The 72,089-nt window shown below is 34.9% G+C and overlaps 2 protein-coding genes across 19 annotated transcripts; both read left to right on the forward strand.

The window, feature by feature from the left end:
• The first annotated feature begins 36,694 nt into the window (after positions 1-36,694).
• Positions 36,695-47,894, forward strand: LOC141700409 (uncharacterized). 18 transcript variants are annotated; one of them, XR_012566327.1, is made up of 9 exons: positions 36,766-36,947; positions 38,238-38,462; positions 38,545-38,760; positions 38,856-42,044; positions 42,249-42,433; positions 42,569-42,736; positions 44,763-44,841; positions 47,003-47,050; positions 47,651-47,894. XR_012566327.1 is itself a non-coding variant. In XM_074504188.1 (6 exons), the coding sequence occupies exons 2-6, from the start codon at positions 38,256-38,258 to the stop codon at positions 42,648-42,650; spliced, it is 3,879 nt and encodes a 1,292-aa protein (XP_074360289.1). In that variant the 5' UTR covers positions 36,766-36,947; positions 38,238-38,255; the 3' UTR covers positions 42,651-42,916. The 18 variants fall into 18 exon arrangements, 1 of the variants encoding a protein (XP_074360289.1); XR_012566328.1 differs by having other exon boundaries at positions 47,679-47,894; XR_012566329.1 differs by having other exon boundaries at positions 47,003-47,017.
• A 286-nt stretch (positions 47,895-48,180) lies between these two features.
• On the forward strand, positions 48,181-49,169 carry LOC141700408 (uncharacterized). The gene is made up of 2 exons (XM_074504187.1): positions 48,181-48,773; positions 48,866-49,169. Exons 1-2 carry the CDS (start codon positions 48,415-48,417, stop codon positions 49,092-49,094), a joined length of 588 nt encoding a protein of 195 aa, XP_074360288.1. The 5' UTR covers positions 48,181-48,414; the 3' UTR covers positions 49,095-49,169.
• The last annotated feature ends 22,920 nt before the right edge of the window (positions 49,170-72,089 follow it).

Genomic DNA, 72,089 nt, shown 5'->3' on the forward strand with positions numbered 1-72,089 from the left:
TTTTGTCAAGGTGAATAATATATATTATTTTATTTGGACCATACAGATATAATTTTATTTGTATTCATATAATTAAATTGTGAATATTAATTTATTTAATGAGATTGTTTTATTTTAAATATAATTATGAATTTATAGGATGATCAAAATACAGATGACCAAACGACTACTAAAAAAGCTTTCAATGTTTCATATTTATATTATTTTAAATTGTTTAGAATTATAGACATAAAATAAAGAGAAATTACCAAAAAATACTAACGTTTCTAAGTTTTTTTGGGATTATACTATCTTTTGAATTTTTTTACAAAAATACGAAATCAACCAAAATCAAGCAGACATGCAACTAGTTGAATCGAGTTTTTTTTTGTTGCATGAGGTTGCATGGAGCTGCAAAAATTATTCAAAGTTTGCATCTAGTTGAATTAAGTTGCAGAAAATCGTATTCTTGCAAAAAAAATATTAGGAAAATAGTATTTTTGCAAATAAAAAGTAATTTTCAAATTTTTTTAAAAAAATGATAGTATTTTTGTAGAAATATTTTTAGCCTTGTTTTTTTTTTCAAAATGCCCTAAAAAACGGTAATTATATAAACTTGTTATATCAACCAAAATCTAAGTAATTGTACTTAGTTTGTGAAATAGAGAATAGAATGGGTGATTAAAACCCTAGATCTGAAAACGGAGGTCGACTCTCATTAGGCAGAGAGATGAATAAAATTGAAATTAAAAACAAACTAAGTACAATTACTTTTTTTCCCCAAAAAAAAGAGTAATTGTACTTAGTTTGTTTTTAATTCAATTTTATTCATCTTTCTGCCCAATGAGAGTCGACCTCCGTTTTCAGATCTAGGGTTTTAATCACCCATTCTCTTCTCCATTTCACATATCTATAATTCCCTTCCATCGTTTAATCATTTTCACTCTTTCATCTTCTCTTTTCTTTATTTTATTATTTTTTCAAAATTTCGAATAAACATCTTTTATGGGTGTGATCTAATCAATTTGGGGGGAGATCTTTCTTGTACCTTGTTATGAAGGTTGTCCCAAATCTTTTGGGTGTCAGTATGTTTGTTTAAAGAATTTGTGTCTGTTGGAGTTGGTTCCGTTGGAAAGAATTTATATAATTTTTTGGCAGATTTGGATTTCTTGCATAAAAATCGAGATGGTGGTGAATATTACAAGTGCTTACTTTTCACAACAAAAGATTATTCATTGTCCAGGGCATTTGTTCCTCCGGTTTTAGTTGATGTAACTAAAAATTCTAAATATTGGGCTACAGATGAAATTAATGTGAAGGTCAATTGTGATGCTCCTATCTTCAGGGTTGGTGTTGGCTGGATTATTGTGAAAGTTATTAGAATCCTTTTTATTTCAAAGAATATTTTTCTATTTGTTAAGCAATCTGAAAACAAGACTACTTGTTTAGTTCATTTATTTATTTCCTAGGTTGTATTATCAGTTCGGAGGTCTGTTCCGACTGTTTTCCAGTATTCCAATGAATGCATTCTATTTTGTTTGTCAAAAAAAATAATTCAATTTATTAATGATTGAATCACTACAAGAAAATAAGGCCAAATACAACCGCATAAATACAACCGAAGTCAAATTCAACTGAAAACGATTGAAAATAAAGGTGCGGCTAAATACGACCGAAATCGGTTGTATAAAACTCCGGTAGTATTTAGGCACCTGAGTTCGAGCTTCTTGAAGAACCAACATCCCTTCGGAGCCTAAAGGAATTTAATCAGAAAAAAAGAAGTTATTGTGTTGGCCAGGGCAAGATCCCCAAGGAAAGGAAGGATCAATCTTCATCCCCAAGACAGTTTGGCTGAGCTTCTGGGCGCGCGGGATGCAGCGCAAGTGATAAAGAAACAAAAGGTGGTGAAATAACAATCTGAAGTTGCTGTTCCAAATGATATATACAAGATGATGTCGGAGATCCTAGATGCAGTGTGGGAGATGGTTCGCTCTTTACCCACGCATGAGGTGAAGCAAACCATTCTTGACGAGGAGGTGCGTAAATTAGCCTATGCTGCCCTTCTGGACTCGGGTCAACAATCATTGCACAGTCATTACGTTCGGGTAGCAACTGGTTTTGTAACGACCGAGGAATTACGCTTGTATTATATTATAATAATAATAATTATGAGTATTATTATGTGATTAAATGTGTTAAGTCGTTGAACCCTAACTGCTATGTGTTATGTGTTGTTGTTTTGATCCAAACGTGTTTTGGATATTTATTGAGCGTTCTATCGTCAGTTATATATATTATATCAAAACCAGTACAGCTCAAAACTATGTTTTAAAAGCCCGTATTCAAACAAAATCATTGGCCCTATTTTGCCAAAAATGCCCTATACCGTATCGCTATTCTGAACCCCTAGACGTTTACAAATTGACCTTTTTCGCGAAAAACGACTTTTTTCGGACCCCTTCGGGTACCAAAAACCCCACAAAAATCACATTTTTATTTTTATATGATTATGAAATTATCATATATCATTTTTCTTTGTATTTTTGTATTGTTCACAATTTTTGGGAATTTTTAGTATTTATTTTGTATTATGGATATTTAAAAATTCATTATTAATACCCAAAAATTATAAAAATTGGGGCCAAATATTTTATTAGGAGTGTAATTAGACCCTTAATTTTACTTAGGGGTATTATTTTCATAAATATAAATACCTGAATTATTATTAATTAAATCAGTTAATTATACTTAAAAATCAGAAAATAAAAAGAAAATCAGAAAAGGGAATTAGGGTTAGGGTTTTGTGAAGAACAGCAGCAGAATCAATCGCGAATTTGAGGGTGATTCCGGAGTCCAAATCGTTCATGTAAGTAGTCAAATTGAAGCTGGTGATTCGTAGTTTATGATTATGTAACCGTTTTTGTTGTTTGATTTCTTGATTTTTGATTTGTATTTTCGGGTTTAATTCTTAAATTCGGGTTTGATTTTCTGATTGTTGTTTGATGATTTCGTTACCACGAGCGTTTAGATCGTCGATTATGGAGTCGATTGACACCGGGTTTGAGTCTGTTGGTGTTGTTTTTGGTATGGCCGGAGAACCGCCGTCGATGGCGGCTGTTCTTGTGGTTGCGGCGTCGGGACGTCGAAACGAAGAAGGAGGTGGACGAGGGGAGATGCTGGGCTTGATTATCGAACAAAAACGCAGCTGAACGAGCCTGGAATCGTGTTGGTTGCCCTTCGTTTTGGTTCGCCGGAAATTTCCGCCGGTGTCGGATTCTGGGTGCAGGGCGGTGTTCTTCCCGACCCGATTGGGTTGGGGACGACCCGGTTTGCAACCCGGAAACGACCCGGGTTTGATCCCCTCAACCATGAAACCATTTCCAGATTTTTGTTTCTGGATTTTCTATTATTTAATTTATATTTTATAAATCAGAAAATCATTTTATTAATTCTAATAATTAATTAAAAATTAGTTTTATATTCTGAAAAATAGTATTATTAATTTCTAAATTATTTTATTAATTTATAAATTCGAATTTAATTATTTAATTAATTATTTAATTATTTATCTAATTATTTATTAGTTATCTAATTAATTAATAATTAGGTAATTAATTAATAATTAGGTAATTAATTAATAAATAAGGATTAAAAATAATTAAATAATATGATTAATAATTCGATAGTTAGTTATTATTACGAGTAATGATTCGATAATGAGAATTATTATTCGAGCGATAGTTATTCGAATAATATTGTATTGATTATTTGTATCGTATAATTAAATACCGATAATTAATTGATTAACGAATCGTATAAGTTTCAGTAATAATGTAATAGTTCGATAATTATGTGAGGATTGCGAGTAGCTCGTATTTATACGAGTAATTAATCGTTGAGTTAGATTATAATTCGAGCACATAGTAGATATTCGATAAATAGCGTATCCGTTAATAGAATCGATTGATTATTTGTAAATAATCGATCTAATCGAATAAATATCGATAAGTTATAAATATTATAATAAATTTTGATTAATCCTGATAATTAGAGATTTATTATTTTAGATTATTAAATAAGCAATTATTAATTATTTATTAGTTATTTATTTATTCAATATTTAAAAAGTGATTAATTATTTCGATAATTAATCACATAATTTTCAATAAATCGTAACTTCTTCATTTTAACTCCAAAAATTATAAAAAAATTATTTTTGACTTTGATTTTTCTTAAATAATTATGTAAAAATTATTTTAGGATTTAAAAGGTTGTAATAATTATTTATAATGAATAATAAATTAAATCATCCGTATTTACTTCATAACAATTCAACCGTTAGTCCGATTTGAGTGAAACGAAGACCTCTAGACTCAGAAAAATGAGACAAATCCAATAAAAATGGTTGTAAGTTATAATTTCTTCTGAAAAAGAGTGGTTTGGTGATAATTGATAGTTCGTAGGTCCTATTAGGGATATAATTGAGCCGAATAAATCCCGAAAAAATTATAATAAAATCAGATACGACTAGTAATGCAGGTATAAGCCCAGAATTGATTCTAAAAATAATTATAAATCTAGAAATTAATTATGTGCTTTACGTGCTACGTGCTTTATGTGATTATATGAATAGATGTGCTGTATAATGTATGTATATATATATACGCGAGTCAGATAGAAACGCATGGGTAGACTGATAAGGTTGCGTGATATCAATTCAAGATACACGTATGTAGTAAATTATCTAAACACCTATCTTTCCATGATTTGTTCAGTGTTAGCAAGGCAGAGCAAGCTAGGGTCAGAAGACAGTGAGTTAAACCAGGTTAAGTACGCGCAAGGCAAGTTTTTCCCCTATTCTAAATTCAGAATAGTGAATTATATTTCTTTTCTATCATATCAACTCTCTTTGATAATCATTGTTCATATACACTGTTGTCCATTTATTATTACTTGTTCCAGTTTCATTTCAATTCTTGATTTACCCAATTTATTGAATTCCCTGTTCATATTTCAATTCTTTTACCCTACATATATTCTGGTATATCCTGGTGTTGGGATATATCAATAGCATACCGATTGTTCCGGATGCTCAGCCTTGGACTTGATGGTTACTATAAAGGCTGGGTTTTTCCCAGACCATTAATTAATAGGCCATAGTTGCCTGAGTACTCCTTATGTTGGTTGGGTCTATGCAGTTGGGTATAGATCCGCACTATATTCTGACTGATCAGCAGATTATAGTGCATATGTTGGTTCTTGTTTCCATTCTTGTTCATTTGACACTCGCCATCATTGGCAAATTATTATCATATACAGATACAGATGGTTGTTCAAACCAGCAGCTTATTGGTTCATTTATTTCTCTCTCTTTATAATATATATATATATATTGTTGCAGGCTTGTTGAGCAATTTTGGCTCATTTTTTTTATTGTCACTCCTATTGTTTTACAGTTAAGGTAGAGAATGAAACCCATCAGGACCCGCATAGTCAAGAAGCGAGTCAAGCAGCGGGACCCTCTTATACCAAGAGTGTTCCTTCCTATTCCCGAAGAGAGCTTTGAATTGCCAGATCAGGTGTAGCAGGATAAGTAGTAATGTTGGGTTGAATAAAAGTTTTGTGTAGTTTGAATAAAAGATTGCGTAGTGAAACTGTAGATAGAATAAAGTTTTGTAATAAAGAGAGTTCTTGAGACAAGTTTTATTTAGTTGGGTTTGTAATAAAGTGTAGTGCATGATTCTTGTTTCCAAACTCAACCCTTAAAAGATCCTGAGTAGTGATAGTTCAGGGTAATTATTATATTAATATTCCGCTTGTGCAGGTATAGTTGGTAATTGTTGTTAATAATGCCCCAAATCTATACCCCGGATTTGGAGGGTGTTATAGTTGGCATCAGAGCTTAGGATTGACCTTGGAAAACAAGAATGTTAGGGTTAAGATAAGATAGGAAAATAAGATAGGATGAGAGTAAGAGTGTTAGGACTGTTAGTCTATGTGATTAGAAGTTATGAGTTATAGAATTATGATTTGATTGTTTTGTGTTATTATTTTTATGTATATTAGATGGCTTCTTTATCATCATCTACGGAGAGGACCGAGACAGATCCAGTGGATGCCACAGGTAGTAGCCCCAGTGTCAGAGCAGATCTTACCTCCATTGCCACCTGAGCCAGCACCAGAGATACCACTTCCCCCGGAGGGTACCAGGTTTTGCAGATTATTTTCCATACGTTGAGCCAGAGATACCAGATATTCCACCATTAGAGTTTCCGATGTTTGATATTCCTGATATGGTTGATCTTCCGCAGTGGGAGGATTTAGAGCCTCAGATTCCTATGCCACCAGTCGAGATTCCAGAGATGCCACCGATGGAGCCAAGAGGCAGAGCCGCCTGTGTATGCGCCTATGGAGCAGCCTGTCTTATTTCCTGCCCCATTAGCCTATTTATGCACCTGTTCCAGGAGTTTATCAGTTTCCTCAGCCGAGTTTATGGATGAGATCGTGGTAGATGGACCATTACCTTCTCGAAGGTTCCAGCACTGATCTTCATGAGCATCATACCGTGACTTACCAGCGCTTTCAGGCAGAGAGGGAGGAGAGGATTAGATGGCAGAACCAGTGTAGAGAGATCCTTGGATTGTATGAGACACAGACTGATGGACCTGTCAGAGCATTACGACCGGATTATATACTGAGAGAGAGACTACATCATATTCACCGGGTTAGTTTCGCAGCAGCTTACTGATTTGAGACAGCAGGATCTTAGTGCGGAGACAGCATATCGCAGAGCATTGGGACTTACCGAGGCAGTGCTAGAGGTAGTGCAGGAGGAGTTGAGCCATGTACCACCAGGATTTTGAGACTAGCAGATCGAATGAGTGCTGTATTATGTATATTTTGTAGATAGAGGCAGCATAGTATGTAGACTAGTTGTATGAGTGTAGCTACTGACTCTGACTGATAGTAGTAGCAGTACGACTGTTATATCATAGGGTTTTTGTATCAAGCACTGACACCTGTAGCTGGTGTTCTACCTATATATATATATATGAGATAATCTTTTGCACGTTTTCTTTATTTTATTTCCAGTCATTTAAGCATTTACATTTATTTCAGTACCATTACATATTTACAAATGTAGTTTTATTCACGATCATGTTGTAAAAAAAAAAAAAAAAAAAAAAATTAAAACATATCATACTATTTTATTATTCAGTTATTTAATAAGTTATTTTATTTCTCGAATCGACTGTTTTAATATATGTTTAATATACTGTTATTAATAAGATCCATTATTTATTTACCAGAAAAATGGCACCTAAGAGAAAAGCGCAGCCCGACTCATCGAATGGAAACACCGAGGGCCAAAACAATAATAAACAGATGGATCAGATGTTTAATCTCATGCAACAGCAGATGTTGATGATGCAACAACAAATGCAGCAGCAGCAACAGCAGTTCCAGCAACAGATGTTACAGCAAGCCGCTCATCCAGGACATCAAATACCACCAGCAGCACCTACGACTACTTTCAAGCAATTTCAGTCGGTGAAGCCACCAGAATTTATGGGTTCCACAGATCCTACAAAAGCGAGAGCTTGGCTGAAAGAGATGGAAAAGGCTTTTTTCGTTGGTAAAGGTTGAGGAAGAGCAGAAGACAGATTTCGCTAGCTATTTTCTAAAAGGTGAAGCTAATTACTGGTGGGAATCAAAGAAAGCTTTGGAAGAAGGTGTGGTGACCTGGAACAGATTCACTGATCTTTTCTTGGAGAAATATTTTCCTCGTTTTATGAAGAATCAGATGGAGATCAAGTTCCTGGAGCTGAAACAAGACAACTTATCGGTTGCGGATTATGAGACCAAGTTTACTGAATTGGCAAGGTTTGTTCCAGAGCAGGTGGATACGGACGAGAAGCGGGCCAAGAGATTCAGCAAGGACTGAAACCATGGATTCGTAGCAGGGTAGCTGTGTTTGAATTGACAACTTATATGGCTGTTGTTCAGAAGGCTATGATTATTGAAGGAGAAAGCGAAGCAGCTCAGAAAGAGAAAGGACCAGGGAATTTTCAGAATCGTTTCAACAAAAGGCCGGGATTTCAAGCTCGGGGAAAAGTAAATTTCAAAAGGCCAGAGCTTTACAATCAGAGGGATGGAAATCGACTTCCAGCCCCAATTCAGCAGAGACTTATCCGACCGCTTATACCTGATTACAGAACATGTGGTAGAAAGCATACAGGAGTTTGCAACAAGCTAAATGTTACGTGTTTCAAGTGCAAGCAAAGGGGACACTATTCTGGAGAATGTCCAATGGGAAAGGCAGAAGTTACTTGTTTCCAATGTGGGAGAAAAGGACATATCGCCAAAGACTGCAGAGGAATTGCAATGGCTGCCAGTATTCCAAGAATTTTAGCATTACCTCCACCTCCACTACCACAGCAAAATCAGCCCAGAGCAAGAACTTTCAACATGTCAATGAAGGAAGCGGTACAGAGTCCGAATGTGGTTGCAGGTACACTTCCTGTAAATTCCGTAAATGCTTTAGTATTGATTGATTCAGGAGCTACTAGATCTTTTATTTCTGAAGCCTTTATTTCTAAGATAGATTGTGAGATTCAGTGGTTGGATGAAGTGTTAGTCATAAAATTAGCGAATAATGATCAGGTTGCAGTAGATCGAGTATGTCCGAGATGTGATATTGAGATAGGGAGATGTCATTTTTCAGTTGATTTGATACCTTTTAGGTTAGGGGAGTTTGATATTATTTTAGGAATGGATTGGCTGTCTAGTAATAATGCTCAAATTGACTGTGCGAATAAGAGAGTGAAATTGCAAACTGAAGAAAATGAAACGGTAATATTTAAAGGTGAGAAGCAAAAGCAGAAATTCCTATCAATAATGCAGACGAGAAGATTGCTACGTCAAGGATGTCAAGCTTATTTAGCCTATGTACGGGATGTTGATAAGGGAAATTTGAAGATTGAAGATATTCCTGTAGTTTGTGAATTTCTTGATGTTTTTCCGGACGAATTACCAGGACTTCCACCAGATCGAGAAATCGAATTCACTATTGACTTGACGTCCAGGGACTGAACCAATTTCGAAAGCTCCATATCGAATGGCACCTGTTGAAATGAGGGAATTAGCAAAGCTAGTTGCAAGAACTTTTTGACAAAGGAATTATAAGGCCAAGTGTATCCCCATGGGGTGCGCCAGTATTGTTCGTGAAAAAGAAGGATGGTAGTATGCGACTGTGTATTGATTATCGTGAGCTGAACAAGTTAACTATCAAGAATAAATATCCTTTACCTCGCATTGATGATTTATTTGATCAACTAAAAGGAGCAGCATGGTTTTCGAAAATTCGACTTACGATCAGGCTATCATCAGTTAAAGATCAAGGCCGAAGATATTCCAAAGACAGCGTTTAGAACAAGGTACGGACACTATGAATTTCTTGTGATGGCTTTTGGATTGACGAATGCACCTGCAGCGTTTATGGATTTGATGAATCGAATATTCAAGAAGTATTTGGATAAGTTTATCATTATATTTATTGATGACATCTTGATCTATTCAAAGACGGAAGAAGAGCATGCAGCACATTTAAGAACGACATTGGAAATATTACGGAAGGAGCAGCTTTATGCAAAATTTTCCAAATGCGAATTTTGGTTGAAAGAAGTGCAGTTTTTAGGGCACATCATCAGCAGAGAAGGCATTCAAGTTGATCCAGCAAAGATTGAAGCTGTGTTGAATTGGGAAAGACCAAAGACGCCGACAGAGGTTCGAAGTTTCTTAGGTTTGGCAGGATATTATCGAAGATTTGTCAAAGATTTTGCGAAGATAGCTACAACCGCTGACCAAGTTAACTCGACAAAGTGAAAAGTTTGAATGGAATAGTAAGTGTGAAGAAAGTTTTCAAGAGTTGAAGAATCGGTTGGTGACGGCACCAGTATTAGTATTGCCAGACGAGCAAGGAAATTTTGTTATCTACAGTGACGCTTCATATCGTGGTTTAGGATGTGTGTTGATGCAACATGGTAACGTCATTGCATATGCGTCGAGACAACTTAAACCTCATGAACAGAAATATCCTACGCATGATCTGGAATTGACAGCAATTGTTTTTGCATTAAAGCTTTGGAGACATTATCTGTACGGTGAAAAATGTGAAATCTACACGGATCATAAAAGTCTGAAGTATATCTTCACGCAAAAGGAACTAAACATGCGACAACGTCGATGGCTGGAATTGTTTAAAGATTACGATGTTACAATCAGTTATCATCCAGGAAAAGCAAATGTTGTAGCAGATGCGCTAAGTAGAAAAGAAAGATTGAATCGGTTGACTTCATACGAAGAATTGGCCAGGGAATTCGACAAATTGGAAATCGAAATTCGTATTCCTAATGAATCTGCAGAAACTATCTACGCTATGACTTTCCAACCAGAATTGCTGGAAAAGATTCGCCGTTGTCAAGAAGAAGTGATGAGTCAAGACGACAACTTAACAGGAGAAGAGATTACAACTCAGAAAGATAATGAAGGAATTTTACGTTTTGTGTCAAGAATCTGGATCCCTAACGTGGCAGAATTAAAAGAAGAAATTATGCGAGATGCGCACAATTCGAAGTATTCCATTCATCCAGGAAGCACGAAAATGTATCGCGATTTGAAGGAAAACTTTTGGTGGCCGAATATGAAGAAGGAGATAGCAGAATGGGTGAGTAAATGCTACACATGCCAGCGAGTTAAAGCAGAACACCAACGTCTGAGTGGGTTATTGCAACCATTAGACATTCCAGAATGGAAATGGGAACATCTAGCGATGGATTTTGTGGTAGGACTACCGAGGACTAGGGCAAATCATGATGCGATATGGGTAATCATTGACAGACTTACGAAGTCGGCACATTTTCTACCAATTAATGAAAGATTTTCGCTCGACAAATTAGTGCACATGTATCTCAAAGAAATTGTGATGCGTCATGGAGTACCAGTATCAATTGTATCGGATCGAGATCCTCGTTTCAATTCAAGATTTTGGAGACAATTCCAAGAATGTCTAGGAACGAAGTTGAATATGAGTACAGCTTATCATCCGCAAACTGACGGCCAAAGTGAAAGGACAATTCAAACGATTGAAGACATGCTACGAGTTTGTGCGATCGATTTTGAAGGCAGTTGGGATGAACATTTACCCCTAGTGGAATTTTCTTATAATAATAGCTATCACGCCAGTATTGGAATGCCACCGTATGAAGCATTATATGGGAGGAAATGCAGATCACCCGTGCATTGGGATGAAGTTGGAGAACGCAAGATTTTGGGTCCAGAATTAATTCAGCAGACAAAAGAAAAGATTAATCTTATTCGAAAACGAATCGAGGCCGCACAAAATAGACAAAGCAGATATGCAAACCAAGCCAGGAAGGATATGGACTATCAGGAAGGAGAACACGTATTGCTCAAAATATCGCCATGGAAAGGATTGACCAGATTTGGCAATAAAGGGAAATTGAAGCCACGATACGTTGGACCATTTGAGATTTTGAAGAAAATTGGGAAGGTTGCGTACGAATTAGCTCTACCACCCCATATGCAGCACATTCACAACGTATTTCATGTATCTATACTTAAGAGGTATAATCCTGATACAAGGCATGTAATAGAGTATGAACCAGTAGAACTTCAGGTAGATTTGTCATATGTAGAACAGCCAATAAGAATTCTAGATAGGCAAGAGAGGGTATTAAGAAATAAGTCTGTGTCATTAGTGAGAGTTTTATGGAGAAACCCAGTGGTTGAAGAATCAACCTGGGAGCTTGAAAGTGAAATGCTAGAAAATTATCCTCAGTTATTTGCATAATTAGATTCTGAGGACAGAATCTTGTTAAGGGGGGGAGAATGTAACGACCGAGGAATTACGCTTGTATTATATTATAATAATAATAAATTATGTGTATTATTATGTGATTAAATGTGTTAAGTCGTTGAACCCTAACTGCTATGTGTTATGTGTTGGTTGTTTTGATCCAAACGTGTTTTGGATATTTATTGAGCGTTCTATCGTCAGTTATATATATTATATCAAAACCTGTACAGCTCAAAACTATGTTTTAAAAGCCCGTATTTCAAACAAAATCATTGGCCCTATTTTGCCAAAAATGCCCTATACCGTATCGCTATTCTGAACCCTTAGACGTTTTACAAATTGACCTTTTTCGCGAAAAACGACTTTTTCCGGACCCCTTCGGGTACCAAAAACCCCACAAAAATCACATTTTTATTTTTATATGATTATGAAATTATCATATATCATTTTTCTTTGTATTTTTGTATTTTTCACAATTTTTGGGAATTTTTAGTATTTATTTTGTATTTATTGGATATTTAAAAATTCATTATTAATACCCAAAAATTATAAAAATTGGGGCCAAATATTTTTATTAGGAGTGTAATTAGACCCTTAATTTTTATTAGGGGTATTATTTTCATAAATATAAATACCTGAATTATTATTAATTAAATCAGTTAATTATACTTAAAAATCAGAAAATAAAAGAAAATCAGAAAAGGGAATTAGGGTTAGGGTTTTGTGAAGAACAGCAGCAGAATCAATCGCGAATTTGAGGGTGATTCCGGAGTCCAAATCGTTCATGTAAGTAGTCAAATTGAAGCTGGTGATTCGTAGTTTATGATTATGTAACCGTTTTTGTTGTTTGATTTCTTGATTTTTGATTTGTATTTTCGGGTTTAATTCTTAAATTCGGGTTTGATTTTCTGATTGTTGTTTGATGATTTCGTTACCACGAGCGTTTAGATCGTCGATTATGGAGTCGATTGACACCGGGTTTGAGTCTGTTGGTGTTGTTTTTGGTATTGCCGGAGAACCGCCGTCGATGGCGGCTGTTCTTGTGGTTGCGGCGTCGGGACGTCGAAACGAAGAAGGAGGTGGACGAGGGGAGATGTTGGGCTTGATTATCGAACAAAAACGCAGCTGAACGAGCCTGGAATCGTGTTGGTTGCCCTTCGTTTGGTTCGCCGGAAATTTACGCCGGTGTCGGATTCTGGGTGCAGGGCGGTGTTCTTCCCGACCCGATTGGGTTGGGGACGACCCGGTTTGCAACCCGGAAACGACCCGGGTTTGATCCCCTCAACCCTGAAACCATTTCCAGATTTTTGTTTCTGGATTTTCTATTATTTAATTTATATTTTATAAATCAGAAAATCATTTTATTAATTCTAATAATTAATTAAAAATTAGTTTTATATTCTGAAAAATAGTATTATTAATTTCTAAATTATTTTATTAATTTATAAATTCGAATTTAATTATTTAATTAATTATTTAATTATTTATCTAATTATTTATTAGTTATCTAATTAATTAATAATTAGGTAATTAATTAATAATTAGGTAATTAATTAATAAATAAGGATTAAAAATAATTAAATAATATGATTAATAATTCGATAATTAGTTATTATTACGAGTAATGATTCGATAATGAGAATTATTATTCGAGCAATAGTTATTCGAATAATATTGTAGTGATTATTTGTATCGTATAATTAAATACCGATAATTAATTGATTAACGAATCGTATAAGTTCAGTAATAATGTAATAGTTCGATAATTATGTGAGGATTGCGGGTAGCTCGTATTTATACGAGTAATTAATCGTTGAGTTAGATTATAATTCGAGTACATAGTAGATATTCGATAAATAGCGTATCCGTTAATAGAATCGATTGATTATTTGTAAATAATCGATCTAATCGAATAAATATCGATAAGTTATAAATATTATAATAAATTGCGATTAATCCTGATAATTAGAGATTTATTATTTTAGATTATTAAATAAGCAATTATTAATTATTTATTAGTTATTTATTTATTCAATATTTAAAAAGTGATTAATTATTTCGATAATTAATCACATAATTTTCAATAAATCGTAACTTCTTCATGTTAACTCCAAAAATTATAAAAAAATTATTTTTGACTTTGATTTTTCATAAATAATTATGTAAAAATTATTTTAGGATTTAAAAGGTTGTAATAATTATTTATAATGAATAATAAATTAAATCATCCGTATTTACTTCATAACAATTCAAACCGTTAGTCCGATTTGAGTGCAACGAAGACCTCTAGACTCAGAAAAATGAGACAAATCCAATAAAAATGGTTGTAAGTTATAATTTCTTCTGAAAAAGAGTGGTTTGGTGATAATTGATAGTTCGTAGGTCCTAGTAGGGATATAATTGAGCCGAATAAATCCCGAAAAATTATAATAAAATCAGATACGACTAGTAATGCAGGTATAAGCCCAGAATTGATTCTAAAAATAATTATAAATCTAGAAATTAATTATGTACTTTACGTGCTACGTGCTTTATGTGATTATATGAATAGATGTGCTGTATAATTGTATGTTTATATATATATATATATGCGAGTCAGATAGAAACGCATGGGTAGACTGATAAGGTTGCGCGATATCAATTCAAGATACACGTATGTAGTAAATTATCTAAACACCTATCTTTCCATGATTTGTTCAGTGTTAGCAAGGCAGAGCAAGCTAGGGTCAGAAGACAGTGAATTAAACCAGGTTAAGTACGCACAAGGCAAGTTTTTCCCCTATTCTAAATTCAGAATAGTGAATTATATTTCTTTTCTATCATATCAATTCTCTTTGATAATCATTGTTCATATGAACTGTTGTCCATTTATTATTACTTGTTCCAGTTTCATTTCAATTCTTGATTTACCCAATTTATTGAATTCCCTGTTCATATTTCAATTCTTTTACCCTACATATATTCTGGTATATCCTGGTGTTGGGATATATCAATAGCATACCGATTGTTCCGGATGCTCAGCCTTGGACTGGATGGTTACTATAAAGGCTAGGTTTTTCCCAGACCATTAATTAATAGGCCATAGTTGCCTGAGTACTCCTTATGTTGGTTGGGTCTATGCAGTTGGGTATAGATCCGCACTATATTCTGACTGATCAGCAGATTATAGTGCATATGTTGGTTCTTGTTTCCAGTCTTGTTCATTTGGCACTCGCCATCATTGGCAAATTATTATCATATACAGATACAGATGGTTGTTCAAACCAGCAGCTTATTGGTTCATTTATTTCTCTCTCTTTATAATATATATATATATATATTGTTGCAGGCTTGTTGAGCAATTTTGGCTCATTTCTTTTATTGTCACTCCTATTGTTTTACAGTTAAGGTAGAGAATGAAACCCATCAGGACCCGCATAGTCAAGAAGCGAGTCAAGCAGCGGGACCCTCTTATACCAAGAGTGTTCCTTCCTATTCCCGAAGAGAGCTTTGAATTGCCAGATCAGGTGTAGCAGGATAAGTAGTAATGTTGGGTTGAATAAAAGTTTTGTGTAGTTTGAATAAAAGATTGCGTAGTGAAACTGTAGATAGAATAAAGTTTTGTAATAAAGAGAGTTCTTGAGACAGGTTTTATTTAGTTGGGTTTGTAATAAAGTGTAGTGCATGATTCTTGTTTCCAAACTCAACCCTTAAAAGATCCTGAGTAGTGATAGTTCGGGGTAGTTATTATATTAATATTCCGCTTGTGCAGGTATAGTTGGTAATTGTTGTTAATAATGCCCCAAATCTATACCCCGGATTTGGAGGGTGTTATAGTTGGCATCAGAGCTTAGGATTGACCTTGGAAAACAAGAATGTTAGGGTTAAGATAAGATAGGAAAATAAGATAGGATGAGAGTAAGAGTGTTAGGATTGTTTGTCTATGTGATTAGAAGTTATGAGTTATAGGATTGTGATTTGATTGTTTTGTGTTATTATTTTTATGTATATTAGATGGCTTCTTTATCATCATCTACGGAGAGGATCGAGACAGATCCAGTGGATGCACAGGTAGTAGCCCCAGTGTCAGAGCAGATCTTACCTCCATTGCCACCTGAGCCAGCACCAGAGATACCACTTCCCCCGGAGGTACCAGGTTTTGCAGATTATTTTCCATACGTTGAGCCAGAGATACCAGATATTCCACCATTAGAGTTTCCGATGTTTGATATTCCTGATATGGTTGATCTTCCGCAGTGGGAGGATTTAGAGCCTCAGATTCCTATGCCACCAGTCGAGATTCCAGAGATGCCACCGATGGAGCCAGAGGCAGAGCCGCCTGTGTATGCGCCTATGGAGCAGCCTGTCTTATTTCCTGCCCCATTAGCCAATTATGCACCTGTTCCGGGAGTTTATCAGTTTCCTCAGCCGGAGTTTATAGTTGAGATCGTGGTAGATGGACCATTACCTTCTCGAGGTTCCAGCACTGATCTTCATGAGCATCATACCGTGACTTACCAGCGCTTTCAGGCAGAGAGGGAGGAGAGGATTAGATGGCAGAACCAGTGTAGAGAGATCCTTGGATTGTATGAGACACAGACGGATGGTCCTGTCAGAGCATTACGACCGGATTATATACTGAGAGAGAGACTACATCATATTCACCGGGTTAGTTCGCAGCAGCTTACTGATTTGAGACAGCAGGATCTTAGTGCGGAGACAGCATATCGCAGAGCATTGGGACTTACCGAGGCAGTGCTAGAGGCAGTGCAGGAGGAGTTGAGCCACGTACCACCAGGATTTTGAGACCAGTAGATCAATGAGTGTTGTATTATGTATATTTTGTAGATAGAGGCAGCATAGTATTGTATGACTAGTTTGTATGAGTGTAGCTACTGACTCTGACTGATAGTAGTAGCAGTACGACTGTTATATCATAGGGTTTTGTATCAAGCACTGACACCTGTAGCTGGTGTTCTACCTATATATATATATGAGATAATCTTTTGCACGTTTTCTTTATTTTATTTCCAGTCATTTAAGCATTTACATTTATTTCAGTACCATTACATATTTACAAATGTAGTTTTATTCACGATCATGTTGTAAAAAAAAAAAAAAAAAAAATTAAAACATATCATACTATTTTATTTATTCAGTTATTTAATAAGTTATTTTATTTCTCGAATCGACTGTTTTAATATATGTTTAATATACTGTTATTAAATAAGATCCATTATTTATTTACCAGAAAAATGGCACCTAAGAGAAAAGCGCAGCCCGACTCATCGAATGGAAACACCGAGGGCCAAAACAATAATAAACAGATGGATCAGATGTTTAATCTCATGCAACAGCAGATGTTGATGATGCAACAACAAATGCAGCAGCAGCAACAGCAGTTCCAGCAACAGATGTTACAGCAAGCCGCTCATCCAGGACATCAAATACCACCAGCAGCACCTACGACTACTTTCAAGCAATTTCAGTCGGTGAAGCCACCGGAATTTATGGGTTCCACAGATCCTACAAAAGCGAGAGCTTGGCTGAAAGAGATGGAAAAGGCTTTTTCGTTGGTAAAGGTTGAGGAAGAGCAGAAGACAGATTTCGCTAGCTATTTTCTAAAAGGTGAAGCTAATTACTGGTGGGAATCAAAGAAAGCTTTGGAAGAAGGTGTGGTGACCTGGAACGGATTCACTGATCTTTTCTTGGAGAAATATTTTCCTCGTTTTATGAAGAATCAGATGGAGATCAAGTTCCTGGAGCTGAAACAAGACAACTTATCGGTTGCGGATTATGAGACCAAGTTTACTGAATTGGCAAGGTTTGTTCCAGAGCAGGTGGATACGGACGAGAAGCGGGCCAAGAGATTTCAGCAAGGACTGAAACCATGGATTCGTAGCAGGGTAGCTGTGTTTGAATTGACAACTTATATGGCTGTTGTTCAGAAGGCTATGATTATTGAAGGAGAAAGCGAAGCAGCTCAGAAAGAGAAAGGACCAGGGAATTTTCAGAATCGTTTCAACAAAAGGCCGGGATTTCAAGCTCGGGGAAAAGTAAATTTCAAAAGGCCAGAGCAGAACAATCAGAGGATGGGAAATCGACTTCCAGCCCCAATTCAGCAGAGACTTATCCGACCGCTTATACCTGATTGCAGAACATGTGGTAGAAAGCATACAGGAGTTTGCAACAAGCTAAATGTTACGTGTTTCAAGTGCAAGCAAAGGGGACACTATTCTGGAGAATGTCCAATGGGAAAGGCAGAAGTTACTTGTTTCCAATGTGGGAGAAAAGGACATATCGCCAAAGACTGCAGAGGAATTGCAATGGCTGCCAGTATTCCAAGAATTTTAGCATTACCTCCACCTCCACTACCACAGCAAAATCAGCCCAGAGCAAGAACTTTCAACATGTCAATGAAGGAAGCGGTACAGAGTCCGAATGTGGTTGCAGGTACACTTCCTGTAAATTCCGTAAATGCTTTAGTATTGATTGATTCAGGAGCTACTAGATCTTTTATTTCTGAAGCCTTTATTTCTAAGATAGATTGTGAGATTCAGTGGTTGGATGAAGTGTTAGTCATAAAATTAGCGAATAATGATCAGGTTGCAGTAGATCGAGTATGTCCGAGATGTGATATTGAGATAGGGAGATGTCATTTTTCAGTTGATTTGATACCTTTTAGGTTAGGGGAGTTTGATATTATTTTAGGAATGGATTGGCTGTCTAGTAATAATGCTCAAATTGACTGTGCGAATAAGAGAGTGAAATTGCAAACTGAAGAAAATGAAACGGTAATATTTAAAGGTGAGAAGCAAAAGCAGAAATTCCTATCAATAATGCAGACGAGAAGATTGCTACGTCAAGGATGTCAAGCTTATTTAGCCTATGTACGGGATGTTGATAAGGGAAATTTGAAGATTGAAGATATTCCTGTAGTTTGTGAATTTCTTGATGTTTTTCCGGACGAATTACCAGGACTTCCACCAGATCGAGAAATCGAATTCACTATTGACTTGACGCCAGGGACTGAACCAATTTCGAAAGCTCCATATCGAATGGCACCTGTTGAAATGAGGGAATTAGCAAAGCAGTTGCAAGAACTTCTTGACAAAGGAATTATAAGGCCAAGTGTATCCCCATGGGGTGCGCCAGTATTGTTCGTGAAAAAGAAGGATGGTAGTATGCGACTGTGTATTGATTATCGTGAGCTGAACAAGTTAACTATCAAGAATAAATATCCTTTACCTCGCATTGATGATTTATTTGATCAACTAAAAGGAGCAGCATGGTTTTCGAAAATCGACTTACGATCAGGCTATCATCAGTTAAAGATCAAGGCCGAAGATATTCCAAAGACAGCGTTTAGAACAAGGTACGGACACTATGAATTTCTTGTGATGGCTTTTGGATTGGCGAATGCACCTGCAGCGTTTATGGATTTGATGAATCGAATATTCAAGAAGTATTTGGATAAGTTTATCATTATATTTATTGATGACATCTTGATCTTTTCAAAGACGGAAGAAGAGCATGCAGCACATTTAAGAACGACATTGGAAATATTACGGAAGGAGCAGCTTTATGCAAAATTTTCCAAATGCGAATTTTGGTTGAAAGAAGTGCAGTTTTTAGGGCACATCATCAGCAGAGAAGGCATTCAAGTTGATCCAGCAAAGATTGAAGCTGTGTTGAATTGGGAAAGACCAAAGACGCCGACAGAGGTTCGAAGTTTCTTAGGTTTGGCAGGATATTATCGAAGATTTGTCAAAGATTTTGCGAAGATAGCTACACCGCTAACCAAGTTAACTCGACAAAGTGAAAAGTTTGAATGGAATAGTAAGTGTGAAGAAAGTTTTCAAGAGTTGAAGAATCGGTTGGTGACGGCACCAGTATTAGTATTGCCAGACGAGCAAGGAAATTTTGTTATCTACAGTGACGCTTCATATCGTGGTTTAGGATGTGTGTTGATGCAACATGGTAATGTCATTGCATATGCGTCGAGACAACTTAAACCTCATGAACAGAAATATCCTACGCATGATCTGGAATTGACAGCAATTGTTTTTGCATTAAAGCTTTGGAGACATTATCTGTACGGTGAAAAATGTGAAATCTACACGGATCATAAAAGTCTGAAGTATATCTTCACGCAAAAGGAACTAAACATGCGACAACGTCGATGGCTGGAATTGTTTAAAGATTACGATGTTACAATCAGTTATCATCCAGGAAAAGCAAATGTTGTAGCAGATGCGCTAAGCAGAAAAGAAAGATTGAATCGGTTGACTTCATGCGAAGAATTGGCCAGGGAATTCGACAAATTGGAAATCAAAATTCGTATTCCTAATGAATCTGCAGAAACTATCTACGCTATGACTTTCCAACCAGAATTGCTGGAAAAGATTCGCCGTTGTCAAGAAGAAGTGATGAGTCAAGACGACAACTTAACAGGAGAAGAGATTACAACTCAGAAAGATAATGAAGGAATTTTACGTTTTGTGTCAAGAATCTGGATCCCTAACGTGGCAGAATTAAAAGAAGAAATTATGCGAGATGCGCACAATTCGAAGTATTTCATTCATCCAGGAAGCACGAAAATGTATCGCGATTTGAAGGAAAACTTTTGGTGGCCGAATATGAAGAAGGAGATAGCAGAATGGGTGAGTAAATGCTACACATGCCAGCGAGTTAAAGCAGAACACCAACGTCCGAGTGGGTTATTGCAACCATTAGACATTCCAGAATGGAAATGGGAACATCTAGCGATGGATTTTGTGGTAGGACTACCGAGGACTAGGGCAAATCATGATGCGATATGGGTAATCATTGACAGACTTACGAAGTCGGCACATTTTCTACCAATTAATGAAAGATTTTCGCTCGACAAATTAGTGCACATGTATCTCAAAGAAATTGTGATGCGTCATGGAGTACCAATATCAATTGTATCGGATCGAGATCCTCGTTTCAATTCAAGATTTTGGAGACAATTCCAAGAATGTCTAGGAACGAAGTTGAATATGAGTACAGCTTATCATCCGCAAACTGACGGCCAAAGTGAAAGGACAATTCAAACGATTGAAGACATGCTACGAGTTTGTGCGATCGATTTTGAAGGCAGTTGGGATGAACATTTACCCCTAGTGGAATTTTCTTATAATAATAGCTATCACGCCAGTATTGGAATGCCACCGTATGAAGCATTATATGGGAGGAAATGCAGATCACCCGTGCATTGGGATGAAGTTGGAGAACGCAAGATTTTGGGTCCAGAATTAATTCAGCAGACAAAAGAAAAGATTAATCTTATTCGAAAACGAATCGAGGCCGCACAAAATAGACAAAGCAGATATGCAAACCAAGCCAGGAAGGATATGGACTATCAGGAAGGAGAACACGTATTGCTCAAAATATCGCCATGGAAAGGATTGACCAGATTTGGCAATAAAGGGAAATTGAAGCCACGATACGTTGGACCATTTGAGATTTTGAAGAAAAATGGGAAGGTTGCGTACGAATTAGCTCTACCACCCCATATGCAGCACATTCACAACGTATTTCATGTATCTATGCTTAAGAGGTATAATCCTGATACAAGGCATGTAATAGAGTATGAACCAGTAGAACTTCAGGCAGATTTGTCATATGTAGAACAGCCAATAAGAATTCTAGATAGGCAAGAGAGGGTATTAAGAAATAAGTATGTGTCATTAGTGAGAGTTTTATGGAGAAACCCAGTGGTTGAAGAATCAACCTGGGAGCTTGAAAGTGAAATGCTAGAAAATTATCCTCAGTTATTTGCATAATTAGATTCTGAGGACAGAATCTTGTTAAGGGGGGGAGAATGTAACGACCGAGGAATTACGCTTGTATTATATTATAATAATAATAAATTATGTGTATTATTATGTGATTAAATGTGTTAAGTCGTTGAACCCTAACTGCTATGTGTTATGTGTTGGTTGTTTTGATCCAAACGTGTTTTGGATATTTATTGAGCGTTCTATCGTCAGTTATATATATTATATCAAAACCTGTACAGCTCAAAACTATGTTTTAAAAGCCCGTATTTCAAACAAAATTATTGGCCCTATTTTGCCAAAAATGCCCTATACCGTATCGCTATTCTGAACCCTTAGACGTTTTACAAATTGACCTTTTTCGCGAAAAACGACTTTTTCCGGACCCCTTCGGGTACCAAAAACCCCACAAAAATCACATTTTTATTTTTATATGATTATGAAATTATCATATATCATTTTTCTTTGTATTTTTGTATTTTTCACAATTTTTGGGAATTTTTAGTATTTATTTTGTATTTATTGGATATTTAAAAATTCATTATTAATACCCAAAAATTATAAAAATTGGGGCCAAATATTTTTATTAGGAGTGTAATTAGACCCTTAATTTTTATTAGGGGTATTATTTTCATAAATATAAATACCTGAATTATTATTAATTAAATCAGTTAATTATACTTAAAAATCAGAAAATAAAAAGAAAATCAGAAAAGGGAATTAGGGTTAGGGTTTTGTGAAGAATAGCAGCAGAATCAATCGCGAATTTGAGGGTGATTCCGGAGTCCAAATCGTTCATGTAAGTAGTCAAATTGAAGCTGGTGATTCGTAGTTTATGATTATGTAACCGTTTTTGTTGTTTGATTTCTTGATTTTTGATTTGTATTTTCGGGTTTAATTCTTAAATTCGGGTTTGATTTTCTGATTGTTGTTTGATGATTTCGTTACCACGAGCGTTTAGATCGTCGATTATGGAGTCGATTGACACCGGGTTTGAGTCTGTTGGTGTTGTTTTTGGTATTGCCGGAGAACCGCCGTCGATGGCGGCTGTTCTTGTGGTTGCGGCGTCGGGACGTCGAAACGAAGAAGGAGGTGGACGAGGGGAGATGCTGGGCTTGATTATCGAACAAAAACGCAGCTGAACGAGCCTGGAATCGTGTTGGTTGCCCTTCGTTTGGTTCGCCGGAAATTTACGCCGGTGTCGGATTCTGGGTGCAGGGCGGTGTTCTTCCCGACCCGATTGGGTTGGGGACGACCCAGTTTGCAACCCGGAAACGACCCGGGTTTGATCCCCTCAACCCTGAAACCATTTCCAGATTTTTGTTTCTGGATTTTCTATTATTTAATTTATATTTTATAAATCAGAAAATCATTTTATTAATTCTAATAATTAATTAAAAATTAGTTTTATATTCTGAAAAATAGTATTATTAATTTCTAAATTATTTTATTAATTTATAAATTCGAATTTAATTATTTAATTATTTATCTAATTATTTATTAGTTATCTAATTAATTAATAATTAGGTAATTAATTAATAATTAGGTAATTAATTAATAAATAAGGATTAAAAATAATTAAATAATATGATTAATAATTCGATAATTAGTTATTATTACGAGTAATGATTCGATAATGAGAATTATTATTCGAGCAATAGTTATTCGAATAATATTGTAGTGATTATTTGTATCGTATAATTAAATACCGATAATTAATTGATTAACGAATCGTATAAGTTCAGTAATAATGTAATAGTTCGATAATTATGTGAGGATTGCGGGTAGCTCGTATTTATACGAGTAATTAATCGTTGAGTTAGATTATAATTCGAGTACATAGTAGATATTCGATAAATAGCGTATCCGTTAATAGAATCGATTGATTATTTGTAGATAATCGATCTAATCGAATAAATATCGATAAGTTATAAATATTATAATAAATTGCGATTAATCCTGATAATTAGAGATTTATTATTTTAGATTATTAAATAAGCAATTATTAATTATTTATTAGTTATTTATTTATTCAATATTTAAAAAGTGATTAATTATTTCGATAATTAATCACATAATTTTCATAAATCGTAACTTCTTCATGTTAACTCCAAAAATTATAAAAAAATTATTTTTGACTTTGATTTTTCATAAATAATTATGTAAAAATTATTTTAGGATTTAAAAGGTTGTAATAATTATTTATAATGAATAATAAATTAAATCATCCGTATTTACTTCATAACAATTCAACCGTTAGTCCGATTTGAGTGAAACGAAGACCTCTAGACTCAGAAAAATGAGACAAATCCAATAAAAATGGTTGTAAGTTATAATTTCTTCTGAAAAAGAGTGGTTTGGTGATAATTGATAGTTCGTAGGTCCTAGTAGGGATATAATTGAGCCGAATAAATCCCGAAAAATTATAATAAAATCAGATACGACTAGTAATGCAGGTATAAGCCCAGAATTGATTCTAAAAATAATTATAAATCTAGAAATTAATTATGTGCTTTACGTGCTACGTGCTTTATGTGATTATATGAATAGATGTGCTGTATAATTGTATGTATATATATATATATATATATATATATATGCGAGTCAGATAGAAACGCATGGGTAGACTGATAAGGTTGCGCGATATCAATTCAAGATACACGTATGTAGTAAATTATCTAAACACCTATCTTTCCATGATTTGTTCAGTGTTAGCAAGGCAGAGCAAGCTAGGGTCAGAAGACAGTGAATTAAACCAGGTTAAGTACGCACAAGGCAAGTTTTTCCCCTATTCTAAATTCAGAATAGTGAATTATATTTCTTTTCTATCATATCAATTCTCTTTGATAATCATTGTTCATATGCACTGTTGTCCATTTATTATTACTTGTTCCAGTTTCATTTCAATTCTTGATTTACCCAATTTATTGAATTCCCTGTTCATATTTCAATTCTTTTACCCTACATATATTCTGGTATATCCTGGTGTTGGGATATATCAATAGCATACCGATTGTTCCGGATGCTCAGCCTTGGACTGGATGGTTACTATAAAGGCTGGGTTTTTCCCAGACCATTAATTAATAGGCCATAGTTGCCTGAGTACTCCTTATGTTGGTTGGGTCTATACAGTTGGGTATAGATCCGCACTATATTCTGACTGATCAGCAGATTATAGTGCATATGTTGGTTCTTGTTTCCAGTCTTGTTCATTTGGCACTCGCCATCATTGGCAAATTATTATCATATACAGATACAGATGGTTGTTCAAACCAGCAGCTTATTGGTTCATTTATTTCTCTCTCTTTATAATATATATATATTGTTGCAGGCTTGTTGAGCAATTTTGGCTTATTTCTTTTATTGTCACTCCTATTGTTTTACAGTTAAGGTAGAGAATGAAACCCATCAGGACCCGCATAGTCAAGAAGTGAGTCAAGCAGCGGGACCCTCTTATACCAAGAGTGTTCCTTCCTATTCCCGAAGAGAGCTTTGAATTGCCAGATCAGGTGTAGCAGGATAAGTAGTAATGTTGGGTTGAATAAAAGTTTTGTGTAGTTTGAATAAAAGATTGCGTAGTGAAACTGTAGATAGAATAAAGTTTTGTAATAAAGAGAGTTCTTGAGACAGGTTTTATTTAGTTGGGTTTGTAATAAAGTGTAGTGCATGATTCTTGTTTCCAAACTCAACCCTTAAAAGATCCTGAGTAGTGATAGTTCGGGGTAGTTATTATATTAATATTCCACTTGTGCAGGTATAGTTGGTAATTGTTGTTAATAATGCCCCAAATCTATACCCCGGATTTGGAGGGTGTTATAATAGCTAGTATGTAGGTGCTTATTAGGGAATAAGTTCACTGAACATGACTCGATAAAGTTGAACAACTAATGGAGATTACTCACGTGTCAATAGTTATGCACTGAGTGATAGTTGTACAAGTGTCCTTCGACTTGAGATCGTTAAAGTTGTCTTGTATATAATGAACTGTGCTTTGGTTTAGTCCTTAGTCTCAAGGACATCCATTAGGTCTATTCTGGGCATATGGATTTGTGTATAGAGATAGTTAACGTCAATAGAGGATCTACCCCTTCCAGTATAGGAAGAGAATATCCTATGTTATTCTTAGTATGCGAATTCTGGAATCTCTGGCCAGAGTGTATGAAATTAGAAAGGAGTTTCTAATTTGCATTAATATGAACTTTGCATTATGAATAAGAAATCATATGATTAAATTTGATAAGCCTTGAAGGATTTTTAGCACATAAACGCAACGAAAACGTAAATTTAAATCTTAAAAAAAATGAAACCCTCCGCAGGATCCATGCGAAAAATAATATTTAATTCATAGTTTAGTATATTTACCTTAAGAAGCTTTACGTTAATGGAAGGATGGAGGTCTTTAATAGCGATCCAGGAACGATGAACGGAAATCCCTAGCAGCTGCTCCTCAAGTGTGAAGCACTCCACCGGTATCCACCAAGAGTACAATGTGATGGAGGAGGAAGAGGTTGAGAGAATTAGTTGCCTCCCTCTTGTTCTACTTTAGAATTAGGGTTAATTATTTTGGGTTGAGGCAAATAGGGTTTATAATAGTATATTTATAGACAAAATTTTCAGCTGGAAATTTTCCATAAAATATTATTATTATTAACCCTTTAATTGATTATTCTTATTAACCAATTAACTAATAATTAAAACACCTTTTAATCATTAATCCCTTTTTTAAACACTTTAGAAAAATAATTCTCGCACTTGATTTAATTTCCAAAATTAAATTCTTAATTAATAATATTAAGAATTAATTAAATCTCATTTAATCAATTATTAAATCTGCTAATTAATTATTTATTTCACAAATAAATAATTACCAGCCATTATTAATTAATTCCTCCACCATTAAATCATTCTCTTTTATGGTGTGACCCTGTAGGTTCAATATTAAGCCGGTAGTAGAAATAAATAATAATAAAACAATTTAATCATTATTTATATAAATTCTCTAATTTATTAAATATGATTAATTAATAAATTAATCATATTTATTCTACATCGTGCGGGATACTTCTCAGCATATCGCGACTATCCGGATAATACGAATTAACTGCTTAGAATACCAAGAACCTATTCAATGAGTAGTTACCGTACAATCAATTCCTTCTACCCTGCAATGTCACGATTAAATACAAGGCATGAAACTTGTGTCAAGCCTATCTTATTTAATCATTTGCTTTCCCATTCACTATGTTTAGTTCTATTTAATGTAAATTAGAAACTCCTTTCTAATTTCATTCACTCTGGCCAGAGATTCCTGAACTAGCATAAGTGGATCGACATTGAACATTCTCTTCCTTCACTGGAAGGGGTAGATCCTTTATTGATCATACACTATCTTCGTGTACAAATTCTTATACTCAGTAGAGCCCTTATAATTGTCCCTGGAGACTAAGAACTAAACCAAAGCATAGTTCAGTGTACACAAGATGACTATGATGACCTAAAGTCTAAGGATACTTGTACAACTATCATTATGTGAACAACTGCTGACACGTGAGTGAATTCCATCAGTTGTTCAACTGTGTGAGTCATGTTCAGTGAACTTATTATATAATAAGCACCTACATACTAGCTATAGTGTCACTACAAAAATGTCTATGAGAACAGACATCCTTCAGAATGAAGCAAGCATAGTATGTACCGATCTTTGCGGATTACTAACTACGACCAGGAAATATTTAAGTTTAGAGTTATCATCTTTTAGGTCTCATTATTATGATCTCATCATAATCCATAAAAAGCTTTACTCTAAACTATGGTATATCTTATTTAAACACTTAAATAGATAAAGCCCGCAATAAAATCAAAACAAGTCTTTTATTAATATCAATTAAATCAAAACAGATTAAATAAATGTTATTCCTAAATCATCATACATGATTGGACTTAGGACACGAATTAAAAACTTTTCGCAAGTAGCTCTGATGCCATTGAAGGATTTTTAGCACATAAACGCAACGAAAACGTAAATTTAAATCTTAAAAAAAAAGTGAAACCCTCTGCAGGATCCATGCGAAAAATAATATTTAATTTGTAGTTCAGTATGTTTACCTTAAGAAGTTTTACGTTAATGGGAGGATGGAGGTCTTTAATAGCGATCCAAGAACGATGAACGGAAATCCCTAGCAACTGTTCCTCAAGTGTGAAGCACTCTACCGGTATCCACCAAGAGTACAATGTGATGGAGGAGGAAGAGGTTGAGAGAATTAGTTGCCTCCCTCTTGTTCTACTTTAGAATTAGGGTTAATTATTTTGGGTTGAGTCAAATAGGGTTTATAATAGTATATTTATAGGAAAAAATTTCAGCTGAAAATTTTCCATAAAATATTATTATTATTAACCCTTTAATTGATTATTCTTATTAACCAATTAACTAATAATTAAAACACCTTTTAATCATTAATCCCTTTTCTAAACACTTTAGAAAAATAATTCTTGCAGTTGATTTAATTTCCAAAATTAAATTCTTAATTAATAATATTAAGAATTAATTAAATCTCATTTAATCAATTATTAAATCTGCTAATTAATTATTTATTTCACAAATAAATAATTACCAGCCATTATTAATTAATTCCTCCACCATTAAATCATTTTCTTTTATGGTGTGACCATGTAGGTTCAATATTAAGCCGGTAGTAGAAATAAATAATAATAAAACTATTTTATCATTATTTATATAAATTATCTAATTCATTAAATATGATTAATTAATAAATTAATCATATTTATTCTACATCATGAGGGATATTTCTCAGCATATCGCGATTATCCGGATAATACGAATTCACTGCTTAGAATACCAAGAACCTATTCAATGAGTAGTTACCGTACAATCAATTCCTTATACCCTACAATGTCACGATTAAATACAAGGCATGAAACTTGTGTCAAGCCTATCTTATTTAATCATTTGCTTTCCCATTCACTATGCTTAGTTCTATTTAATGTAAATTAGAAACTCCTTTCTAATTTCATTCACTCTGGCCAGAGATTCCTGAACTAGCATAAGTGGATCGACATTGAACATTCTCTTCCTTCACTGGAAGGGGTAGATCCTTTATTGATCATACACTATCTTCGTGTACAAATTCTTATACTCAGTAGAGCCCTTATAAGTGTCCCTGGAGACTAAAAACTAAACCAAAGCATAGTTCAGTGTACACAAGATGACTATGATGACCTCAAGTCTAAGGATACTTGTACAACTATCACTATGTGAAAAACTGCTGACACGTGAGTGAACTCCATCAGTTGTTCAGATGTGTGAGTCATGTTCAGTGAACTTATTCTATAATAAGCACCTACATACTAGCTATAGTGTCACTACACAAATGTCTATGAGAACGGACATCCTTCATAATGAAGCAAGCATAGTATGTACCGATCTTTGCGGATTACTAATTACCGGTTAGTAATCCTATGATCAGGAAATATTTAAGTTTAGAGTTATCATCTTTTAGGTCTCATTATTATGATCTCATCATAATCCATAAAAAGCTTTACTCTAAACTATGTTATATCTTATTTAAACACTTAAATAGATAAAGCCCGCAATAAAACCAAAACAAGTCTTTTATTAATATCAATGAAATCAAAACAGATTACATAAAAGTTATTCCTAAATTATCATACATGATTGGACTTATGACACATCTCTTTCAGGCCTGACACGAGATCCATGCCTTGTATTTAATCAGGATATTGTAAGGGTAGAAGGAGTTCATTGTACGGTAACTAGTCACTGACAGGTTCTTGGTATTCTAAGCAGTGAATTCATATTATCCGGATAGTCACGATATGTTGAGAAGCATCACTCACGATGTAGAATAAATATAATTAATCAGTTAATTATATTTAGTGAATTTTAGTATTCATGTAAATAATTAATAAAAGTTTATTATTATTTATTTCTACTACCGGCAAAATATTGAACCTATAGGGTCACACCATAAAAGAATATTTTTTTTGATGAAATAATGAGAGAGAGAATTATTTTCTAAATAGTTTAGAAAAAAAATAATGATTAAAATAGTTTTAATTATTATTAAAACATTTTATAAAGATAAAATGTGGGGCTAATATATATATATATATATATATTGATATATTATAAAAATCCTAGGAGAGCCCTATAAATAGAATAAGATGGCTCATTCTAAAGGTACACTTGTTTTTGTGAAAAACCTAAGAAGAAGCTAGCCTCTATCTTCTTCCTCTCTCTCTCTCTCTCTATCTCTCTCTATCTCTCTCCCAAAACTCCATTTTTATAAAAGCTTGGTTTTATAAAAAGCTTCATCGAAGAGGATTATTCTTGGTGGATACCGGTAGAGTGCTTCACACACTGAGAAACAACTGCTAGCAACCATTTTATAAAGCTTCAATTTTTAAGGCATGGTTACGATTCCTCCGTTTTTTTTTATTTATACATTTTTCTATATGTGCGATACATGATTTTTACGGAATAATTGTTATATCACGCTTCCGCTCATTCATAAATTCCTTCATAGGGGAGTAGAGTGGACCAAGAAGTGGAATGAAACTGATTTCATTCATTCCAAGCTCTAAAGTTCTGACAGAGCACTTTGCTAAAGCTGATGAGCTTGTGATAAATTATGATTTCAAGACACAACTCAAAAAGAGGTTTATTAGACCTAATTCTGAAAAGGTAGAAGCAATTGAGAAAACTCAAGAGAAGCAACAGGCCCCAATCTCTGAGGTTCCGACTAATCAAGCTTCTCAACAGACTCAATTGGATGAAATTCAATCTTCAGTTGAACTTTTTCTCTCACTCCTACTATCAGATGATGCCAAAAAGAAGATAGTTAAGTCCAAATGCTCTAATGATCAAATACTGAAGAAGAAAGATGATAAAGCTGATGACCAGGAAACCCTAGCAAGGGTAGAGGTCAAGCTCAAAGTAAAGAGCAGAGCAACGAGGTTTCTTCAAGGAAACTAATTACTGAAGCAAGCAAATCTTCTACTCAAAAGAAGACAAGTTCTGAAGCTGCTCAAACTCAAAATCTGATAGCAAGTACTGAAACTCAAAATCTGATATCAAGTTCTGATTAGCAAAGTCTGATGACAAAGCCTGATGTTCTGATACAAGGTGGAAGTCAAGATTCTCAAAAGTTCATGCAAACTCTGAAGCTCAAGGGGAAGCAGACAATAGTCTACTACAAGGATCCCAAGATTCAGACACTTGATGAGGAAATTGCTAGAAGATTGTTTCTAAAACATAATCCAGGAATGGATTTTGAAAATCTCAAGGAGGAAGAAGCTAGATTTAAAGCTAAAAAGAAAAATCTAAAGCCAAAAACTTCTGTTGCAAAGAAACCTCCAAGGCCTAAGGTAAAAGGCATTGTGATCAAGGAGAAGTCAAATACCGAGGCATCAAAGCCCAAGTCTAGATCACAGATTGAGATTGATCCTAAAGACAAAGGGAAAGGAAAAATTGATGAACCAATCAAGCTACTGGAGATGAAACTTCCTCAAATCCTGATAAAGTCAGTGTGCAAAATGGTTCAAGTTACTGATGATAATCTTATTGAAGATAAAGATGTTCAAACTCTGAAAAGAAAGAAGATTTCTGAAGAATCAAAGACAACCTCTGACAAGGCTCAAGTTGTTCAGAGTGAAGAACAACAAGCTATAACAGAAACATCAAGTCTGATAAAGTCATCAAGTCAACCTCTGACAGTGCTCAAGTTGATTTAGACAAAATGGAAGTAGCTGATAAAAAAAAACTTATGTAGAAAAATGTCAAACCATCAGATCCTAAGAAAAGCCAATTGCTGTCTACATTCATGACTATTGGGTTAAATGTTAGAGAACCAAGAGACGGGGCTGGACTAGGTTCTGATGAAGCAAAGATTAAGACATGAGTTGAAGTTGCTACTAGAGATCCATTTTTATTGACTGACAGACCGCTTGAAGATGTTACACAGAAACATCTTGATAAGGTTATCTCTGTTCAAGTGGTACTGGATGCTCATGACAAGCACAATGTCAAGGAAAATCTGATTCTATTTCTTGAAGATGGAAGGACATATCAGATGTCGGAATCGGATGTGTTAAACAAATCACTGAAAGAACTTCAATTCTTTCATTACCTTTTAGAGGTAAAGTCTGATATTACCAGGAGATGGTCAAACTTCATTTTGAAGACCATCAGAGATAAAGTAAGAATTTCTAGTTCAAGAGTTACAGAATTCATTCCTAATATTGTTGAAAATGATGGAAGTGAAATTCCAGTGAAGAAGAATTATGCTAAGCTTAAAGTGATAGTGAAAGAGAAATGTATGTGCTACAATGAATATTCTTCTCATCCTAGGGTAATAAGACTGAATGATGGTTTAGAAAGAAACCATATCTCTATTTTAAGGACTGCAATCTACCAGATTGGAAGTCAGAATGAAGAGATGAAGCAAGTCAAGACTACACTCTCTCAAGTCCTGAGGATTAAAGAAGAAAAGCTGATATCAAGCTTTGTCAAGAATCATCATGGATTCAGATTGACTCAGTGAGATTGGTAAAAGCTACAAGGACTGTAAGTTGTAGTTAGTTATCTAGTTAAACTCTTATTGTATTTGTACTTAAATATTTTTGACATCATCAAATCTATTAACTTGTATATTTTGCATAATTTACAAGTTGGGGAAGATTGTTAGATATATTTGAGATGTCATGTCTAATATGATTTGTATTTAGTTTTCAGAACTTAACAACATGACAAATCAGGACTTACTGAAATCAGGACTTGCTGGAAGTCAGAACTTAAAATCAGAACTTAAGGTCATATCAGAACTTAAGTGCGGGAGGACTTACAATTAAGGAAGGAAGCTGATTTACAGTAGAAGATCGAGACTAAATAAAAGAAGATATGCATGGAAAGAGTTAGAAGACTGAAAGACTTGTAGAAGATATCTGATTGATATATTTTAGGAGACATAATTATATTCCATATCAATTAGAAGTTATCTTGTAACTGTGTACTATATAAACACATAATTTGGGTTTACACTATATGTGTTATCATTATCGAGAAGATTATACATTGTAACCTAGCAGCTCTTAGTGATATTTGTTCATCACTGAGAGAGAACAGTTCCATTATAACAGAGTTTATCATATTGTATATATCTGTTTACTGTTACTTGTGTTCAAAATCGATTTGATTGTATTAACACTGTATTCTACCCCCTTCTACAGTGTTGTGTGACCTAACAGGACTAGCTGTCCTTACAAGATGTCTACGTATCTCTGTGTTGTAGAGAATCAAGCCAAAAACGTAGTTCTAGGTTAAGGGGTAGATCCCTTTATATAAATGTTGAGTCTAGGGTTAAACTAGGGTAGAAAGACTTGGTGGACAAGTCTCCTACTTATATGGTAAGTAGGACTCTCCTAAACGGTGGATTCTGGATATTTCCTAGGCGGAGTCTGTTTCCATGTTGGATACGATATTGGTGTCATCATGGATCTAATTCTCAGGCCTGCTTGACGGGGTTCACATGTAGCTGCTTTCGGGCCGTGGGCTACACCATTCACTTTGGGTCGTGGTCGTCGCAGTCTGCTTGGATTATCAAAATTCATATTGGGATGTGACTGTGACGACCTACTTTGGGGGCCGTGGGTCACGGGTTTGACCAGTCAACTTTAGGACACAGTTAATTCAACATTAATTGTGTTTTTACATATTACTTTTCATCCATACACTTTGGGTCGTGGCCGTCACAGTCTGCTTGGATTATCAAAATTCATATTGGGATGTGACTGTGACGACCTACTTTGGGCCGTGGGCAACGAGTTTGACCGATCAACTTTAGGACACAATTAATTCAACATTAATTGTGTTTTTACATATTACTTTTCATCCATATCAGTATTGTTTCAAAATTATTACACACTATTTTATATATAATTCACTAAACCCGGGTTTTCAGGAAAACAGTCTTTGTACGTTAAGGGTAAGGGCAGGGCTGCGTACATTTTACCCTCTTAAGACCCCGCTTTAAGCGGGTTATACTGTATACATTTGGTTTGGTTTATTAATTTATTGTAAATATATATATGAAATATATAATAAGTGAATATGTATAAACTAAGTAATTATTTTATTTATTTTAGAATTATTAATTAAATGTGGTTCGTATAATATGATGGTAAGGTTAAATAAGGAAAATCTTTTTTATAATATGATTGGTCTTAAATTTAGTATTGCTTTTTGATTAGTTATAAAATAATCAATAATTTACCGATTGGTTAACTAAATACTGAAGGGCTGTAAAATGATCCGGGTAGAACTGGACACTCGTGTGCTCAAGTATCGTATCATTTTACTTTTATTGTGTCCAAATTTGGGTCCGGTATCATATTATTCGGATACAAACTGATCCCGACTATATAAGGACCGGATTTAAACCGAATATGAGTCGGTGCCGTATTTTCTTTTCTAGCCAGATAGTTTATGATCCACTGGATACGAGTCAAATATGATTAACTAATATTAAGTATAATTTTGATTTCCACTATTAAGATGATTATCATTTATTATAAATAAATATAATGCTATAAAAATTATAACAATATAAGTCATACTTTGTAGGATATTAAAACTTATATACGACATTAAGAATTATAAAATGATTATTTACTTACAAACATAATAAGTTAAAATTATATTATGCATACGGGTCAAATCGAATATGAGTCATGAATCATATTTGAATATTCAGGTATGATCATTTTATAGAAAATAATATGAGACTTAATTTGAGCGGGTATATGAGTGTTCATATCTGAGATCATATTTTATCCGAGTTTAAATTTTCTCCCATATTTGGATAATTTATAAAATGGATATGAGAGATGTATCATATTTTCGAGTCAGATGTAAGCCGAGATACCGGATCAATTTATAACCCTACTAACTATACTTGGGTAGACTCGGGTATTATGATATATATATATATACATACATATATATACATACATACACACACGATATAATAGACGAAATATTGAATGTTTGATTGATATGATACTTTGTTAATTTACTTAATTACCATTATTTAATGATTTCATTGTGTTCCTTGATTACCATTACTTTAGTGAGTAATGTTTGAGGTCCAAATTATTATTATTTTTATCAAAATTTGTCCCAAATGACACGTGTTAAATTATAATTCATGGACACATATGTATGTAAGACGAGCCCGTCATTTTATAAAAGTTATTACTAATCAACTCTTATCGAATGTTATTTGGACAAATTTTGGAATAAGTTTTTTGGGACCTTTGTCATTTCTCTACTTAATTAGTATCTAGTATATAAACAATTTTTAAGTAAAACAAGTTATATTTTCTATTCCAAACCTACTTTGATTATAATTAGTATATAAAATTTTTAACTAAAACTAGAGCTGAGCAAAATCGAACCGAAACTGAAAAACCGAACTGAACCGTGCTAATTCGGTTCGGTTCGATCCTGATTTATAAGGAATTCGGTCTATTCGGTCCGAACCGAACAAATCGAAATAAAATTCAGTTCGATTCTTTTAAAAAATATTTTGGTCCGGACTGAATAGACCGAGCAGACCAAATTATAAATACTATAATTTTATATTCTATATATATTACATATATCTAAAAAATTATAATCATAATTTTTAATTATATTTATAACACTCTTAGTACTTTATATATCACCTTACTTTAATTATATTCTAGATTTTATAATTTTTGGTTTAAAATTTTAATACAATTTTTTTTGAAAAAATTCCGTCTATTTGGTCCAAAACCGGACCGAACCGAAATTTGGTTCGGTTCAGTCCGGTCCATATTATAATTTAGGTTCGGTCTGGTCCAAGAAAAAATGATAATTCGGTTTTTCGGTCTATTCGGTTCGGTCCGAAATCGGACCGAACCGACCGAATGCTGAGCCCTAACTAAAACACATTACCAAACTAAAGATAAATCGTTGTTCGGTATAAAGGTCACGGGAAATAAAATAATATATGTTATTCCTCCATGCTAAAAAAATTATATTATTGAACCAGGTTAAAACAAAATTAAAATTAAAATACAATTTATTGATCAATATAATAGTCTCGCAATAATGACAAATAATACAGTATACAGTATTCATCTGGACTAAAACAAAATTATACTATTAATTCAAGGCTAAACTAAAACTTAAAGGAAAATAAATATAATTAATGGGATTTGGTTGGTATAGTATAATGTGTCTAAGGTTAGAATAAAATAACAAAAGATAATTGATTCGACTAACAAAAAAATTATTGAATCAGGCTATCAGAAAATTGAATTCAAAATATAAATTGTTGATCAGTTTAATGATATCGAGCTAATCTATATCTATACTATGGTATAATTTGGTTCAACGGTTATCCCCCAATTTTAGTTATTAAAAAAATAGTGTTATATATCCGCTAAACTACTAAATTATTAAATTAGTACACACATAGTCTACGAATCCTACTAAACTACAATCACAACTTATCATATTATTAAAAAAATAGTGTTATATATATGCTAAACTACTAAATTGTTAAACTGCTAAATTGTTAAACTACTAGATATATATATATATATATATATATATATATAGTATATTTATCTTACTAAACTACGACCACACGTTATCTAATTATTTTTTTTATAAATTTAAAATTATTATATTTTTATATAAATATTTTTAAATTATTATATGACGGGATAAATAAAAATTTAAATATTAATGGGAACTGTGAATCGCACGGGTTAAAGCTATATAAAATAATATAAACTACTCACCCGGACTAAAAATAATATACTCCCTCTGTCCCTCCCAATTGTTATCGTTTCTGGGAGAGAACTTCAAAAGTCGTATTTTAAGATAGAATAGAAAGTATAGTTTTATATTTTTTTTAAAATTTTCTTTTTCAGTAATATTCAAAGCTAAAATAAAATTAAAAATAATTAGATCACATTAACAAAGGCACTTATATAAATTGAAGCCGGAAGTCGAGGATCAGTACAGCCGAAGGCTAGGGTTATAAGTAAGTAACATAACTGCCTCTCCTCCTATCTCTCTCCTCACTCTCTCCCTAATTATCGCTCACTTGATCATCTTCGTTATCACTTATTATTAAACCCTAGAAATCTTTTTATATATAAATATCTAATTATCCTCTCTTTTTGTTGATTTTAGGGTTTTTAAGATCTGCACCAGTTGATCATCGCGGTGAATCTAGGTACCTGTTTTCTTCTCAATTTTAATATCTCCCTCTTTAAGTTTTGTATGTATTTTTGAAGTTTACAGATTTATCATTTCTTTGTTGTTGTTTGTGAATTATGTGGATATATGTATATATTTGTTATTTTTTGAATTGTGATTTTGTATTTGATTTATTTAGTTTATGAGTGCTTATGTGTTTTTAGGGTTTGTGTTATTGGTGTGTATTAGCTGCTGAATTGTTGTGATTTAGCGTGGTTGATATTAATTTGTGGAGCTTGGTATCGTTTTTGTTAGCTGATGATGTTCTTTAATTTCGTTGATTGTGTTTGCTGCACGGGCACCTGCAGGGGCATGAGTTGCAATTTGCATGTCTTTGTGTGTATGTTAGTATTACTGGTTATATATATGGTTGCATTAATGAATCTAGGAAGCAGGGATTTGTGGGTCACACACCGAATTGTTGCGTCTCCGCGCACCTGCACCCGTTATCGGATTCGGATTCTTGGGGATACTTGTGTGTTTTTGGGGTTTGTATAATTGGTGTTTAATTTCGTGATGAGATGTGGCAATTTGGTGTCATTAATGTGTCACTATTGATTTATTTTAGAGTGGAAGTTCTTTAATTTCACTGTTTGTGTTTGCGGTACGGGGACCTGTCGGAGTATGAGTTGCAATTTGCAAGTCTATACATGTGTTTTGTTATTATTACGGTTTAATATATGGTTTGCATTTATGATACTAGGATTCTAAGACGCGCACCCCGGTGTTGAATACTCGTGTATCCAGAAATCTCAACTAAATTTCTTCTGTTTTTTTTTACAATTTTTACTACAAAAATCAATAATTTGACAAATAATTCGTTTGTATCAGATGGTTAGGTCGTGTATTAGATTCAATATGCATAAATTTATTAGTTTTGTACTTTTGTTGGTGTACTCCATCTTTCATAACATCAATTATATAATTGTAATATCATTATAGATGCGGTATGCCCACACTGTTTCTGAATCCTTTTTTCAAAGGTTAGCCCATTTGATCATGACCCACTACCAACACGCTAAGCGTTGTCACTTTAACTCTTCAACCATAAAAAAGTTCCTGTTACGAAAATTAAACATTATTCACAGATGTGCACATGTTAGCATTTGGATTAGTGAACTGTACTCAATCTTATTTTTGAATCTATGTGTTTCCACGCATTATTCACCCACATCCCCGCACCCCTAACTTTGTTTCAGGTTATCGGTAATAATATATTATTGCTTGTGTACATGTTTACTGATTTGATGTACCTTTGGACTTTAAGGCGGATTTAAGAGAAGATATGGGTTTCGATAACGAGTGTATAGTTAATATACACTCTCTAGCTGGCGAGTACTTCTGTCCTGTTTGTCGCACACTTGTGTACCCAAATGAAGCACTTCAATCACAGTGCACTCATTTATATTGCAAACCGTGTTTAACTTATGTTGTTGGAACTACCAAGGCCTGCCCCTACGATGGATATTTGGTGACTGAAGAACATTCGAAGGTTATGACATAAGTATTTTTTGTTTTTAAGTATGTGGAGATGATTTCTGTCTTCTCAATATGTTTAGTGACTTCTATTGCAGCCACTTATCGAATCAGACAAAGCATTGGCTGAAAAAATAGACAAAACACTAGTGCATTGTCTATTTCACAGGAGTGGCTGTTCGTGGCAGGGCCCTTTATCTCAGTGCACCTCACATTGCTCTGGGTGCTCCTTTGGAAATTCTCCTGTTGTATGTAACAGATGCGGGGTACAGATTGTACATCGTCAAGTGCAGGAGCATGCTCAAAGTTGTGCTGTGAGTGCACAAATGTCATCAAGTCTACAAGTTCTAGGTTAAGTCTCTTTCATTTAATAGATTTTTTTATCTTACTCACTGCTGTCAAACTACAGGGTGCAAATCCACAAGTTCAGCAGACTGCAGAAACTTTGAAAGATGCTGCTACCTCTGTTACAGCTACTACTGCAAACTTGAGCCAGACCAATTCACAAGTTATAGCCCAAGCCTCCCAGGCACCTTCGGCCCAGATTGCTACTGCCCCTCCATCTGCACTTAATGCAAATCCTCAGGTCCAAGCTAACACGTCAGCTGCTGGGACAACTGCAGAGCAGTGGTATCCGCAACAGTTTCAGCAATTTTATCAGCAGTATCCTTCATATGATCCATACCAGCAATCTTACCAGCAGTACTACCCTTATCAACAACAAACTGCTCAGCCGTTGCCGCAGCATGCACCTCCTGTTGGACAACCTCAGGTCTATGCTCAGCACCAAACTGCAATCCAGCCCCATCAGCAACCATTGCAGCAGGTTCAAGGCCAAAGCCAAGCAAATGTTCAGCCACAGCTCCTGGCCCAGCAACCACCACTATCGCAGCAACTACAAGTTCCACCTCAAGGACAGCCTCAAGGTCCATATGTGCAGAATCAAGTTAATCCGCAACAATCTAATCTTGCAACACAGCCTCAAATTCAACCACACACTCAACCAGCTGCCCAACAGCCTTACCCGCATCTACAACCTCATCCACCAACTCATTCCATGCAGCCTCCGGCGCAACCGAATTTCCAGGCACCTCAAAATCAACAGGCACAGATCCAAGGACATCAGGGGCAACATCAAATGCAACCCCAGGCTCTCTCTCAGCACCAAAGTCATCCCCATTTTCCCCCTCTGCAGCCTAACAATCTTCAAAATCAGCAACCAGCTCCCATTGTTGTGCCAGCTTATCAATCGCATCCCCCGGTTCAACCTCACCAGCAACTAATGCAGGCAACGCCCCAGTATCCCATGCATATGAATCCTTCTACTGGGTCTTTTCCTCTTGCTGCTCAGTTCCCTCAACAGTCCATACAAATGCCTCCACAGCAGGCTAATGTTTCGGCGACCAATCAGCAACAGCCAAACTTGATGCCCAGTCAGAGCCAAATGCGTGGCGTCCCTCCTGCACAACTTCAACAGATTCGTCCTCAAGCTCCACAGCAGGGACACGGTGGTCAACAACGTCCTGCTTTACAACCCATGCAACAACTACCTCAGCAATACGGACAGCAAGCCTTTCCGCTACAGGCATCTGGTCCGGTTCGAGGTCCTATGCATCAGCTACCTTTTGCTCATCAGCCTATGCCTGTCCAGTCTCGACCTCAGGGTCCTAATCAGTTGTTGCAGCAAAGTGGTGCTGCCCTTCCTGCCCCACCACCACATAACAGTGTGCAAGCTCAAGGCATGCCTCATCAGCCCCAAACTCATGGTGGAAGACCTGCTGCACCAAATCAAGCGACACTATCTCAGCCATTTCCGCAATCTGGTGGCACGTTTGGTGTTAATGCTCAGTCCAGACCAATCCAGTCGAGTTCAGTTCAACCGTCTGACCTAGTTCATTCGGGGCAAAGGTTTTCTCAGTCTGGAATAGGTGAAGAAAATGCTGTAGGGCAAGAAGTAGGGTCAGCTCTAAACAATAGTTCTGGAAAGGATGTCAGTAATGCCGGAGTGGATTCCGTGGGGGTCAAAGCATCTATCACTGGGATCGGAAGTGGGAATGAGGAACATGGAATCACAAGTGAAGGTGGAAATAATGGAACACATAAAGGCATTATGAGCAAAGTTGAAGATGCTGAGGTGGATGCAATGAAGAAAGATGTGAAGGAAGATGCCAATGGTAATCTAGATCCTTCATCCGGTGGCATTAAAATTGAAACTTCATCCCTTGGTGAGAGAGATGGCAATGTTGTACCTCCAATGCAAGCAGAGTATTCCTCTGGAAAAGATTCTACCTTGAAACCAACAGAAGCTTATATGGGACGTAGGAATGATGATACTAATTTGAGGACGCAAGAAAATAAATCGATTCACGAGCAAGTCACTCCTCAAGGTCCTGCAGTTGGTGAATATGGCAGGTTTCAGGACAAGGGCTTTATGAATTCCTCGAATTCAGTTCCACACAGTGATCAAGGAAGACATCAGCTGCCTCCAGGGCCCTATGGGCCTTCGTATCATCAACAAAGACCATCTATGCCTTCAGATTTTCAGTCAGGTGTACATCCGAATGAAAGCTTTGAAGGTGTTCAAAGGAGGCAACATTACCAGAATAACTCCACTCATTCCCAGCCTATGTTTTCGAGGACTCTAAAAGCTGAGCCTACTGAAGGATCACTACACGGCCCTGATGGTGTTCCTATGCAACAAAATCAGAGGCCTCGCCACTTTGAGGGTAGATATCCTGATCCCCATGTATCAGGACCTTTTGATAGAGGTCAATACGGGCAGCAGCCTTTAGCTAATGAAAATCGTGTACCTGGATTTGATGCGGCATCTGGGTTACACGTCAAAGGTGCTGATGGAAACCCGTTCTTGTCTGGACCACCCGGACGTATTGGTCAGCGCGATTATGAGGATGCACCTAAACAGTTCCCTAAACCGTCAGTAATGGGTCTAGAACTGTCTTCAAATTTTGGGAATGGCTTTTCGTCAAGGCCAGGTGATTATCCTCCTCATGAATTTAATTATGGCACTCCTTCAAGGTTCTTGCCCCCATATCATGCAGGTGGGCCTTTTCATCCTAACGATGTTCGAGAAAGACCAACTGTTTTTAATGAGGATCACAGGGCAAGAGGATTTTCTGCCCGTACTCAGCCTGATTTTCATGGTTCAGGGCCTGGGTTTGGTGTGGATCATCGGCCACCTAGAAGTCCAGGAAGAGAATTCCATAGCTTTCCATCTCGTGGGTTTGGAGGCATATCAGGTGCTCCACCCAGTCAGTCTGGTCTTCTTGATGGTGCTCATGGCCGGGACACTCGTGCAGTTCATGAAGGATCCAGATCTTCCGACATATCTTCAGATCCTGTCGGCAAACCTTTTCCTGAACATCTTAGGAATGGTAACATGGGTGGTCAAGATTTTATTCCCAACCATTTGCACAGGGGAGAACTTTTTGGTCCTAAAATTGGACAGAGTCATTTGCGTGTGGGAGATGGTTTTGGAACTTCATTAGATCCCGGTTCGAATTACCCACGAATTGGTGAGCCTGGATATAGGAGCAGCTATTCACTCCATGGTTTTCCAAGTGATGGTGGTTTTTATGCAGTAAGTGACATTTGTTACTGGAATTTGATGTATTTTAGCGTGTTTATTGAATTCTGAAGCTCATAGTTGGTTTATGGTAAACAGTTTAATTACTCTTTTTATGGTACTCTATTATGCCATGTTCATACACTGAAGAATTCCGCTTTCTTGTTTAAAAATCCTGCTGATAATGCTTAATGCTTTGTTTTTCTGGCTATGTTGTAGGGAAACAACAATCCTTTTGATAGGTTCAGAAAGAGAATGCCTACTAGTATGGGATGGTGTCGGATCTGCAGAGTTGATTGTGAAACAGTTGATGGCCTGGACCTACACTCTCAAACAACAGAACACCAACAGAGGACTATGGATATGGTTATTAGCATCAAGCAGCAGAATGCAAAGAGACAGAAGTAAGTTGTATTTTTCTTAAATAATAATATAATTTAATTGTGTGAAGCATCACACTTTACAAGACGTAAACTATAAATACCATGTTCAAAGGAACTAGAAGTGTTGGTGATCCTTGTGTGCTTATTATGTCATAGAAATTCCAAAGATCATTCTTCCTTTGAGGAAGGAAGCAGGTCAAGAATTGCTGGCAATAAGGGACGAGGGAAGAAGGTTTAACTGATGCTTGGGACGATGTAGCATGTTTCAGGGGGTGTCGGTACTAGCTAGGGTTGAAGCCCCAGTTTTCGTACAATTAGCAATAGGTGATTTACCCTTCTGTTTTTTTAAATGGGATAATTTATGCTACCTTTGTCATTTCAGATTGCTCTTATATTATTATTATGCTTGCTTTGGAACTAATATATTAGTATCAGACTATCAGTATTTTCTGTTTGGATGTGAAACTTTCACATTTGGAAATGAATGTTAAATTTTCTTTATTATCAGTTTATTCTAGTTGGTGATTATGAATTCTGTTTGAGAATTCAGTGCTTGTTGGAAATGTGAGTTTTTATTATCTACAAAGGATTCTGTTGGGTTGGCACTGATTGATACTGTCCATGTTTATATTAGTTTAGTATGAGAGACTTTCGTTCGTGTCAATATTTAGGAAAGTAAGTACCATTTGCGTCATCTCCCGTGCCTCAAGGTTTTCTCTCATTATTAGGTGCTGCAGTAGGGAATTCGTTTTTCAACCAATTTATAACTGTATAACTGTCAACTATAGGTTGTTGATACTTGTTGCTATTCACTCTGGTCTATCCCACATGTTTCTTGTTTCCAGGGCAATTATTTTTTTTGTCAATAGGGCTTCAGAACAAGAGTCTTGGGACTTCATGTTTCCATACAGTTAAAGAGTAAAGACTATGAACTTTATCTCATCTTATCAATCTAAAAAACGAAGGGGTTTTTTTAGTAACATTTCCCACTGATATTTCCTTTCTTGGGTGTTCTGTTTTTAATACTATTCTGATCGAAGGAGATGAATAAAACTTGTAAACTATTACTCAGAGATATATTAGGAAGATGTGTGAATATTGCAGTTTAAAAGAATAAAGCAGACAATTTCCAAGTGTGTAGTGCACCTATGAGTTATGGTATTTTAGAATAACATAGTAACACACAACTAGGTATGGGTTAGTAGAATGAATCAGGCATAATACTTAGGTTTCCCTTTAGATGTGAAAATTAGTCGAATTTGGGTAGTTGTGTATTATGTTTAAAACACAATGAAGGTGGAAACGCCTGGACGGCAGAGAACCTGAACTACTTATGAATATTAATCATTGAATGTGAGTTAAATACGAATCACTAAATACAATTTTTGTACAATTTGTTTTTATTTTGAGATTTTAGAGCTGTGGTTTACATGCTGTTATTGGACTAACCAACCAGTTTATGGCACTGTAGCAATTGACTTGAAAGAAATCTGTGCGTAGTGACTAAACGAGTAAACTACGAAACTACCTTGGCAGTTGAGTGGCGGCTTATATTAGCTGTCTAGCTATCATATTTTGAATTGATATTTATTATTATGGAATAAAAACCATTATATACAATTCTGAGCTACCTAAATGTCAATTCTTTGTTTCAATAATTATACATTTTTCCTAATATATGAAGATGAGAAACACAAAGTTGAAAAGTAAATGTAGAATGGAGTTGGTGCGGTAGTCAAATCAATAAAAGAAAACAGTATGTGTTTATTTTAAGTTCACCTGAAACGGAACACCTAAAGTTTTGAAAGAGTAATGAAGTACATAATTCAAGTGTATACAGAGTGTACGTATTTAAAGCATAGCTTCGGAATCTAACAGACTTGAATTTCGAGTTTGTTAATATACAAATATAAATGGCGCTTAATAAGAAGGAAACTATCCTACTAAGAAGATCATTTACTTAAAAAGTAGGAAAACTTGAGAATCCCTAAAAAAGAATGATGTTTATTTTTTAGTATGAAATTTGGAATTTTTTTCATTGAGCTATTATAAGCGGAAAACACCTAGCTAACAGATTACTTGTAATCTGGTGCAATGCTTACGATTGTATTAAATATGTCTTACAACTTTTGGAACATCTATGTAGGAGCAAAAACCTAACAAGTACTACCCATTGTAGAATCGATATTAAGAACCATTAATTTTTAAATCTTGTAGACTGTAACATTAGGTTTTGTTTACTTTTATGTCAAAGGCTTGACGTTTATTATTGTGCCCTGTCATATCATATATACATATACACGAGAAGTCTTAATTTTTGCATGTTTATATTTGGCAATCTTGGGATTAGATTGAAGCTATGCAATTGACTTTCCGTTGTTGGATGACAATCTTGGACTTCAATTACTGCTTCGTTGTAGGGTTTCCAGGTTTGCTGCAACTTTTGAACTTTAGGTCAATAATGGCAGTATGTTTATTCTGGCAAGATTTAGTTGGAGTTTATCTTTTGTGCTTTTGTCACTAGATATAGTTTTTTGACTTTGACCCCTTTTCACTATGTTTTCATTTCTAAGACGAGCTGTGGACCCTAGAATTGCTTGCAAGTCACAAGACCTATGATTTCATAAATAGACATAGGTGATAAAGAATGATGGAGACATAAGAGTAAAATTTTATGTGGAATGTCCGGTCCAACATTCCAAAAATATTTTCTTTAAAAAAAATAAATCCGGTACCGAAAATTAGAAATTTTTGGTATACGCCCATAAATGAAGCCCCAACTTTAGTTTCGTATTAATTGTCATAATTTTCATAGTGATCCACAATTTATCAAGACATTGATGTTCTTTAATAGCCAAATCTGAGTTTAACATCACATTTAGGAGACTGCTATCATCTACCGAGACACCAACCATCCTTAATGCTAGAAACTACTCAAAAACTTAAAATCCATGACAAAGTCATTTTGTGTAGTTGTATTACTAGAATATCTAAATATCGGAATCAAAGGAATTTTAGTATTTTTAGCGGAGTACAATTTTACTGTAGAATATTTTTAGAACTAGAATTATATGTACATACTAGGTAATTAAACATGTTTGTATAGCTGGAATTGTGAGTGCAAAATCAAAAGTGCTTGTGATTTAATTAAAGATACTTAAGCTGGTGCCTGCTAGTGACCCAAAATTGTGTTCTTGAATTATGAAGACTTGTTTCATAACCTAGTCATTTTCATATAGTTCTAGAATTTTCCTTTAAAGAGATCTAAGTAAATCAGTAAGACATCCAAATTTTAGATGCGAGAAATGCACATAAATGAAGCAGTAAAAAATAATCCTTAATTTTTTATACATTAATGTTTGATAATTGATTAACTTTGTCAAATAAATAATTTTCTCTTGTCCTAACATAATGGCGTAACCTCGTTAAATGAATAAGTTTCTCCGTTCTAATGGTTACTCATTATTAGAGGTTTAACTTTAATTACTAAAATAATAGATTTGAAAAACTTTGCAAGTTTTGTTATGTAAAAAGTTTGTTTCCACACATGTAGAAATGTTAAAACATCATCTTGCTAGACTGAAATTATGGCTCTTTTACCGGATTGCAGTAGGGTGATGAAGTCAGCTCCAAATCTAAATATTATGTTTTGCGAAGTGGGATAGTTGGGATTGTGGGTCAACAAAAAATCCAGTGTATACCGTATGCTAACAGTTTTTAGTTACTAAGTGAAACAATATCTTTGTTAAAAAAAAAGTGAAATAATATCTATTCGCCATCCGACGGCCTGTTTTTTGTATCTTTTTGTATTTTCACAGTATATTACTGTCTCTTGCTAAATTGATAGTAATATGTAATTTGGCATGTGCATCTGGAGCATGCTTGTGATCAACAGTTTTGCCTTTTGTATATGTTGAAGCTTTTATATTGAACTTTGAGATGTGAACATGAAATATTGTAGTAATCATTGTGTGATAGAGTTTGCCTTATGTTACTTCCCTAATCGTTATAGAAGTCCCATCAGAATGTAATATAAAGAAATATTAAAATGTGGCTCTGAATGTCTTGGTGTTTGTCAAGTAAATGGATGACTGCCATCATTTCTTAATACATTCTTTTACATGCCTTTTATTTTATTTGTCGCATTATATCACACAAGCTAGTACTAACTTCGATGCTTGTGAAATTTATGAACATAGATCAAGAACGCGATGTGTAAGATTGTTAATCTTTTAACCTTCTATTGATAAAAGTATATTTAGTTAACACAATTTGAAAATCAGCAGCATAAAACTGTTTACAAGATAATGCTCTTCTATTTATACTTTTAAGTTGCTGCTAGAAAATTTATTTGTACTATATTGTATAAAAGAATATATGTAGAAGAAAGAATGCTCGTTAATCGTCATACAAGTATGATTAAATCCACAAGCCTTTTCCTTTTAACTTGGAAGAGAATACTACCCTACTCTTTCCCCATGCCTTGTAGTCCATGTTTATTGAGCAAATTAAGGTGTGAAGGGTAAAGGTTTAGCCTTAACCCATCCATATTACATCTCTCAACAACTTTGTACTTGTTCACGTTTGTAGGGGATGGCCTATAAGGTATGCTAGAAGCTGTACTCTAATTGCTTGGAGGTATAAAATATCAGTTCAAAATTTGTTATAGTGAAATGCATAATATAGAGATAAGAGGACTTTATGAGGTGCCAAATCTTACTTTGTAGTGATGCTTCCAGTTTTACAAGTGTAAAGTTACTCTGTAGTTGAGGAGGAAAATCTATCTTTGTAGTACAAGTGAAATATACTGTAGGGGATCTACGAGTGTAACTTCTTTTCTAGTTTTGGTAGATAGACAGGAAATGGAAGGATATGCAAAAAATAAAAGTTAGCTAAGAGAAATATAGATGACAGTGTATAGTTGACATATATTGACCAGTATCAAGGATTTGAGTCGTTATTACATGGTAATAACATAAGCTACTAAATAACAAGAAATTTGATGTACCTAACATAAGCTACACTTGCAAATAGACTGGGACGTGTGAGCATTAGCTGGGGCAGACTCCCAGAGGGATCTAGCAAACTGATAAGATCATTGTATGAGTAGGAAAAATATTCTTTTCGGGTAATTTCAATTAGAGAAAGAAGCAAGAATAAAAATAAAGCTGAAGTAGTTGACTTGTGTAATATCTACCATGTGGAAGACTTATTCTTTGATTCTAACTTGGATTCAAGTGTGCTGTGTTTTGTGAGGTGAGCCCAGGGCTTTCAGATGGAGGAAACTCTGGAGTTTGTATGCAGTTGGTTCTACACGTCATTGGAGGCCGTCACATATTAGAGCTTATCAACATTTTGACGGTTATAATGTAATGCATGTATTTTACTGTGATTGAATTTTGGTTGAAAGTTGTATTTTGGTATTAATGTAAATAATTGAAAAAATTTACAATAAATAACAATATAGCTGTTTTTCTTAAAATCCCAATTAAGATTGTTGGGTCGTCATTGCAGCTATCCGTTTGTTATTTTTTTGTGTGTACTACCGATTTTTTTTGTATGCACCTTAAAATACTTGCAAAACAAAAAGTTGAAGGGACAACTAAAATGTTATGATCTGAGGATATTGAGTGATGGTGTTGCAAACTTGTTTTTAATTTAATCTGTTAAAATATCACGGAGTAGATATAATATTTATATTTTATAATTAATAAAAAGAGTAGATAATTGAAGAGGCATTTGATAGGCCATAAAAAAACAAGGCAAATAAGCAAAGAAGCGAGTTTCAGAATAAATGTTAAATATTTGGACCACTCATGAATCAACCATGAAACCAATTATCTCTAGCTTTTCCGGCAGTAGATAATATAGTTGGGAAATTGGTAGCGACTCTTTTGTTTCTCCTTAATACAACCAACAGAGCACATTCTAACAATGCAACTGATATCTCCACTTCAACTTCAAACATACAGCCTTTTCTCCTTTCTTCAACAGAATATTAAATGTCACCAGCTCTCCTGAAACATTCTGGCAGCTTACATTTGGCCGAGACTGATAAGGCACGGTCGAGCAGGTGTGATGAAGTGTCGTTAGAGATTGATGGAAGTTTGATGATATTGTGCCTGCAAATTGAGGAAATGGACTTGGAGAGCAGTGAGGTGAAAATTACGGTGCGAAATACTGATAATGAGGAAATGAATGGTATGGAAATTGTGGAGGAGAGGGAGTGTAGGATTTGTCAAATGAGTTTGATGGATTCATGTTGTGGTGTTGCTATTGAATTGAAGTGCGATTGTAAGGGTGATCTTGCTGCTGCTCATCAACATTGCGCCGACACTTGGTTCAACATCAGAGGAAACAGGTGAGTTCTGTTTTCATGATTAGAGTCTCAAATTAAATAATTTTGCATCAATGTAACAGACCTGGTTGGTTTTACTTGTTGTTTCTATGCAGAAGTTGTGAGATTTGCGGCACCATTGCACACTATGTTTCCAAAGAAGAAAATGGAAAAATTGAAGTAAATGAGAGTAGAGGAGCTGTTGCAGATACAAACGCAGCACCTGAGATTCAATACGAGACACGAAGCAGTAATCGTGGTCGAAGGATCATGAATTTTCTTCTTACGTGTATGATTTTGGGTTTCATTATCTCTTGGCTCTTTCACTTCCATGTCCTCCCTTAAGCCCCCCCCCCCTATTAAAAACAATCCTTTTATTAAGTTAGAATATTATCACTTTAGCAGTTTTTACGAACTTCATTAGGTTTGTTATCAAATTTCACTTTACGTTTACAAGATGTTTCAAATTAGAGTGAACGTCAACAAACAACAAAGGGTTGGTGCACCGGAGGTCTTGGCCTCTTTTCAAGAGTTCTACTTCCGGCGTGGGTGTGACGTGTGTGCATGGGTTTAATTATAAAAAAAATACGGTAAAAGTATGAAAAAAACAGGAGTAGCATATGGACGTGCATTATTGCACAGAAAAATCCCATGAAATAATTCATCGTCCTCTTAGGAGGCATCAGATATTCTGACCCCAGGGAACGTGATCGAATCAGGAGGGGTCATTGGGCTGGCCCAACTTAAAGTTTTTAGTTTTATTCTCAAGTTTAAATCCTACAAGCCGTCAACTAAGCCCTTTCACCACTTTCAGCTCAATTTACATGAACAACAAGCACCGGCTAGCGGCCTAAACACCAGCGAAGGAGATGAGAGTTAACTCACCTTTGTTTAGGACAACCAGCTTTCACATTGGTGTTCATACGAAGGATTTCTCTTAGTAGACGTGTTGCTAGACAGTCCCGCTTCACGAAGAACCATATTTAGTTGTACACGACTGTCAAAACAATACTTCCGGAACAGCTATATGAAGAGAACAACCAAACTATTCAAGTGATTGATTACCAATGATTGGCCGGCCGAAGCGAAGGTTGTTCACTTAGTTGTTATACGCCTGGAGAGCGTTAGATTCGATTACGTTTACTTAAACATAACTTAAAAATACCTTACAAAAAAACATAATTTTAAAAAATATAATTGACAAGATAAATCATATATGTATAGATACTGAAATTTCAGATTCATCTCGCTATAATAACAATTTTGAACAATAAAAGTATGTAGAATAATAGTTGCCACTAAAACAGTCCATCCGAATATAAAATAAAATATAATTAAAATTGAAAGAGAAATTAAGAATATTCAAAGTTATTAAGATATTTCAGTGATAAAAGTTAATTTCTTGTTGTTCAAAATTCCGTGATTAACTCTAGCTCATCCCAATTTTTTCAAAAAAAATAAAGATTTGTACCGAGATCGCTTACAATTATAAAATATTTTGCTTCAGAGAAATAATTGAAAAATTTAAGAAAAAAAATTCAACAAAACATAAAATGATAAAACTACACATCCCACAACCGCCAACTACTCCCGTTGACTGTCAGATCTTGGTTGCCTCCGTTTTAAAATAACCGTCCATTTTTAAAGAAAAAAATTTGTTTTAAAATATTTATCCACTTACACTTTCAATGTCACTATTTAAATTATAAAATTTAGTTTATATTTTCAAGATGAATTCTACACCACACACAATTATTATATTACTAGTTTATATTTCCAAGGCTAACTCTCTACCATAAACAGTGGTGTAGTTTATGTAGTCAATGCAATAAATATGATAACTAATACTCCCTCTCTCCCTCCCATTTGTTAATACTTTCCTTTTTGGGATGTCCCTTCCAATTGTTTACATTTCAAAACTTTCCAACAATGGTAAAAATTTTATAATTTTTAAAATAACTACATCCACTACTTCTCTCCACTATACCCACTTTATACATATAATATTAATCGGTCCCACTACTTTACTCACTTTTTTTAACTTTCCTCCACTATTTTATCATTTTTCTTAAATTCCGCGCTCCACCCAAATGTAAACATTTGGGAGGAACGGAGGGAGTATAACTTTTTTAAGAACGGTCTTTCTAATGTGTGCCAAGGGCACACATTAGTCACTAACTCCAATAAAAATGGGCTCTTTTTATTGGTGGAATTGATGTGAATGCAGGGGGGCCGTTAACATTTATTATTCAACCACCAATAAGAAGAGCTCATTTATATGGGAGTTAGTGACTATTGTGTGCCCATAGAAAATCCATTTTAAGAATGTAATAATTTCTTAATATGCGTAATTTTTTTTAAAAGTGGACAGTTATATTGAAACGGAAGGAGTATCTTATAGTAATTGATTACAGATTTACAGTAATAATTTGTGAAAAAACATGGCTATTACATATGCATGAACATTCGCAGGTTACACACATCGTTAGAAAATGGAAATTAGAGTACACATGTAATATGTTTTCTTGATGTAATTTCCGGTTAATAACATGTGATGGTTGTTCCTTGTTATAAGGACATAAATTTTCATATTTGGATCTAAAACATTTTCCTAGTGAAATCCATGTAGAAATAAGAGTAAGAATGATAATTTGTATAACAATTGTTTCGATTTTAGCTAAGAAACATATTGTGAAATTTATGCAATGTTCAAGACCTGAGGTTAGAGGTTCAGGGCCTGATGGTGTGCTGAAATAAGTTTCTGCAATGTTCAGGACCTGAGGTTGGGAGCTTAGGACCTGATGTTATGCTGAAAACGTTTTTGGAATGTTCAGGGCCTGGGGCTAGAGGTTCAGGTCCGGAGGTGCTGAAAATTTTGATTTGTTTAGGGCCTGAGGCTTATGCTCAAGGACTGAACTGGAAGCCAATTGCTAAAACTATATAAACATGTTTTGTATAAATAAGTATATTATATATATTTATATTTGAGTAAGGATTATTATTATTTTATAATAATAATAATTAAACTCTTATGGAATATATAATAAATGAGATTACACGTTATTTTTGTGGTGAAGACAAAAAGTTGAAGTGTGTGAAAACCTGAGAGCGAGATAGATTGGGGAAAATAAATAGAAACCCTACAATATCATCTCTCTGGCTCTCTCCCACATATATATACATATATTCATTGATTTTCTCGGTGAATTGAGATGCTGGTCGTTGTTGAGCCTTCTCGTATCTGTGAACGGATCGCTATGAGCTGTTTTATCCTGGAAGTGATATTGCGACAACCCATCAGAGCGTAAGTGGGACAATAATCTCTTCAAGAACAATCAAGTCTTCTCGAGGGCTTGGCGACTCAGCTGATTCTCTAATTCTGATAAAGCTTCATAGAGCTAAGTGATTTTCTCTAATTTCTTGTCAATTCGGTCTCTAATTATATTGTTTGTGCCTTCGTGTCTGTTTCGTTACTTGGTTGAATTTGCTTATTCTTATTAATTTGTTACATATAACTGTCCTATTGTTGCGCGTATAGTAATACTCTCAGCAATCTTGAAGAGATGATGTTTGTTATATTGTTAATTAGCAAGATGGTTAACGAAACTGAAGTTCCTAAGACAGTTGAAACTGGTTCTGGTTCAGGTGGTACTGTTTCCATTGATTGGACTATGTACCGTTTTCCCCAGCCAATTGATTTATCGGGTATTCCTGATAAATTCAGTGGTGGAGTTTCTTTTTCTCGTTGGCAGAAAAAGATGAAGCTCTGGTTAACGGTTAAGGGTCTATGGCCAGTGGTGCAGTATGATCATCCTGTGTTGGATCGAGAGAATGCTGATTTTGCTAAGGCTTATGCTTTATGGGCTGAGAAGGATGGGGTGACTAGGGCAGCCATTTTGGTAGCCTTGGAGAACACCTTATACGATGTTTATTCATTAGATGCCTATACTGCTAGGGTCTTGTGGGATAAGCTGGACCAAACCCACAATACTGATTCTCAAGGACTTGAGAAGTATTATATGGCTAGGTTTCTTAATTTCAAGCTGGCGGATGGAAAATTCATGACTGAACAGGTTCATGAGTTTGAGATGTTGGTTCATGCTTTGGGTGAGTCCGGTATGGTCTTGCCTGAGAAGTTTCGGGTTATGTTAGTGATTGAAAAACTCCCGAAGTCTTGGGAAGAGTTTTCTCTCTCCCTGAAAAGACAGAAAGTAGAGATTGTAATATCCGGGATATATCGTGTAATTATTTTTGCTAATAAATAATTATTATATGTGTTCAGTATCTATTCTGTGAATTATTTGTTAAAAAGTGTTCAATGTGTTTGAATGTTTAAAAAAAATAATATTAATTGAGTATTTTAATTTTTATATGTCCAAAATAAAATATAAATAATTGTCATATCTTCCTAATTATTTTTATGATGATTTATGATTTTATAGGAAATATATGGATTTTATATAAAAAAAATCGAGTATTTAAAAACTATTTTATACAATCGGGAACCAACCGACGTCATCCGTTTTTACGTTTTTATAACCCGAAACTCTTCCGAGAACTCCTTCCTAACCTAATTGTAATATTCCGAGCATTTTCCATGTTTCGACTTTTTCGATCCGGCGTACGGTTTGTCCTGTGCGGGTCCCGGCGCAACAATTTCGATACATTATTCGTTTCGGTAAATCAATAAAACTCGTATTTTTGATAAAACAGGATCTTTTTATTAAACTATTACAATTATCACCTCGTAATACGTGTAACCAGGCGCTGAGATCAAGACCGCAGTACAAATTGTACTGAGTTGGATAATTATCCCGAAAACCGGTACCGTTTGGATCAGTTTTTATAAATAAACGTACCATTTTAAATCCGGAATGATCCAACGGGATACTAATTTTCCATAATTATAAATAGGCTCTACCGTATTTTATTTTGTACCAGAAATCATTTGCAAACAGTATTTACAGAATTTTTTTAGAGAAAATACTTTAATTATATTTTGTTCTTCGTAATCAAACTCAAATCCGGAGGCGTTATCGATATCGGATTTTGGCGTGCTTATACTCAAAACGAAGCTGTTGATTTGTACTTTCAGAATCTTTCATCAAAACCACTGCAGAATCAAGTGGCAATTCTCTACAAACTGTTTTTATTTCGAATTATTAATGATTTAAATTATGAATTTTTGTACGGATGATTGTTTGAATGATTTGATGCGTGTATGTTGTAGATATTTTCTTCCTGATCATTTTGGTATGTCATATGATCGATTTGGAGTTCAATAACATGTTCAAATTAGGGTTTAATTCTCGAATTGTATAATTAGGTTTTATATTCGTTTGAATGTTCTTGATTAAAATTGGGGGTTTCTTATTTAAGGATTATTAGATGTTGTAAAGGGGTGGGTTTTGTTCCCCTTGAAATATGCAATCTATTCATATATAGCACATTATCAGACGATTCCTGGATCGAACGGAGTTGTCGTTTGAAGTTTCGCCGGATTTTATATAAACTCGCTGACGGCGAATTTTCCTCGGGTTATTACGATCGATTTACAGCTAGTTTGATGGAATAAATTGCTTGAATAGGTTCCTAAGATTGTAATCTACGTTTCCCCGTTGATTTGGTCGTGTTCTGGGTTGTTTTTGAGCTCGTCGGAAAGCTTCAAGTCGCCGACAATGGCTGCGCCGGCGACGTGAGGTAGAAATGGCAAAAGTGCATAAAGGTCCCTGACCTTTTGGTACTCTTGCAGTATGGTCCCTGATGTTTAAAAACTTATAAAAATTTGATTTCTATTTAAAATCCTTTGAAAGTTTGATTTCTTTTTATAAAAATCATTTTAAAAATTGTTTTTAATTCCCAAAAATTCCGAAAATGATTATTTTAATTCCAAAAAATTATTTTTAATTCAAAAATAAATCTGAATTAATTAGTTAATTAATTTTAGTTAATGATTAATTGATTAATTGGTCAATTAATTAGAAAATTAATTGATTAATTGATTTAATTAATTATTAATTGATTTTAATTAGTCATTTAATTAGATTTAATTATTTAAAAATGATTTAAAAATTCCGAAAAATAATTTCGAGCTTTAAAATATTATTTTAAATTGTTTTCAAGGCTCGATAATTATTATAAAATTATTTTGAAGCCAGAGTTGGCCAACCGAACTCTGCTTATTACTTTGAAATTGATCCAACGACCCGTTTTAATTCCGAAAAATGTTTTAAAAATCATTTTGAATACCCAAAAGCCTGTTTATAATCCGAGACTCCTTTATAAATGATATATCATTGATTATTTGACGTGTTATGTGTTATATGTGACTTGTTGGTTGACTGTCGGTCAATATGTTCGGTGTTCACTTGTTTATAGCGTAACTTTCAATCCGTTAATCGGATTTGGGTGAAACGAAGGGTAGATAGAAGTGTATGTCGAATAGAATCGTATGAGTTAAATATTGATAGATACTTATGATGCCTAGCAGAGTAAGCAAGGCGTAGGAAAGGGAAGCAGGTGATCAGAAAATGGAATCGACATGTAGAAAATACAGCAAATGATCAGAAAATGGAATCGAGGCATAGGAAAAGTAGACGAGTGGTTGTTGAAGAAAGTCATTGGGCGAGTACAAGTAAAATTGGAATCGATTGTGATAAGGCAAGTACTTCTAAACCTTTTTCGAGATATAGTGCAAATATTTCTAAACTTTCTCATAACATATTGTTAAGTGCTCAAAATAGCTTTGTTTTATGTTGAAAGTACTTTGAATCCTTCAGCCTTGAACCTGAGCCACATCATTTGATCTTTGAGCCGTAAGCCTTATTCTTTGTGAACCATTTCTTGTTGATTTACCAGATACTAAACCACACAAATACGATGCCGCTCCACAAATATATATCCATCATATACCAAAACACTGGAATATAATTGTTTACACATACATAAACTTTTATACTCAACCATACCTTGTGACATCAAAGTACTAAAACCTTGTAAAAACATTATTTATCTAATACCCGATTATCCTACAGGCCGGAGGCCACTTCTTTTATATACTTTGACATACCCTTTTGGTACCCATGAATTTTCACCATGCTCTTATACAAATGTTTTATTGTTATTGATTATGATCCGATTTTATTGAATTATATTGTTTATCATATTGAACTGCTTTAGAATTGGATAGTTTTCTTTATGTGGACCAGATTTGTGGTCAGACCATACCGATGGTCAAGTTAGGCCAATGTGTGCCTTGGATCCAGTAGTTAGAGCAGTGTTGTGTGCTTTGCTCGGGGTTAGTGCGTGACTGATCAGCAGCCTAACCTTGGTTTTAAAAACTTAAAATGAATATCCAATTATATTGGTTGTTTAACAAGAAACTTGATTCCTTCGAATCATCTCGTTTGATCATTGTTTGACCTCAGTTATTAATAATATGACTTGCTGAGCTAGTTAGCTCACTCTTGTGAATCTTTTTATATATTTTACAGTTAAGAAGGATATGGATGATAGTGAAGTTCTTCAGTCCAAAGTGCGAGCTAGGATTCTAGTTCGAGTTGGATCGAGCTAGCAAAAGCTTCATATGGTAGTGAGATAATAAGATTGTAAGAATAATTTCATTATCAGTTGTAAGTTAAATTAGTTGGCATTTGGTACGTTGTAATAAAAGTTAAGGTTGTAGCTTGTTTTCATACTTTAACCTGTTGCGATCCGTGGTTATGTAATGCAGGGTCATTGCAAATAATATTTCATATACAGGTTTATACACTGTATATGTGTTGTGGACCCCAAACTTCTGACCCGGGTTTGGAGGGCGCCACAGAGATCACATGGACTAACTTGATGTTGGACATCTATGTGCAGGAACAACACAAGTCCAAACAAGGACACGTGATGTCTGCGGAACATGGGAGCTCGAAGGTGAATCTAGTGACTGTAGGACATAAAAGAAAGGTAGTCACTAAGAAGGCTAATACTAAACCTGACAAGAACAAGGTTAAGAAACCAAAGGAGAACAAACCATGTTGGTTTTGTGGACAGGTTGGTCATTGGAGCAAGGACTGTCCAAGTAAGAAAGCTAAGAAAGCTGGAGTGGTAGCTTAAACAAATACTGTGCTTGGACTTGGAACCCCCAGTGGGCCTGTAGCTAACATTGTCATTGGTGAGGTTGTTGCCTCTGGAATCGATGATGGGTATGTTACTTACAACCTTGCACTACTTTCCATTTATCTGTCACATGAGTAGTTGCTTGATATAGGAGCTAATGTGCATATTTGTGCTGATATTAGTTTGTTTGTATCTTATCAACAGAGTCATGGAGTGACAGTGACGATGGGGAATGCTAGTACTGCACAAGTGCTTGGAATAGGAAACGTGGACCTGAAGTTTGCTTCTAGACGGATTCCATCACTCACTAGAGTGCATCATATTCCCTATATTCGTAGAAATATAGTAAGTGGAAGTTGTTTAGTTAAGAACATCTTTGAACTTTCTTTGAAATGTAATAAAGTAGCTATTACTCATACCGGTACATTCTTTGGCAAGGGTTATTTGTCTGATGATTTATTTTAATAAATGTTGAACCTGTTTTGGGTGGTTTTATTAATGATAGTGTTGCATCTTCTGTTAATTGTGTAGAATCATCTGATTTGTGGCACTTACGACTTGGTTATTTAAATTTTGGTGCTCTAAAGAATATGATGAATTTATAGTTGATTCCAAAGTACGCAATTGATAAGAAATCTAAGTGTCAACTGTCAAGTGTGTGTAACTGCTAAAAAAACAAGGAAACCTTTTCATAATGTTGTTAGAGATTCAGACTTGTTAGATTTAGTGCACTCAGACATATGTGAATTTGGTGGTGTGTTGACTAAGGATCACTGTAGATATTTCATTACCTTTATAGATGATTGTAGTAGATATTGTTATGTCTATTTGCTTAAACATAAGGATGAAGCACTAGATAAATTCATTATGTATAAAAATGAAGTTGAAACACAAACTGGAAAAGTACTTAAACGTTTGAGATCTGATAGAGGTGGTGAGTATACAAGTGTTATATTTAATGAATTTTGCGCAAGCAATGGTATAGTTCATGAGGTTACTCCACCATACACACCTGAGTCTAATGAGGTGGTATAGTGAAAGAATAGAACTTTTAAAGACATGATTAACAATATGCTGATTAATTATGGGTTTCCTAAGTACATGTGGGGAGAGGTTCTGAATACGGCTTGCCATATTCATAATAGAGTCTCTCTGAAACATATGGAAAAGACACATTATGAATTATGGAGAAAGCGTAAGAAATTTTTGAGTTATCTTCTTGTGTGGGGTGTCTTGCTAAAGTGCTTGTCCCTGAACACAAGAGAAAGAAACTAGGTCTGAAAACTGTTGATTGTATCTTTCTGGGCTATCTTGAAACCTCTACTGCTATGAGATTTTTAGTATTAAAATTTGACATAGACGATATTGTGGTGAATACGATAGTTGAGTTTCGTGATGCAACTTTCTTTGAGGAAGTTTTCCGTATAAAGACTGGTATAACTCTGGGTAATTATGAGGATGATCCCACTCACACATCAAGTTCTATTCCTGATCATGTGAAAAAGATGACAAATTTGGGGGCGGATCCTGTAGTAGCTCTACTCCTAGTGAAGTAGAGGAACCTAGAAGGAGTAGGCGTGCAAAGGTAATCAAGAACTTTGGAAGTGATTTTATCACTTACAATGTCAAGGATGAGCTTTTAACTTTCCGTCAAGCCATGGATTCTTCGGAGTCAAGGCATTGGAAAGGCACTGTAAAGAGTGAAATTGACTCAATTGTTTCTAACGGAATATGGGAGTTAGTTGATATCCCTCCTGGGTGTTCTACTATTAGATGTAAATGGATCTTCAAGAGGAAGCTAAACCCTGATGGCTCAATAGATAAGTACAAGGCTAGACTAGTTGCTAATGGATTTAGGCAAAGGGAAGGCATTGATTATTTTGATACATATTCTTCGGTTGCCCGAATGACAACAATCAGAATGCTTATTGCATTGGCTTCTGAACATGGTCTTATCATCCATCAAATGGATGTAAAGACAACTTTTTTTCATGGTGACCTTGAAGAAGAGATTTATATGGATCAGCCTGAGGAATTTGTTGCTTCTAGTAATGAGAAGAAAGTATGTAGACTAGTCAAGTCCATCTATGGCATTAAACAAGCACCTATAGACTAACATAAAAAGTTTGATGAAACTATTTTAGACTTTGAGTTTTTAGTTAATAAAAGTGGCAAGTGTGTCTACTATAAGATCAGAGGTAATGATTGTGTGAACGTGTGCTTGTATGTAGATGATATCTTGTTGTTTGGAACCAATATTGAGATTATTAATTAGATAAAGAGTTTCTTGAAGAGGCAATTTGAGATGAAGGATATGGGTGAGGCTAGTATGATTCTTGGGATTAAGTTGACTCAGTAAACTAATAGAATAACTTTGTTACATTCTCATTATATAGAGAAATCTATACTTGAGAAGTACGGTTATTCAAATTATAGAATCGTTAGTACACCATATAATTCAAAAGTTGGCTTAGTCAAGAATAGTTCAGGAGTTCATGTGTCTCAGTTTTAGGTATTCTCAGATTATTGGGAGTTTGTTATATCTTGCTAATATGACAATGCCAGATATTTCTTATTCTATGTCTAAGTTGGCTAGATATACAAGCTTTCCAAACAAGACTCATTGGGAGGCACTGGATATAGTTCTTAGATATCTGAATGGAACTATTTCCCATGGCTTGCATTACCGGAGATTTCCGGGGTACTCGAGGGGTATAATGATGCAAGTTAGATTGCTAAGAAATATGGTTCCAATGGAGTGATTGGATATGTGTTTATCCTTGCGGATGTAGCAGTGTCCTGGAAGTCTTCTAGACAGACTTTGATTACTCGGTCTACTTTTGAGGTTGAGTTGTGTGCACTTGATGCCACAAGTATGGAGGCTGGATGGTTACATGGACTCATGAGTATGATACATGTAGTAAGCAAGCCGCTTCCTGCCATTTCTGTTCATTGTGATAGCCGTACAACTATCGACAAAGTCAAAAGTGTAAAGTATAATGTTAAAACAAAGAGACACATCCAAGTTAGACTAAAGTCTATAAGGGGTGTAGTGTCTGATAGGATTATTACTATAGAGTTCATATTAACTCAGGATAATATAGCTGATTCGCTTACTAAAGGGCTTGAGCATGCTGTAGTCCTCAAGTCGAGGTTGGGGATGTGACTGATAACCCATCATAATTCATCAACAGAATACACCTGAGAGGAGATCTCTCGAAGTGTATTCAATATGCCAATAACAAGTTGTAAGGATGAATTGGTAGTACCTCTACCATATATATTTAGAAACTTATGTATCTGATTCTATCCCCTGTAAACCTTAAGAGGTACTTGGACTGCTAGTTAGTAAGAGTTTTAACAAATTTTGATTATAACAGTTTTAGATCGGGATTTGATAAATTCTGATGGACCAAATATTGTGTCAGAATTTGTAAACTCTGAATAGGATCAAGTCGAAAGACGAGATGTTAGCAGTACATCTTTGGAGATGCCCAGCTAAGCGAATGCAATTGTGTGGTCGCAATTAGAGGAAAGGGTTATTCCTTGAAGCATTCGACGAACAGGATCGAGACAAGACCATAACGTCTCAAAGCCGTAGATCTGCACCATAAAATTTTGACTTGTAGTCGTCTATGGAGTGTGGTTACACCAAACGGATAGAGATTCAAGGTGAAATATTCCATTTATATCCGGTAGCCATCGAAGTAGGGGACTTAGGAGGGTTCAAACTCAGAAGGGTACCGGCTCTGAAAAACAAGTCAAAATCTGATATGCATTTCTGTATGGATTTGTGGGGAATTGTTAGAAAATGGAAATTTGAGGACACGTGTAATATGTCTTCTTGATGTAATTTCTGGTTAATAAAAAGTGGAGATTGTTCCTTTCTATAAGAATATAAACTTTCATATTTGGATCTAAGATATTTTCTTATTGAAATCCATGTAAAAATAAGAGAAAGAATGCTTATTTGTATAAGAGTTATTTCGGTTTTAGCTGAGAGGCATATTGTGAAATTTATGCAATGTTCAGGACCTGAGGCTAGATGTTCAGGGCCTGATGATGTGCTGAAATAAGTTCCTGCAATGTTCAGGGCCTGAGGTTGGGAGCTCAGCACCTGATGTTATGCTGAAAACATTTCTGGAATGTTCAGGACCTGGGGCTAGAGGTTCAGGTCCTGATGTGCTGAAAATTTTGGGTTGTTTTGGGCCTGGGGCTTATGCTCAGGGACTGAACTGGAAGCCAATTGCTAAAACTATATAAACATGTTTTGTATAAATAAGTATATTATATATTTATATTTGAGTAAGGATTATTATAATTTTATAATAATAATAACTAAACTCTTATAGAATACATAATAGATGATATTACATACGTTACTTTTGTGGTGAAGATAAAAAGTTGAAGTGTGTGAAAATCTTTGAGGGAGATATATTGGGGAAAATAGATAGAAACCCTAGAACATCATCTCTCTGGCTCTCTCCCACATATACATACAAATGTTCATTGATTTTCTTGGTGAGCTGAGGTGCTGGTCGTTGTTGAGCCTTCTCGTATCTGTGAACGGATCGCTCTGAGCTGTTTTATCCTGAAAGTGATATTGCGATAACCCATCACAACATAAGTGGGGCAATAATCTCTTCAATAACAGTCAAGTCTTCTCGAGGGCTTGGCGACTCAGCTGATTCTCTAATTCTGATAAAGCTTCATAGAGCTAAGTGATTGTCTCTAACTTCTTATCAATTCGGTCTTTAATTATATAATATTTGTGCCTTCGTGTTTTTTTCATTACTTGGTTGAATTTGCATGTTTTTGTTAATTTGTTATATATAACTGTCTCATTGTTGCGCGTATAGTAATATTCCCAACAAACAGGACCCGTCCCCGGGTAAGGCGTAAAATGATCATGGCTATCGCTTTGGGACGAACACCATATTTTTATAATATATATATATATAGGGGAATGATCAAATACAAACTAAAATTAAAATAGAAACTTAAAACTAATCTAAGCCATTAGATCTACCTAATCTAATGGTCCCCCCTAAATCACCCCACCCAACTACCCTGCACCCTCCCACACCCAATTTCAGCTTTTCCCCTCCGTTTTTTAATTTGATTTTTCCCGTCAAACCGTAAGTTTTTTTTAAAATCCGATTTCACTGTATTTTTTTACATCTCACAATGATCGATTTGCTTACCATATGTGTTATATTTCGAAGTAATTTTAAAAAATAAATTATTTGGTTTCTAGTTTCTATTCTAAACTGGTTTCTATTGGAGTAGCCATATATATATATATATTAATATAAGTGTTAGTTTTATATTTAGTACACAAACTAAATTGACATAATAAGAATATATAAATATATTAGAGACGCTCAATAATTTCAAAACATATTAAATTATACTTTGAGAACTTTTTTATAAAGTTAGAAACTAACTCATTTTGGAAAATAAGGTTCAACTATAATGCAGGTTAAACAAATTAGAGTAATGGGACATTTCCATCATAATAAGTTGTCTTTTATAGTTGGAGAATTAGAAAAAATCCCATGTTTAATTGATTCTAATTTGAATGATTTAAACATATTCCGTGTTCATTTCTGTAACAGCCCGCACTTCTCGATCTATTAAGTCTAAGTTGAAACTAAAATATAATTATTGATCCAAATATTTATTATAGAGATCACCATTACAAAAGTGCGGCTAAAAGCGGAAGTTCAAATGTCAATCTACTCGAATTCTAAGTACTCGATCTCCAATATTATCTAACTCTTTCTTAGGCAAAACCTGAAATTAAAAAATGAGTTGTGAAGCCCAACAAGCAATTATCGTCCAACGGCTCAAAATGATATTATCTATATTTTAAAAAAAAACACAATTTACAAATGTATCACATAACAGATATCACATATAATCACACGTATATTCGATAACAAATACAATATTTATATGATATATTCTATAAAAATGATCAAAATAAAACACACAACATACTCTACAATTCACATAATCAATATTCCCAGTCAATCAAATTCTCTTCTTGAGTCACGCAGTGCTAAATCACACCTTATGCCACACTTTGCCAGTAACCGATATCTTATATTTATGCCACATTTTCAAATGACCGGTTTCTTATTCTTTTTCGATGTGGGGCTAGTTTACGTCACTCATCAAGTGAAATGAAGCTTGACAAGGTATCGATATGTTCCGGAACGTGCGCAAACTAGTTTTAAATTCTACGTATCACACTATCCGGAAAATTCGTTATCTTGTGAATCACATATCCATATCATATTTATAATAACTAAACAAATTTCAGAAAACATCTAATCACACATAATAAGGCACATTACATAATACATACGGAGCAAGAAAGATTCACTTACGGAATTCGTAAACAAATAGGTATACGGAGCAATGAATAATTACTTACCTCAATCACGCAAACAGATAATTCAAATCAGAATACATATTCGATCAATAGTAACTCATCGTAACTGCACATCTCAAATCTCGAATATTTCCATTACTCAAATTCTGATTAGATTCTTATTTGTCCTTTTTGACCCTGCAAACGATATTTTCTTGAAAAACATAAAATACGAAAGTTGAAAAGAACGAAAAGACCTTCCGAATAATCCAGAATCAACGAATTCTGACTTACAATTAATTTTCTACAAATTTTACAAAATTACTGTTTTTTACGTAAAAGCTCTACGAATTTTTACAATAAAAATGAGGAATACGAATAAGATGTATTTATAATGATACAAAATCCTATTTCTTAATCACCAAGTTATCCATATTAAAATCTGATCCAAATTTTAGGCCCATTAGTCTAATTCAAGTTTAAATTCTGGTCCTTGTCTAATTTTAATATTTTTTTCTATTATTTTATTATTAATCTAATTCTAAAAATTATGGGATATTACAATTCCTTTAAAGTCTCATCGGGCATTAAAGTGGAGAAAAATTGTAGTAAATTATAATTATAACCAAATTTCAAATATTTTTTTGTCGTTGACATTATAAAAAGTTCGAGTTTGAACTCGACCGAGACTTTAATTTCTAAGCTCGAACATTAACTCGTAAAAAAGTTCAAAATGCTCAAGTTCCACTTGAAAATCACAAAAATTTAAATTAAAAACATTTAGTAATATGACATAACTAAGTTTCTCATGGTGATTCATTGTTATATAAAATGATGATGGTAGACTTGAACAATTCTTTGGTTGCCCAAGGAATCCGCGTATCCCATGCAACCAGTTGTCGGATAATCAAATTTTTGGAAATATTAATTTTCAAAATTCTCAACTAAAATTCACCATATTTAACATTTGTACTACAAGAATAAGTGGTTTTAATTTAGGTTCTTGTGTTTCAGATGCTTAGTTTTGTTAACGGATTTCATCTTCGACATCAATTATATATTTTTAATATTTGTACATGTGCTATATCTCCGACACTCAAATTTTCATATTATTTTATTTATTAAATCAATGTATTCTCATAATACGCACAAACGCCAGAATAAAGTTAGACCGTGAATAATGGATGGTCCTCTAAAGAATTACTCTATATAATTTATTTTGTCGAACTTATGATGTTCAAAATTTTAAAATTTAAGAAATTAAAATATCAGACATTTCAAATTTATAAATGTGAAAAAATTAAAGTGAAAGAACACTTCACCATTTTCGAATCTCATCTATGACACCCAAATCACTGGACCGGCCATGTTTGGATAAACTTTGACCTAAATACATTATTAAAGCGGTTAGAAGTTTCCTCCGGTTGGTAATCTCATTTTGTTAATTATATACTCTACTATTTTTGTTATTATTAATATTTATTTTTTTAATTATATATAATTTAATTATGTATAAACATGAAAAATATTAAAAAAAAGATCGGAAAAGAATGATGTACAATGCCGGTTTATATTGGTGAAATATTTCAATAAGTTCATGTATAATTTAATTATGTACGAACAAATGAAATCTTTTTTTAAAAGAAAGGCTCAGGATGGAATAATGTACGATGCTTGAGATGATATTATTTAATTATTCGCAATTTTCTTTACAGACAAGTGAAATCTAAAAAATAACCGGGAATCGCTGAAATGGTACGATTCTGTATTCACATTAATTTTAATTAAACCTTTACATAAATTTACAAAAAGGTGAAATATTAATTGAAAATGTGGGTAATGTATTTTGAAAATGAATATTAATACGGATTTTCTAGCGTGTGTTTTAAAAACTAGCAATATGCCCGTGCTTCGCACACGGTTATAGTTTATTTTCCGAATTTTAGTCATTTACATTAACATAATAATATTAAAATTATAGAATATAAGAATTAAAATAGTAATAATTATTCATAATGAAAATACCAACATTGCAAAAAAATTTGAAGTAAATGAAACTAGTATTAAAAATTAGAAGAAAGTTGCAGGCTTTATTATAGCTGAAGTAAAAACTTGAAACATGAAGCAAAAGTCTGGGTTACAAACCACTTAAAGTAGAACATGAAAACAATGATGAAAAGCCATGAGAACATTACAATAAAACTTAAACGAAGGAAAACAGAGTCTGGCTATAATAAAACTAAAATGAAGGAAAACATCAACGGTGCCTGGTGCCTGGTGCCTGCAAACATGACTGGCTCTCTCTCATTGAACCAGCAACCAGCTACAAACATGGTTCACTCCTCCTACAATACACGGAGAAGTATAACAGATGCATTAGTACATACAACCATAAACTTGAGTACTGGTAAATATAAACAAAAAAATGTACGCTGCAATTAAAATGTAATAAATAATTTAAAATTCATTAACCGTCTTAATCTTCTTGGAGATTGATTTTGTAGTGTCGGGAGTTTCGCCAGAAGTAGATAAATCAATCACATTCTGAAGGAAAAAAAATTATTTGTTAGTGAAAATGGAATAGAGCGGTGTTTAATACTAAAAATGTTATAAAATTATTTTAATAATTCTTACTTCTGAGAAGCTAGCAGCAGAAAACCCATCCATTGTACAATCAGAGTTTGATGGGCTTGAACCAAGATTGTCAAACATATCGGTGACTATGAATATCTTACTATTCAGCAAGACATTATCATCGCTAATTTGGATCTTGAAAGTGAATTTCTTCCCACAAATTGCCTTAATCTTAGCAGGATAACCACTCATTCCTCCATTCTAATCAAACAATAATTGTACATAATATAAATTTTGTGTTAGTAAAACATATTGAGTTTGTTAAAATATTTTATAGATATGTATAGAAATTAAGTATTAAGTATTAAGTACCTTTAATATCTCAGCAATAAGTTTGGTTGCAGTCTGGCCAATTGCTCGTTTAGCAGCACGATCCTTCAAAATGAAATTAAACGCCTCTGTAGCGTCTTCAGCGAGAACAACAATCTTGAACCTGATTCATAAGTCTAAATAAGAAATAGCAGGAGGCTTGACGCAATAGTAAATGGAATTAGTAAAAGTACATCTTTTAGAAAGCCGAAAGCAACAACCTTTTCTCAGGAACAGGTATATTCCTTGGACAGTCTAGGCACTTGTACTTTCCATCGTACTTTAGCACCTCCGATTCGTAGTAGTTGCAACAGTTGTACCACCAGCTCTCATTTTCTTCAACATTTGATATGTTGACAGTGCACATATAAAATTTCTACATGTACGTTTGAGGTGATGAACAATTAGAAAAGTGAAATAAGCTAAACTTTAAAAATGGTTTGAAACAATATTATTTAACCACCTTCAGCTCATCAGATATTGTCTTCTCTCCAAGCTCTTTTCTTATGTCCGTGTTAAAGATTCCGACAGGGACAAGCTTGATCCGAAAGCAAAGAAGTGTATCTTTATTGGTTATGGCTCAGATGATATGGGTTACCGTTTTTGGGATGAACTGACTAAGAAGGTCGTTAGAAGTAGAGATGTTACTTTTAATGAGAATGCAGTGTATAAGGATAAGCTTGTAGTCGATTCGAGTTTACAAAGGAACAACCTGAGAAAGAGGAAGCAGTGCTTGAAGATATTACAGAAACAGATCTTGCAGGAAATAGTGGGAGTTCGGAGTATGTTGATGACAGGGTTCCAGTAACTCCACAGACTGAGGTAAGAAAATCTAGCAGAAGTGTGAGGCCACCACAAAGATATTCTCCTTCAGCATATTATATGTTATTGACCGAGGACGGGGAGCCTCAGTGTTATTTAGAGGCAGTACAAGTGAATGATTCAGTTCAGTGGAAATCAGCCATGGATGAGGAGATGAGTTCTCTTGAGAAGAATGAGACTTGGTCTTTAACAGAGTTACCAGCTGGAAAGAAGGCTTTACATAATAAATGGGTGTTCAGGATCAAAGAAGAACATGATGGCAGCAAGAGATACAAGGCAATGTTAGTAGGCAGGGGTTATCGACAGAAAAAGGGTATTGACTATACCGAAATATTTTCTCCCGTTGTTAAGATGACTACAGTTAGAATTATGCTAAGTGTTAGGTCACACACACACTGTAGAGGGGGTGAATATAGTGTAAAGTACAATCAAATCGAACTTTAATAACTCAAGTAACAGAAAACAAACTTTATTGAAACAATAAACTCTGTTACAGTATGGAACTGTTACCTCTCAGTGATGAACAAATATCACGAGAGCTGCTAGGGTTACATTGAATAATCTTCTCGAATATGATAACACTTTTAGTGTAAACCCTATGTCTGTGTTTATATACTACACAGTTACAAGATAATCGCTAATTGATATGGAATATAATTCTGCTTCGTAAAATATATCAATCAGATATCTTTTCTTCCAAGTATTCTATTCTTCATAGAATTCCTTCTTTATGCATATCTCTTCTTATGTTTGTCTCGATCTTCTTTCCTTTAATCAGCTGTTGTCCGTATCTGAACGTCCTTCAGTACTTAAGTTCTGATATCCATCTTCTGATGATTATCTTCTGATAATATAAGTACTGATATCCTTAAGTCCTGACTTCCAGTAAGTACTGATTTATCCTGTTTAAGTAAGATCTGAAAACTAAATATAAATCATATTAGCCATGACATTATCAACTATATCTAACAATCTCCCCCAACTTGTAAATTAGCATAATATACAAGTTTAACAGATATTTGATGATGTCAAAAACATTAAGTACAAATGCATGAGAATTAGACTAGATAACTACAACTTACAATCCTTAAAGCTTTACCAATATTTAACTTCTGATAACAACTTAAGTCTGTACAAATATCAGAATTTAAGCAGTTGTAGATCTTGACTTGGCTTCATCTTCTGATCTCTCTAATGTCAGGAGTTGTTCTGAGATAGTTCTTCAACAAATATCTCTCAGCATATCTGAGTTCATCAATCATCCTCCTTTTAGCATCTTTAAGCTCTGCAGTATCTTCACCAATTTGAAAGATTGCAGCCCTGAGATCATTAATCTTAGCTTTTCTTATATCCTGATCCAGTCTGATCCAATATGCTTTATCAGACTCAAGACTGAATTCTACAGCCCTGTAACCCAGAAAGGTAGTTATAATCTTAGCAGTGTTGGGCTTCATTTCAACTATATCACCCTTGTGATCTCTGTACTTTGGAACATATGTGTTGTCAGACTTCACAGAATAAAGCCTTTTCTGTCTCTGAATCTGATCCTTCAAATAGTTTGCAGCACTTCCTGTCAATCTGTCATTCACTTGAAGTAAGAATAGTACATGCTCCAATTCTTCAAAATACTTCAATGGAATGGCATTTTGCCTTATATGATAAACCCTACCATCTGTCATGAAGTACAACAAGATGTGTTCTTTCAAGTAGGTATGGTAAACCATTTGTACAGATTCCAGTTGATTCAATCTCTCAGGAGTTGCTCCAATACCTGGTTCACTCAAGGAAGTTGGATCATTGGTAGTGTTCTGTATTCTTCTTTCATCAGCACTTCCCAATCCGATTTTATCTCTTTCTTCCTTTCCAGTAACTACTCTTGCTTCAAAACCACTTGCAGCAGTCTTCAAAGGTTGAGTCTGTTTTGCTTTAGTGAATCCTGGTAGGAGTGTCTTTGATTTATCTTCTGATATCAAGTTAACTTGACCTATGTCAGAGGTTACTTGCTTCTTCAAAATATCAGAACTTACTGTCTCTTGACTCTGAACAACTTAAGCCATGTCAGAGGTTGTCTTAAGAACTTTTCTTGAAGTCAGAGCAAGATCAGCATCTTCATCAGTAATTTCTTCATTCTCAGGAGGCACATAAACCTTGATAGGTTCACCAACCTTTTCTTTACCCTTGGATCTTGGATCTATCTGCGGTTGTGATTTAGCCAATGTTGCTTCAGTATTTGTCCTTTCTTTTATCACAATGCCTTTGAGTTTTGAAAGTATCTTTTTACTAGAAGCTTTAGATTTAGACTTTTTCTGATTTAAGTCTGGCTTCTTCTTCCACTAAACTCTCCAAGTCCATTCCTGGATTTTCCTGAAGAAATAACTGTCTTGACATTTCTTCATCAAGATCTAAAAGTTTATCAAAACTTATCCTTTTACCAGTAGTATAACTAATTCTTTTTCCAGCATCAGAACTTGTCATGTGACTTGTGATTTCAGCTTTTCTTGATGAGAAACCTCTACCTTGACTTTGACCTCTACCCATTCCAGAGTTTCCTTGGTAATCCTTTTCATCATCCTTCCCTTTCAGTGTCTTATCAGTTTTGCATTTGGACTTAATTACTTTCTCCCCATTTTTGGCATCAGCAGGTAATAGAAGAGAGACAAGCAATTCCACTGAGGCTTGGATTTCACTAAGTTGAGATTGCTGAGAAGCTTGATTTTTCAGAATATCATCAATCTGAGCTTGTTGTTTCTCTTGAGTCTTCTCAATATAAGCAACTCGGTCAAAGGTAGATTGGAAGAATTTTTTCTTGTCAATTTTCTGAATTTGTTCCTGTTTGATGAATTTTTCCTGAATCTTGTGTAGCTCTGCATGAGTAGTTGAATGGAGACCTTGTAGATGTTTAGTACTCAATGCAGTGACTCTAAGCTATGTTTTGAAATCTTCAGTATTTAACATCTCATCAGCTTTTGTCAAGTGCTCATCCAGATTCTTTGCAGATGGAACACAAGTAATTGAGTTCCATTCCTTAGACAACTCCTGACCAGCAGGAGTTTCACTCCAAGGCACTGGTGCTTCTCTGGTAACAAACTTCTTAACAAGTTCAGATTTAAGAACTGTTTGTTGAGGGGCATGTCCTGAAGGACCTGCTTCATCAGTATCTGCTTGTAGAGCAGCATCACCAGTATCTCCAGCATTTGCAGCATCAGAACTTACAGAATCAGCATCTTCTGACAAAACGACAGTATGTGAAGCAATTGAGGCTTCAACATCATCTTCTAAGTGCTGATCTGGATCCAAGTTCTGATCAACAACCATATCCTGATGCTCACCTATATTCTGATCATCAGCATCTAGATGCAGAGAAGGTGTATTAGATAATTCTGGAGTTTGAGCAGCATCAGTAACAGGTGTTGTTGATGGATTAGTTGCTGTTGGAGCTTCTAAGTAAAGTACTTCAGGCACAACCAAGTTCTGGATATCAATATCAGCACTTGTGCCTGAATTAACAGGAGATACAGTCTTAGGAGACACGGATGGTGTGTTGGCCTTATCAGTACCAGCTTCCTTAGTTGGAGTTAATGGAGAAGTAGTGGCTTTAGCAGATTCTGGTTCTTGTGAGATCAGAGATTCCTGATCTCCTTCCTTAGCTGCTGCTTCCTCATCATCTGAAACTGGCTTTTTTGCCCTCTATTTCTTGTATCTCTTTGAAGATATGGATTCCTTGGGAGTTTCATCAACAGTCATTCGTCTAAGCCTTTTGAGAAGCCTAGATCCCCCAATTGTAGAATCCTTCTGAGAAGGAACTTTCTCAGCTTCTTTGACAACAGGTTCTGATGTAGAAACTTGTTCCTCACTGTCAGATTCATCTCTCAAAACAATCCTCCTTCTCTTCTGAGGTGTTTGAGGAACAGTCTTTGTCCTTTTAGGCTTGGAAGATGAAGGCTTCACAGTAGGTGCTGAGGATGAGGGTTGAGCTGTCTGTGAAGTGGAGAGATATGATTTGAGATATGTTCTGAGGGATGGTTGAGTAGTATGAACGGTATGGTCTGTTGGTTGCTGTGGTGTTTGAGATGTGGTGGTAGGTTGGATATCAGGATAAACAGATCTATAGGTGTCAGGATCGGCATCTACCAAGATCTGTTTTACAGACTGAGGAATCTGTAATGGTCTAACCACTGTTTTCTTAAGATCAGCATTTACCAAATCATTAAAGGCTCGTTTTGCAATTTTGAAAGGTGCAGTTAAGTCAGTGGTAGGTTGGGGTTCATCAGCACAACAAAAATTATATATAAGCTGACAAAATCTAGCAAAGTAAACAACATTCCTATCTTCTGTCATCCTATCCCCAATAAAACCTATCACAGCATTTACAAAATTGAAATGAGTTTGGTTAATGAGTGCATACCCGATGTGCTGACTCATTATAGGGATTGCATCAAAGTTAGAACACTTATTTCCAAAAGCTTTAGTGATGCAGTCGAAGAAGAAACTCCATTCCTTTATGATATGAGCCCGTTTCAACTGCCCAAGCTTTGCCAAACTCTGCTCATACCCCAAACTAGCCATTAATTCTTTAAGAGATGATTCCTCCGGGGTTGAAAAAGTACATCCTTCTGGTAAATGTAGAGCCTTTCGAATTGTACCAGAAGTTACCACATGTGTAGAATCATCCACTTCGAAAACAATACTGGGAGTACCATGTGTGCCACCATTATCAAAGTGCCCAGTCCGCCAAAACGTCAGAACTTGTTGGCCGGAAAAGACTGAAGGCTGGGTCAATGCATACCCGATTTCATTGTGTGCAAGAAGATCTTGCACAAAATGCAACTCAGATGGAGCTTCAGCATGATCGAGAATTGCAGCATAGTTGTTTGGAACAAATTTAGCTCCATCAATGATCAAATCCTTAGGTGCCATGAGAAAAATCGAGATTTAAGAGTGCCTGTTAGGTGTTTGATAAAATGTCTGTATGAAAAACCAACGTCAGGAGATGAAAGAGAGTAAAAGCAAAGAGAGAGATAAAGTTGAAAAAGTAAATAAAAGATTGTATAATCTTCTCTCTCTTACTTATACTTGGTAAAAAAATA

This window comes from Apium graveolens, unplaced genomic scaffold, assembly GCF_009905375.1.
Source record: "Apium graveolens cultivar Ventura unplaced genomic scaffold, ASM990537v1 ctg230, whole genome shotgun sequence".
NCBI lineage: Eukaryota > Viridiplantae > Streptophyta > Magnoliopsida > Apiales > Apiaceae > Apium > Apium graveolens.

Bases quoted from the DNA above. Each gene is read 5' to 3' on its own strand.
- LOC141700409 (XM_074504188.1), top strand. From the start codon at position 38,256: ATGGGTTTCGATAACGAGTGTATAGTTAATATACACTCTCTAGCTGGC. The intron at 38,761-38,855 runs GTGAGTGCACAA...GTCAAACTACAG, and splicing joins AGCATGCTCAAAGTTGTGCT to GGTGCAAATCCACAAGTTCA. The intron at 42,045-42,248 runs GTAAGTGACATT...GCTATGTTGTAG, and splicing joins GTGATGGTGGTTTTTATGCA to GGAAACAACAATCCTTTTGA.
- LOC141700408 (XM_074504187.1), top strand. From the start codon at position 48,415: ATGTCACCAGCTCTCCTGAAACATTCTGGCAGCTTACATTTGGCCGAG. The intron at 48,774-48,865 runs GTGAGTTCTGTT...GTTTCTATGCAG, and splicing joins TTCAACATCAGAGGAAACAG to AAGTTGTGAGATTTGCGGCA.